General features: G+C 36.6%; 2 protein-coding genes and 1 long non-coding RNA gene across 3 annotated transcripts in view; 1 reads left to right on the top strand and 2 right to left on the bottom strand.

Moving 5' to 3' along the window:
- Window positions 1–28,242: 28,242 nt before the first annotated feature.
- Window positions 28,243–47,981, bottom strand: LOC122055966 (ABC transporter B family member 4-like). Its single transcript, XM_042617676.1, has 12 exons — window positions 47,786–47,981; window positions 47,553–47,603; window positions 47,290–47,465; window positions 46,975–47,196; window positions 46,624–46,862; window positions 44,056–44,581; window positions 43,655–43,928; window positions 42,592–43,466; window positions 41,811–42,077; window positions 29,480–29,743; window positions 28,863–29,156; window positions 28,243–28,596 (listed from the first exon to the last, which is right to left on the bottom strand). Exons 1-12 carry the CDS (start codon window positions 47,919–47,921, stop codon window positions 28,243–28,245), a joined length of 3,678 nt encoding a protein of 1,225 aa, XP_042473610.1. The 5' UTR covers window positions 47,922–47,981.
- Window positions 30,226–31,231, top strand: LOC122055967. Its single transcript, XR_006132968.1, has 3 exons — window positions 30,226–30,724; window positions 30,882–30,977; window positions 31,171–31,231. It is a non-coding gene; the product is annotated as an uncharacterized LOC122055967 (long non-coding RNA).
- A 21,325-nt stretch (window positions 47,982–69,306) lies between the features above and the next one.
- Window positions 69,307–72,089, bottom strand: part of LOC122055965 (calcium-dependent protein kinase 20-like) — a 3,381-nt gene continuing 598 nt past the window's right edge. The window contains exons 2-9 of the mRNA XM_042617675.1: window positions 71,680–72,089; window positions 71,480–71,603; window positions 71,180–71,323; window positions 70,921–71,073; window positions 70,614–70,729; window positions 70,277–70,444; window positions 69,820–70,050; window positions 69,307–69,683 (exon numbers count right to left, since the gene is read on the bottom strand). The exon at window positions 71,680–72,089 is cut by the window's right edge and continues 168 nt beyond it. Of these exons, the coding sequence (XP_042473609.1) occupies window positions 69,528–69,683; window positions 69,820–70,050; window positions 70,277–70,444; window positions 70,614–70,729; window positions 70,921–71,073; window positions 71,180–71,323; window positions 71,480–71,603; window positions 71,680–72,089 (1,502 nt within the window). The 3' untranslated portion in view covers window positions 69,307–69,527. The remainder of the gene's footprint in view (window positions 69,684–69,819; window positions 70,051–70,276; window positions 70,445–70,613; window positions 70,730–70,920; window positions 71,074–71,179; window positions 71,324–71,479; window positions 71,604–71,679) is intronic.

Here is a 72,089-nt window from a genome sequence, read left to right as displayed (position 1 = left end):
TCAGCAGCAGCCATGTACGCCTCCGAAGGAAGGCGCGGAACGGTTTTAATTAAATTCTGGCCGCTCGGCTCGCTCTGAGAAGCAGCGGCCTTACTGGATGGCCCACTGGTGGACGAGGAAGGAAGCTCGCCCAAACGCCTGATACGGCGCAGAGTTCTTGAAGGGCTGGACGGCGGCACCTCAGAGCTTGCCCTCGGAGAGCCATGTGGGGTCGGGGTACTCTCTAGGGAGACCGTCCCGGACAACACCGGAGCATCCGCGCCCCGCTCGGGCTGTGGCTCATCAAGTGGAGTTGAGGCAGAGGCAGATTCCGGTCGTCGGCGCTTCCGAGTGACTAACGGAACATCATCGGCCGAACGGCCCTCTACCTCAGCTTGATTAAAAAGTTCAGTGCCGCCCGCTGCCTCGTCGTGAGAGGTAGCAGCGGCTAAGGCTTCAGGGGCATCCTGAGTCCCCTCACCTGATTCGCCGGTCGGATCGGCTGGATCAAGGCCCCGCTCGGCGACCTCCTTGTTCTTCACCGCCTCAATCTGAGCGGCTTTCAATTTGAGCTTCTCGGTCGCCTTAGCACGCCACATAACTTCAGCTGCAGAAACAAAGATTAAATCAATTAGAACAAAAGAAAAAGGAGGGACGAGAATCGCTTACTCATGCTGCCGGGCAGATCGGCTGCGGTGGAAGACAGGCCGAATATATACATTACTCCTGGGAGGAGTAGCTTGTCAATGTGATAGCGCTGACCCACCAACCGCTCGGCCGCATGAAGGTAGGCCGCATCACCTCTAAATTTGCCGAGCTCCGGTTACGCCGGCATCGCCGTCTGCCACTTGGTACGAAAAGTTGGCCGCTCGAGAAAACGCACATAGAAAAAGTGCTCCTTCCAATGTTTGTTGGAGCTCGGCATATTGTCAAAGAGGACAAAGCCTATCCTAGACTGGAAAATAAAGGTACCCCACTCGGCTTGCTTGGGATAAAAAAAAGTAGTGAAAAATCTTAGGCTCGAGGGGGATGTTGTTCAGTTTAAAAAGGACTATCACTCCACTCAACAGCCTAATGGAGTTGGGGACTACCTGGCCGAGCGGAATGCGAAAATAATTGCAAATTTGTAAGAAGAACTTGTGGGGTGGGAAACGTAGCCCGGCCAAAAATTGGTCTCGGAAGAATAGAACGATGCCGGGCGGCGGTTCGTCAGGCCGATCGGCCGGTGTGGCTAACACTATTTGGTGGTCGGTCGGCAGATCATAGGTTCGAGTGAGGTGCAAGGCGTCCTCCTCGTCGAACCGGTTTTCCATGGTCGAATACCAAAGACCCGGAGCACCGCCGGTCGGCTGTGAGGTGTTGGTCATGGTATAAGGCTAGGGATGGACGCGCGATGGAAGGAGGGAGAAGTAAAAACAGGGAAAGAATGCGGGATGATGAAAGAAACAGCTAATAGAGAGAAAAAAGGAGGGGCAGCAAGGAAAAGGAATCCTTACGGGCAAAGAAGACGATCGAAGGAGGCTGTAGAGTCGTCGGAGAGCTGAAACGCAAGGTCGCTGGAAAAAAGGAACAGAGGGATGGCTGGAGACGATAAGGTCGAAATGCGGCGAAGAGATGGGATCGGGAGCTTTATAAGGGCGGCCGCGATCAATTTACACCGTCCGATCCAGGTCGTCGATAACGAGGTCATCATCCAGCCGTTCATTTCAAACGGCGGTTGTCCCATCGGAAGTGACGCCACCGCCATACGCTGACAAACGCACGATCGCCACGTGTTAGCAGGATACTGGTCGCATTTAAGGAGCTCCCCTTACCGTGCGCAGCGCACGTGATGGGTAGTAGGGGGAGCATCGGACATGGATTCCAAGAGAACACAAGGTACGGACAAGATACCGCCGAACGGATGAGTATACCTATGCCTGGCCGAGAGCCCTAATGCAGTGATCATTGCTCAGTCAGATCGGCAGTCCAGTCAGTCGGACTTCGCCTCCTTCGACTAGACTCGAGGGGAAGGCAAGTGATCCGGTGGTAAGAGCCCGGGACCCCTAACGAGGGGTCAACGCCACGTGGAGGTCAAAAGGCCAGGTGGTCCGTGTCAGAATGAGCAAAGTTGATTTGACAGAATAAGCATATTATGGTTGCCTGAATGAACTCTGTAGTAGGAAAGAGAAAAGCGAGAAAGAGTGGCCTAGGCCCAAGAAGGTAGCTGGGCGCTCGGAGCTGATCCAGGCGCCCGTACCAGCTTCGGTAGGGCGGATGTCTGGCCAGGTAACCGTTAATCCAGGTGCCTAGAGCTGCTCTAGGCTCCTGGACTAGCAAAACTCATCCCATCGAAGGCGCGATGGGACTGTTGCAGTATGACGTCAGGTAAGCTTTCTGACAAACACATACCGAGGTATGGGCTGCGGACACGTACACGCCTCGGTGGGCGTGTAGAAGCTCTTTCACCACTCTATATAAAGAGCCGCAGACTTCGCCGGAGGTACGCGAAAAACATCTCTGGAGCCACTCTTTTCCACTGTTTGCTTGCCTGACTTGAGCGTCGGAGGGTCACCGCCGGGAACCCCTTCCCGGCCCGACTTCTGTGCAGGTCCGCCGGAGCTTCGGAGGCCTACGCCATCGACTAGGAGCGCGCCACGTGCCCAGCGTCCTTTGGTTCGGCGATTCGGACAGGACCACCACCCATTACTAGAAATCGTATAAACGAGAAAAAGTTATTGCTGCCTAGATTGCATCAGATGATGACCTATAGATCTTTTCACTAAGGCCCTTAAGGCAAGAGCTTTTGATGGGCATGTTGAAGGGTTGGGAATCAGATGTATGCAGCATATATAGCAGCTTAGTTTTTTAGTATAAGTGGGAGATTGTTAGGATGTATACTAAAAGTCTAACTTTTGGTATAAACATTTATCTAGAAATAAGAATCACATTGGTCAAATGTCTACATTTATGATAAATGTAGTTGTTCAATTAATTTATATTGTAGATAACATGGTGTGTGGCGTCACACACAGAGGATCATGTTATCAGTACCTTATAAATTATAAACAGTAGCTCATGACCAAAATGGAAAGGAACAAACCATTGAAAGGTCGTAGTATAATTAGGTATTAGTTTATCTTAACTATATAATTACACTAGTACACTTAGAGTGTATTGAATAGGACCATTAGATGTCATTTCTTTTATACTGACTTTATAAAGGAACAAAGACCTCAATTATTATGGAAGTGTGTGCTCTTAATCCTAATATAATAACAAGCACATATATTTGATATTTATTTCTTTAATTTATCAATGGGTGAGATTTAGTTCGATAAATCAATAAGCCCGATAAGTTGGGAAATGATATCACTTATAGTGTGTATTTTGATTATAGAAGAAAATTGTGTCCTAGTAATCTAGGTTGAGAATGTCCCCAAGAGGAGCTCATAAGGATTGTCATGTTAAACCCTGCAGGTGGACTTAGTCCGACATGACGATAATGTTGAGTGGTACTACTCTTGGACTAAGATATTAATTAAATGAGTTGTCAGTAACTCACTTAATTAGTGGACATTCGACATCTTAAACACAGGGAGACTAACACACTCATAATAAGAAGGAGCCCAAAATATAATTTGGGATTGGTGCGGTAGTTCAATAATAGTTCTCTAGTGGAATGAATTATTATTGATAAAATTAAGTTGTCGGGATGTTTAATTTTATCGGGAGACCAAAACCAATTCCTCCTCTCGGTCCCTATCGTAGCCTCTTAATTATAGAGTACTATACCCACCTATACCCACCTTCTTACCCATCCCATAGGGGCCGGCCATTCTAGCTTAGAGACCAAGCTAGGGTCGGCCAAAGTTTGGTTCATGGGTGCTTCAAGGTGGCCGGCCCTAGCTTGGGTTCAAGCTTGGTGTGGTCGGCCCAAATAAAAGGATTTTTATTTTTTAAAATTTTTCTTATGTGGATAACATGATTTAAAAGAGAGTTTAAAATTTTAAATCTTTCATTTTATAAGATTCTACAAAAGATTAAGAGAAGAGCTAAATCTCTTTCCTTATTTGTAGATTAAAAGGTTGATTTTAATTTTGGTAAAAACTTTCCTTTTAACCATGTTCATGATTTAAAAGAAAGTTTAAAAAATTAATAATTCTCTTTTATTAGTTTCTACAAAAGATTAAGAAAAGATTTGATATCTTTCCTTATTTGTAGATTGAAAGGAGATTTTAATTTTTAAAGATAACTTTCCGGAAATTATCCACATGTTTAAAGAAAGATTTAATTTATAAAATTTCCTTTTAACCAATCATGAAGGGATAAAAATTATTGGAGAAATTTTTTATAAAATTTCCGGAAGAAAATAAGGAAGTTTTAATTTGTGTTTAAAATTTTTATTTCCTTTGAGATTTGGTGTGGCCGGCCATTATAGTAATGAGAAGAAAAATTATTTTTAATTAAATAAATTTTTTCTTTTCATGGAAAAAGAATTAAGGAAGTTTTTATTAAAATTTCCTTATTTGCTAAGACCAAGGATTATAAAAGAGGAGGTAGAGGAGCCTTCATGGGTGAACAACCTCTATTCTTTTCCTCCCTCTCTTCCTTGGTTTTGGTGGCTAGCCCTATTTCTCTCCTCTCCTCTTGTTGGCCAAAACCTATCTTCTTGGTGGAGCTCTTGTTTGTGGCCGGATCAAGGAAGGAGAAGAAGAAGAGAAAGCAAGCCTCGTCTCTACCATCCCTTGGAGCATTGGTGGTGGCCGAAATTCTTCATCCTTGAAGAAATTTATTGTGGCCGAAATCTAGAAGAAAGAAGGAAGGTGGAAAGGTGGTTCTCATCTCGGAAGATCGTTGCCCACACAACGTTCGAGGTTAGAAGAGGAATACGGTAGAAGATCAAGAGGTCTTTGTCTTCAAAAGAAAGGTATAACTAGTAATGTTTTTCCGCATCATGCTAGTTTTATTTCTTTGTAAAAATACCAAATACAAGAGGCATGTGATTCTAGTATTTCGAATTTATTTTCGATGGTGTGTTCTTTTATTTTTCTTTTTCCTTGTGATTTGATTTTTTTTTTCGGTTGACCTAAAGTTATTTAAGGAAATTAAATATTAGCTTTCCTTAAAAGGCTTTGTCTAGTCGGTGGTGGTTGCTCTCATATCCAAGAAGGTCATGTGCCTCGCCACGTTAGTACTGGAAGCCAAATTTGGAAATTAATATTTAATAGAATTAATAACCTAGGTGATTTGGATCGAAAGTGTTAAGTTCCGCAGGAGATCCAAGTCTAAACCTAAAAGAACAAATAAATTAAACTTTGGATCAAACGTGTTAAGTTCCGCAGGCGATCCAAGTTTAATTTAAAAGAACACATGGTAGCTAGGAAAAGGTTCAGATCTTTGTACAAAATTTTTGTACAGTGGAACCATTAGGTTTTCCGAGTAGCATCCAACACCAATAGCCGGCGGCGTCACTGGCTGGCAGCGCCGACATCTAGCTTCTCGCCATTGGTGGTCGACGGAGATGAATGGAGAAGAAGAAGAGGGGGAATCGGCTCGAGGCTTCCTTCTCCAAGAGGTCTTGTACGCGGGGAAGGAGGCGAAGTGTCGACGGTTTGGGAAGGGGAAACCGTCAGGGAAAGAAAAGAAGAGGAAGCGAAGAAGGGACGACACGGGCACGGGGAAAAAAAGAAAAGAAATAGAAAATAAAAAGGAAAAGAAAATCAAACTTTTCCTCGTTTAAATGGGATAGCCCAAACAGGCTTTCTCGGGGCCCAGTTTAATCCCCGTAAACTCGTCCATACAATCTCCGAAAAATTCCCAGAAAATCTCCAAAAATTTCATAAAATTCCCTTATGGTGTTTCGCCTATTTTCGATATTTTACAGTGGGGGCGTTCTGAATTGATGCAACCACCATTAAAAAATTACTTTATTTTTTAATTTATTATTTTTCTCCCGTACTACTAATCCAAGAATAAGTTTTGGTACATTTTTTCCTGCGCAAGTTTTTCTAAATGATCGATCAAGAAGGATACAGCACGGTCCAACCACCTTTATTTTCGTAGATGATTTCAGCTACTGGAAGGGTCGAATGGAGTTCCATCTAAAAACTCAGGTGGAGATGTGGATTGTGATCCAAACTAGATTCACTCTCCCCACCAAAAATGAAGAGTACCACACGGGTGCGACAAATGGAACAATGCTGCCAAGAAGAAAATCAAAGTTGACGCGAAAGCAACTCAAACCCTCTAGTGTGGCTTGACCAAGGAAGATCTCAACTGAGTCGGCTCATTCATCAACGCTAAAGATCTATGGGAAAGCTTGTCGAGTTACACAAAGGGACTTCCAACACAAAGGTTTGCAAGCATGATTTACTTTTAAATAAAGTGTATAATTTTAAAATGTAAGGAGAGTCAACAAGTTAGCTATATCTCGGATCCAGGACCTCCTTAATAGACTCCACTCGATTGGACAGCAAATCGAGAACCATGATATAATCATGTATGAACTGAAAGCATTTTCGAGAAACACATTGTGAGCATCTATGGTAGATGCTTATAAAGTTTATCAGGATCTTTCAAAAGTTAAGTTAGATGAACTCTTTTCAGAATTTGAATTACATGAACATTCTAATACAAATCCTGCAGAGAGGAGTATTGCATTAATTGCAAGAAAATTCAAGAATAAAGAGCCAAATTCCAAGTCTAACCGAACCCAAATCTGAAGACAAATTGGATTTACAAGACAACAATAAGATCACATCTGAACTAGTCAACCTAGTTTGGAAACTACTTTAAATGAAGAAAGGATTCACCAAGTGCGAAATCAAGAAGATGATCCAATCCAAGAAGTCCGAACAGAACCATGAAAGGCAAGTCAGAGATGATTTGCTACAAGTGCAATTAGAAAAGACATTTCAAGGTTGAATGTCCTAACACGTAGAAGACCAAAAAGTAATGAAGAAAGAAAGCCTTGAAAGCAACATGGGATGAGTCTTTGTCAGAGGAATTAGATGAATTAGAACAAGCTCAACCAAGCTTCTTGGCGCTAACGGCAAGAGAATGAGTGGTTGAGTCTGAATCTAAGCTCGAGACCGAGTCCAAGTCAAGGCAAGGATCCATATCTATTTCAAATGAACCAAACATCGAGGTAAATTCTTAATTAATCGAAAAGTTATATGCATGATATGATTGCTTGCTTGACACGAAAACTAGCTAAATCCAATATCTAGGTCAACTCACTCCAAAAGGAGGTAAAAGCTCGTAAGAAGAAGACTAATCAAAGTTCTTTAACTAAGAAAGTTCAGGATGGAACCTTAATTGAAGTCCAGAAACCTGAGGAAGAGAATTCCACCTTAAAAACTCAAGTTGAAGAACTTAAGAGATCGTTGGAACGATTTACTTCGGGCTTCAAGTACCTTGATATGATACTTGGAACTCCAAGAGTCATATACAACAAATCTGGACTCTAATATAAAGACAAGATTTGATTCAAAACATACTTGTCCTTAGTTAATCAAACCGATAGAAAACGAGTCCAAACACGGATTCCTAAAGCAAGCTTAATTAATTAAGTTGGACCAAATCAATATTAGATCCTCAAGGATCAGATTCATTACTTAGATAGATCTATCAAAGTTATGATTCAGGGAGAACAAATAGAAAAATCAAATTTCCTATTAAATTCAATTGCATGATTGTCTAATTTACTACTTTTTAATTTTTCATTCTTAGTTTAATATTTTCTTAACTTAGACGAGTTAGATAGGAAAAGAAATATCAGGATACGGCGAGATGATATTGGGTTAGGGATGCTCAATCTTAGTGTATCTAGGTTGGGTAAGAAGTACCCTACTTAGTGCACTAAGCTGAGAGGAACTGATTGAAGCTATTCACCACATCCTAAACTAGTCAGACAAGGATTTTTTTAAGAAGTAAGTTAAATGTATAATTTTTTTAAAAGACTTTGTCTTCGGAAGTGGTCGTTATTCTGATATCAAAGAAGACCTCTCTTGTAACAACCCAAATTTCCTTATTATGTGTCCTAACGGTGCTTGAAAATATTTAGAAATGCTTTAGAAATATTCTAGAGAATTTTAGAAATTTTTAGAGTATTTTTATGTAATTTTTGGAGTTCGTTTGGTATTTTTATCAAAAGAAAGAAGTTGCAAAAATAAAGAGGTTTAGCCGAGATTCGAACCGGAGACCTCCGGTTAAGCAAAGCCTTAAGTTTTTTCGGCTGACCAGGAACCCAGCAGGGTCGTGCTAATTAAAGAAAGAGTGTAAATAATTTAAGTAGTAGTTGATAACAGAAATGTTTAGGTATTAAAAGGGATAAGTTAAGAGAAGAACTTAGGGTTAATTTCCCGTGACCTAAACCTTCTTCTCCTCTTTCGCGTGCGACGGCGGCGTTCTCTGTCGGGTGAAAACCAAAGATAGGCTAGGGCTTCTCTCCGGTGGCCGGCCAAGGACTCATCCGAAGGTTTCTTTACACCCTCACGATCCTCTCGGCAAGGAGAACGCGTAGGCGGGAGGAGTCGCCGGAGATTCGAGCTATCCGAAACCCTAGAGGCCGAATTCGGTTGTAAGTCCAAGAACAATGTAAGCGCTTCTCACCTGCAGTAGGAGTAGCTCTCGGACTCTTGTTCTTCTTAATTTTCGGAGCATGTTTGTAAGGGGGATTGTATTTGAAGCTTGCTGCCGTGAATCACAAAGAAAGGAAATAAAGGATATAGGTTAAGTATGTGATTTGGATTAATGGTTTGGATTCTGTTACCTTAATGCTTGCTTCCTTACTGTTTGATTGGAGCTGCTGTGAAGTTCGGTTATTTTGAGCATGTAGTTTCCTTCATGCTGTTACCTTAATGGTTTGGATTAATGGTTTAGATTTTGTTACCTTAATACTTGCTTCCTTACTGTTTGATTGGAGCTGCTGTGAAGTTTGGTTATTTTGAGCATGCAGTTTAGTTCCTTCCTTACTGTTTGATTTGGAGCTGCTGTGTAGTTTGTTTGTGCTATGAAGTGGGCACGAACAGCCCTTACTGTTGGTTTCGGTTTGTTTTTTTTTAAGCTTATTGCCATGAAACTTAATTTAGATTGTTTAGATTTGGAAATAAACAAATTGCTTAGTTTTGAATGCATGTGTGATTGATTGCAGCAGGTGCTATAATCTGAACCCTAGTTTTCAGTTTGTGCTTATGGCTTTAGTATTCCAGTTTAGATCTTGTTGTTTATTTCAAGCATACAGATTTAAGTTTCCTTGCCACCTCAATATGCATGAACGGTTTATTTATAAGCATGCAGTTTTTGATATCTCAGTTGTAGGCTTCAGTTGTATATTTCTTGTATCCAGAGCCAATTGTTATAAGAATAGCTTCTTATCTTGCTCCGGATTTTGTACATACACATTTATGAGTAATTATAGGTAAAGGAAGACCAAGGTCTTAATTTTGATCCCAAATTCCAGCATTTGAGGATCAGCAGCACGCCTAGTGCTTGAAGAAATGCTGAGGCATTATATATTAGAAGTAATAAAAGATAATAGATATTTTATTTGAAAAGGCTAGTACCTGACTTCCGAGGTTGTCGTTAAACAAGTCCAGGTGACCAATTCCGAGGTCTTGGCCCTGGTAAGACCAAGGTCTTTACCCTCTTAGAACTGGTGGCTCGCTACCTCAGTTTCTATTAGGGAGCGCGCATTGGTACTAAGTCTGGGCCCAAGAGATTATTATTATTTTAAAGTATAAAAGTATAAGTTTTGAACAAGTGAAATAAGTTTCACATAAGTTTAAAATTCAGCAAGTTTAGTTTCTTTTATGCTAGCATGTTGTTTAGATTCTCATACTGTTGTTAGATGAGCATGAGCAGCTTTACATGTTTAGCATTTCAGTATGTTTTGTTTCTTTTGCTATTAGATAAGCATGAGTAGTATGTTCTTTTAAGCATTCAGTTTTTAGATTTCTTCCTACTCACATGCATATTCGAGTTTTGTGAGTTAGATAGCGCTTACTAAGCATTTTTCTTGTAGTTGCATTTCCTCTTACTGCAGATAAAGGAAAGGAAAAGCTATAGCGAAGGAAGGCGACAAGGAGGTGTGGATGGATGTGTGATGTTTGGACTATGGAAGCCTTGGGACTTAGCTTAAAAATTTATTAAGATTTTGTATTCAGAATGTTGAAACTATTCTTTCATGTTATTAGATTTGCTCATTGGATATTTTATGTTTAGAATTCTTTCTTTTAATTGCTATGCACATTGGTTTATCATCTAAGTTATATCATTGTTGCTTGCTTGTGTAGATTTATATATATAGTTTCTAGCATGTTCAGATTGATGTATAGTTTTAGTTGTGAACGTATGCTTGAATAGTATGTTTTCCGCTGTTACATATTGTATGCTTTGAGTTTTGAGAGTTTTAAGCATAGATAATTTCATGTGAGCAACATTAGTTAAGTATAGTTAGTAGTCCAGTAGCGCACCACCCTCAGAGACTAGTAGGGAGGAGAGTGGGGGGTTACAAGTTGGTATCAGAGCCGTCCCCATTTTCCAGCATCACACACACATCAGCATCAGCCTTGTCGTTTTCAAGTAAGAAAGTATTTAAAATTCTTTCATTAATATTCTTTTCCTTACAGTAAAGATAAATTTTTAGAAGTATTTGATTTTATGTGCAGAATAGTGAGGTGTTTAGGAGTGCTTATGTTGGGTTTTTCGGACCGCAAAAACCGCTTTTTACGCTGCGGAAACCCCGAAATCCCCATGCCACGGATCCGTGTGAAGATTAAAATTTCGTAAAACTTCGAGTATGAGTTGTCTAACTTAGATCTAAACTAGAACTACAAAGGAGAAGAGCTTTACCCTTGATGCGAAGCCCTTCGCTTAATCCCGCTCGTCCAAAGTTCGCTGGATCTCGAGAGTGTCAAAGTAGACACTCCTCTATGTGTATCCACACAAGCAAGAGATGGAGAGACCAAACAAAAGGTGTGCTAGCACCTTTTTAAGGTTCGGCCAAGGGAGGAGAGGGAGAGAAGAGAAGAGCTTGAGGAAGAAGATGACTTGAATGAAAAATCAATTCAAGGTTGTAACTCCACAAAGTGGCAGGCCACCTTTCAAAAAGGTTTATATACTCCATGGAATTTCAAGAGTCAAAAACTCTTGATCTTCCTCATGAGGTGGCACACACATGTGCTACCCTTGATGATGTGGCACATCACCATTAGCCACTTAATGCCAACTCACCAATGAGGTGGCAAATGGTCAAGTCAAACTTGACCCTTCATCTTCCTCTCAAGTCAAGTCAAACTTGACCACTTCTCTCCCTTAGTTGATCTAATCTAACCATTGGTTTAAGTCAATTTTAATTTAATGAATATTTATTCATTGAATTAAATCAATTAAATGAGTTTAAGTCCAAATTAGACTCACTTAACACATGAACTAAATTGAGTCCAACTCAATTAGCTCAATTTGGATTACTCTTAATCCAATTTGGTTCATCACATGAACCTAATCCTTTAGGTTCATCAAATGAACCTAATCTCCATCTAATTGCCCTATGTGTGTGACCCTATAGGTTCTTATAACGTTGACAATGCTCCTAAACCCATTTAGAAGCATAAGTAATGAGCGGTATCTAGCAACACATCATTACTACCCAAGTTATAAGAATGTTGAGATCCAACATCACCTTGTGACTACTAATTGTGACTCCTCACAATATATGACAAGTGTTCTTCTATCCTTGACATCTAGATTGATCAATATGAGGCATACACCGTGTCATCCTCTAATCAATCTAAATCTTGAATCTCATGTAGACTCACTCAATCAAATGAGCTCAATATCTCATATTGACTCATTTGGGCATGGTCATGCACTTAGTAGTCTCACTCTATCAAGAATATCGATGTCACTCCCGTCATATAGGAGGGATAGCTCCCATCTACATCATTCACATCCCTCTGCATAATTCGTTACATACCCAGTAATCGCCTTTATAGTCCACCCAGTTACGGGTGACGTTTGACGAAACCAAAGTACGTAACTCCTTATGTAGGGAACCATGGTGACTTCAGGTCCAAGGACTAGTAGTCATACTAATAGCCACATGAGAAAGTATATGACACTCATATAACGATCCATGATACTTTCTCATGGCGGGTCATTCAGTATACATTCTCTAATACATACCCATGTGTCAACTTGATATCTCCATATCCATGACTTGTGAGATCAAGTCATCGAGTTGACCTACATGTTAGTCTCGTCGCATTAACATTGTCCCTGAATGTTAATACTTGACTAGGAATGATTAAGAGTAGTGTTCCCTATATCATCTCACTATCGATTCAACCAATCGATTGATATAGGTAAGAACCTTCTACTCAAGGACACTATTATACTTAGTAGTTATAGGTACTTCATTACATTTACTGATGACTTCAGTAGATATGGTTATGTGTACCTGATGACCACCTCTAGCAGTGACATTGAAAGGGCCACATACATCACTATGTATAAGACCTAACAAGTCAGTCGCTCTTTCACTGTGTCCACTAAAGGGAGTCTTGGTCATCTTGCCTAGAAGGCATGACTCGCATGTCTCATATGATTCAAAATCAAATGAGTCCAGCAAACCATCTTTATGGAGCTGGGATAAGCGTTTGTCATTTATATGACCTAAGCGACAGTGCCAGAGATAGGTTTGGTTCATGTCATTTGACTTGAACCTCTTGGTATTTATGTTATAGATAGGGTTCTCAAGGTCTAGAATATATAGTCCGTTCATCAGAGGTGCACTACAATAGAACATATCATTTAAATAAACTGAACAACATTTGTTCTTTATTATAAATGAGAAGTCTTTTTGTCTAAACAAGAAACTGAAATTATGTTCTTAGTTAAAGCAGGCACATAACAACATTCATCTAATTCTAATACAAGCCCAGAGGGCAGAGATAGATGATAAGTTCCTATAGCAACAGCAGCAACCCGTGCTCCATTGCCTACTCATAGGTCCACCTCGCCCTTTGTCAATGTCCTGCTATTTCTCAGCGCCTACACATTAGTACAAATGTGAGAAGCACATCCGGTATCTAATATCCATGATGAAGAAATAGATAGATTGACTTCTATAACATATATACTTGAAGTGGAAGTCTCACTTCTCTTCTTCTTAAGATCTTCCAGGTAAACTTTGCAGTTCCTCTTCCAGTGCCCGGTCTGACCGCAGTGGAAGCAGGTAGCATCCTTGGCGACCCCTCCTTTGGGTTTCAGTGTCTTGCCCTTGCCCTTGGCTTGGGACTTTCCTTTGCCTTTGGGCTTGCCCTTGCCCTTATGTTTCTGAACCATCAAAATAGAGTTGGGATTAACCTTCTTAAGGTTGAGCTTAGCAGTTCTCAACATGCTAAGTAGCTCGGGCAGTGGCTTGTCAATTTCGTTCATGTTGTAGTTCATGACAAACTGGCTGTAGCTCTCTGGCAAGGACTGCAAGATCAAGTCAGTGGCCAGCTCTTGGCCAAAGGGAAATTCCAACCTTTGTAGGTTTTCTATGTACCCAATCATCTTGAGTACATATGGGCCTACGGGATTCCCATCTTGCATCTTGCACTAAAATAGTTCCTTAGAGATCTCGAATCTCTCGTGCCTCGCTTGTCCTTGATATAGTTAGCGAAGATGTTCAACCATTTCATAAGCGCCCATCAACTCGTGTTGCTTCTGAAGCTTAGAGTTTATGGTCGCGAGCATAAGACATGACACATCTAATGCGCCATCTTGATGCTTCTTATAAGCATCACGGTCAGCTCGCGTGGCAGTGGCAGGAGGTGCCTCCGGAATGGGCTGCTCCAGAATGTACAGTGTACGTTCTTGTGTGAGAATGATTCTCAGGTTCCTGTACCAGTCCAGGAAATTTGCTCCGTTGAGCTTGTCCTTCTCAAGGACGGAACGCAGGGAGAAAGAGTTCATATTTGACGTCATGGTTATCTACAACAGAAAAATGCAGAAAAATAAATAAATATCATATTCTATTAATCATTTAATTAGGTCTTTTAATTAAATGATGCTCCCACTAAATTCTATAATTCATGTGGGACAAGATCCACATCATACTACGCCTTGAATTAGCTTTGGCTAAATCGCCCAAGACTTAGTATGATCGGTAGGTAACTAATTTACCAATTACATCTCTATGCAACTCTTGTTTATAGGATCAAGATCTGCATTTATATTAAAACTCGAGTTAGCTTTGGCTAATACGCCCAAGAGTTAATATAAACGTGATTTTGACCTATCTACCAATCATTGGAAAAATGTCTATAGTTAAACACGATCCAATTGAGTTAACAAGTTACTCAATCTAATTGAGTTGTACTCACCCATGCGTTGATAGGCGGGATCAAAATTGTCCCTCCGTACCCTACCAAGATAATATGTGTTGCTCTGCTTTGGCAGATTCAACAACAACATGTGATCGAGGTAGTGATAGGTATCACGACATGGTAGGCATTACGAGTTGACATGATTGAGATCTAATCTAATTAACGAGGTGTATCATATACGCGATTTAGATCTAATCTAATCGTTAGGGCGCATCATGTACGCGATTTAGATCTAATCTAATCGTTAAGGCGCTAATTAATTACTATTCTAGCATGCATCACATATACATACACAAGCAATTAATTAAATATTTTGTGATTAGTCATGGCCCTACTACAATCTTCTCAAGCCAATGAGAAGATCGGATGGTCAACCTAAGGTCAACAGCTTCTCAAGCTCCTTCCTTTGACCACCTTGTGTTGCTCGCGCCCTCCTCGTAACTCCATCTCGAGTGGATCTTCCACCACTCTAATTTGTACATTACAAAGGTGAAACTCGAGTTATATTTGAGTCTAAACTATTTACAACAGAATATAAAAATAGAAAAGCCACGACGCGCAGGTCGCGTATCATATACAACACACACATCACAGAAAATGGCACGCAGGCCATAATATGAATTACAACACAAATTTCCAATCTAATTGGGTCTTTTGGGCCATGACCATTACAAAATAATACATAATTCTAAATTATATAATTTCTATAAATTTCTGTAATTTTTCTTACAATTTTTACAATTTTTATGAGTAAAAATTCCCGGCGGTCCCGTTTAGCGATTTTCGGGCGCAATCGCGGAACGAATCCCCTTGCGGGGTCAGGGGCAGCACCCCTACCCGCGATATAACTATCGCGAGTGTTCCTAAGTGATCCTACAGTGCCTTAGTCCGCTGTCCCAAAAAGATTTGGGGCGAAACCTTGCCGTTTCGGAAATATTTTCTTGGTAGTCAAAGCCTACAAGTATCTAAACACTTGTGCTTCGCTTCTACGAGAAAAATACCCATAAAAATACCAAAAATCATAAATTCACAGAAAGTTATAGATCTGTAATTTTCATTAAAATACAAATTAAAACCCATACTCGCTTCGCACGTGGCTCTGATACCACTGTTGGATTTTTTGGACCGCAAAAATCATTTTTACGCTGCGGAAACCCCGAAACCCCCATGCCACGGATCCGTGCGAAGATTAAAATTTTGTAAAACTTCGAGTATGAGTTTTCTAACTTAGATCTAAACTAGATCTACAAAGGAGAAGAGCTTTATCCTTGATGCGAAACCCTTCGCTTAATCCCGCTCGTCCAAAGTTCGCCGGATCTCAAGAGTGTCAAAGTAGACACTCCTCTATGTGTATCCACACAAGCAAGAGATGGAGAGACCAAACAAAAGGTGTGCTAGCACCTTTTTAGGGTTTGGCCAAGGGAGGAGAGGGAGAGAAGAGAAGAGCCTGAGGAAGAAGATGACTTGAATGAAAAATCAATTCAAGGTTGTAACTCCACAAAGTGGCCGACCACCTTTCAAAAAGGTTTATATACTCCATGGAATTTCAAGAGTCAAAAACCCTTGATCTTCCTCATGAGGTGGCACACACATGTGCTAGCCTTGATGATGTGGCACATCACCATTAGCCACTTAATGTCAACTCACCAATGAGATGGCAAATGGTCAAGTCAAACTTGACCCTTCATCTTCCTCTCAAGTCAAGTTAAACTTGACCACTTCTCTCCCTTGGTTGATCTAATCTAATCATTGGTTCAAGTCAATTTTAATTTAATGAATCTCTATTCATTGAATTAAATGAATTAAATGAGTCTAAGTCTAAATTAGACTCACTTAACACATGAACCAAATTGAGTCCAACTCAATTAGCTCAATTTGGATTACTCTTAATCCAATTTAGTTCATCACATGAACCTAATCCTTTTAGTTCATCAAATGAACCTAATCTCCATCTAATTGCCCTATGTGTGTGACCCTATAGGTTCTTATAACGTTGGCAATGCTCCTAAATCCATTTAGAAGCATAAGTAATGAGCGGTATCTAGCAACACATCATTACTACCCAAGTTATAAGAATGTTGATATCCAACATCACCTTGTGACTACTAATTGTGACTCCTCACAATATATGACAAGTGTCCTTCTATCCTTGGCATCTAGATTGATCAATATGAGGCATAGACCGTATCATCCTCTAATCAATCTAAATCTTGAATCTCAAGTAGACTCACTCAATCAAATGAGCTCAATATCTCATATTGACTCATTTTGGCATGGCCATGCACTTAGTGGTCTCACTCTATCAAGAATATCGATGTCACTCCCGTCATATAGGAGGGATAGATCCCATCTACATCACTCACATCCCTCTGCATAATTCGTTACATACCTAGTAATCGCCTTTATAGTCCACCCAGTTACGGGTGACGTTTGACGAAACCAAAGTACGTAACTCCTTATGTAGGGAACCATGGTGACTTCAGGTCCAAGGACTAGTAGTCATAATAATAGCCACATGAGAAAGTATATGACACTCATATAACGATCCATGATACTTTCTCATGGTGGGTCATTCAGTATACATTCTCTAATGCATACCCATGTGTCAACTTGATATCTCCATATCCATGACTTGTGAGATCAAGTCATCGAGTTGACCTACATGCTAGTCTCATCTCATTAACATTGTCCCTGAATGTTAATACTTGACTAGGAATGATTAAGAGTAGTGTTCCCTATATCATCTCACTATCGATTCAACAAATCGATTGATATAGGTAAGAACCTTCTACTCAAAGACACTATTATACTTAGTTATTTGGCACCAATACAAGTAAGTATAATAACCAAAACAAATGCCTTTATTTATATACAAGAATATGATACAACGAGTCCATACATTAATCATCAAATGATTGGCTCTAGGGCTCTAACTAACAGCTTACTCATAAATGTTTAAAGTCAGGAATTTTGCTTAGTTTTCTCTCTCTACATAACTAGATGTCAAGAAGAGGACACCCCCGTACCGCTCGTACTGAGGACCAAGCACAGGAGAATGAAGAGCCCAGAACAACTAAACCAAATCTCTCTGAAGTTGTTGCTCAACTCCAGAGACAAGTGGCAGAGCAGCAACAAGTGATCGTCAATCTGATGGCTAATCGGCAGTCAGTCCCTCCCGCTCCTCCAACTATCAATGTGGAGACTCCAGTGGTGACTAAGGTTCCACCAACCGCCCTGGAAGTCGCCACAGCACCTAGAAGACAAGAAGCATACCTGATACAGTGGCTGAAGCTGAAGCCAGAAAGCTTCTCGGGCACGACTGAGCCCTGGGATGCCCAGGCTTGGTTTAAGACAATGGAGAGCACCATGGAGCTTTTTGACTGGCCAGAAGTCGAGAAGGTCAAGTGTGCCTCTTTCTGCCTATCTGGAGATGCTCGTATATGGTGGAAGAGAGTTAAGAGGAAGAGAGCAATCAATCAGATGAGCTGGGCTGACTTCGAGACAGAGTTTTACGAAGAATTCTTCCGTCAACGGATCACCAATAAACATTATGAGGAGTTTATAGAATTCAGGCAGGGTGACCTGCCAGTAGAAGAAGCAGTCAAGAGATTCAACAGACTAGCTCGTCTTTGCCTAGAGCTAGTAAGTACAGAGAAAGAACGAGTCAGACTGATGCTCCGAATGCTGAGGCCAGAAATAGCACTTAACGTGAGTAGTGGAACTCACCGACCACAGACTGGTGAAGAGCTGGTCAGCAGGGCATTAATCGCTGAATATTATCTGAACAGTATCAAGGCACAACAAATGCAATTCAAGCCAGTCAAGATAGAGGACAAGACAGCAGGGAGTCAGAAGCCCCAGGCAAGTAAGCAGCACTGGAAGGGCAAAGATAACAAGAGGAAGCAATGGAATACAGGAGGTAGCCAAAAGGGAGGTCAAACAGACAAGCAGGCCAAACTCCCTCCCTGTCCCAAATGTGGAAGACTACATCCAGGAGCCTGTATTTTGGGTATGACTGGATGTTATTCATGCGATCAAGAACGACACCTGGCTAAGGCATGTCCTAACAAGCTCAAAGCACCTCAGCAACAGGCAACGCAATACGGGAACAAGCCTCAGTTACACTACATGCCTGCAACTCTGGATGGACCTCAGCTCAGTCAAGGAAGGTTATAAGCCCCACCAGTTTCAGCCAATGCTAGAGTATTCTCCCTCACTAAAGAGGAAGATGCTAGTGCCTCCACGGTCGTAACAGAGAGCATGAACTCCAAGTTCTTGACAACCCTACCTTCTGGGGAAGTCATGGAGTCCAACCAGTGACTTCGGGTTATACCAGTCAAAAATTTTAGACCGAGAGCTATATGTTAATTTAGTAGTCCTTGCGATGTAAGATTTCGATGTCATTCTGGGTATGGATTTCCTTAGCAAGTACAGTGCTTCGGTGGACTGTCGCAGAAGGAAAGTGATTTTCAGCCCAGAAGGTGAACCATCATTTGAGTTTACGGGAGTGCCGAAGAGGAAGACCCAGAAATTCCTCTCTTCCCTAACAGCTCAGAAAATGTTAGCTAAAGGGTGTGCTGGTTTTCTTGCACACATTGTAAATACAGAAGAACAAAAAGGACCCAAGCAGGAAGATGTTCGGGTAGTCTGTGAGTATCCAGAGGTATTTCCAGAAGAGCTACTTGGACTATCTCTCAACAGAGAAGTGGAGTTTGAAATTGAGTATGTTCATTGGTCCAATTTCCAAAGTTCCGTACCGGATGTCTCCAGCAGAGCTGAAAGAGCTACAAGAACAACTTCAGGAGCTACTTGACAAAGGTTTTATTCGCCCTAGTCATTCACCATGGGGAGCTACAGTGTTGTTCGTTAAGAAGAAAGACGGATCTATGCGGATGTGCATAGATTATAGAGCGCTGAACAAAGTAATAGATAAGAACAAGTACCCTCTTCCCAGAATAGATGATATATTTGATCAGTTAAAGGGGGCAACAGTGTTCTCTAAGATAGACCTGCGCTCTGGATATCATCAGTTGAAAGTGATATATCCAGAACAGTTTTCAGGACCAGATATGGACACTACGAGTTTGTAGTCATGCCTTTTGGTGTGACTAATGCACCTGTGGCCTTCATGGACTTAATGAACAGAGTGTTCAGAGAATATCTTGACAAGTTTGTCATCGTGTTCATCGACGACATTCTGATCTATTCAAGAACCCCAGAGGAGCATGACACGCACTTGAGAATAGTACTGCAGACCCTTCAGCAAAAGCAGCTTTATGCTAAATTCTCGAAGTGCGAGTTCTGGTTAGAGCAGGTAGCGCTTCTAGGTCACATCATTTCTAAAGAAGGCATTCAGGTGGATCCAGCCAAAATAGAAGCGGTCAACAACTGGAGTAGACCCAAGAACGCCAGGGAGATTAGAAGCTTCCTTGGTTTAGCTGGGTACTACAGGAAATTCGTGGAGGACTTTTCCAAGATAGCCTCTCCACTAACAGCCCTAACTAGGAAGAACAAGAAGTTTGAATGGTCAGACAAATGTGAGCAAAGTTTCCAAGCATTGAAGAAGAGACTGACCAATGCTCCTATTCTGACTGTTCCAGAGAGTGACAAGAGTTTTGACATATACAGTGATGCTTCCAAGATGGGCCTCGGAGTTGTTCTCATGCAAGAAGGGAAAGTTATAGCTTATGCTTCCAGACAACTCAAAGACTATGAGAAGAACTACCCCACTCATGATCTTGAGCTGGCAGCTGTGGTCTTTACACTAAAGCTCTGGCGACATTATTTGTATGGAGTCCAGTGCAAAATCTTCACTGACCATCAGAGCTTGAAGTATTTCTTTACTCAGAAAGATTTAAACATGAGACAGCGCAGGTGGCTAGAGTTGGTTAAAGATTATGACTGTGAAATCCTCTACCACCCAGGTAAAGCTAACAAAGTGGCGGATGCACTAAGTCGAAAGTCCAGTGCAACTCTGATGCACTTGTCATCATTAGCACTGCCACTACAGAAGGAACTGTTAGATTTTAGAGTTGAAATTATTTATGGGCAACTCTCTACATTGACCTTAGAGTCAACCTTGCTTGAGGATATATAGAGAAAGCAAAGTGAAGATCCAGATATTCAGAAGATCAAGCAAGGGATACAAAAATAAGAAAATTCAGAGTTTCGAGTATCAGACAGTGGAATCCTCTATCAGGGGAGTCGCCTTTGTGTCCCCAATGATGAGGAATTGAGAAAGAAGATTCTAGAAGAAGCTCATAGTACACCATACTCCATGCATCCGGGTTCCACCAAGATGTATCAAGATTTGAAGCAGAGATTCTGGTGGTCAGGACTCAAGAGGGATGTTGCAAAATATGTCAGTACCTGCCTCACAGGTCAGAGGGTCAAAGCAGAGCAACAGAGACCAGGAGGAGTTCTACAGCCCCTCCCAATACCAGAGTGGAAGTGGGAAGAAATATCCATGGACTTTATAACAGGTCTTCCAAGAACTACTAATGGATACTATGCGATATGGGTGATAGTGGACAGATTGACCAAGTCTTCTCATTTTCTAGCCATCAAGGTGTCCCACTCAATAGAGCAGTTGGCACAGCTATACGTTAAGGAAGTGATCAGACTTCATGGAGTCCCGAAGTCTATCTTTTCTGACAGAGATGGGCGTTTCACTTCTCATTTTTGGGAGTGTGTTCAGAATGCAATAGGCACCAAACTCAAGTTCAGCACAACCTTCCATCCCCGGACTGATGGACAGACAGAACGAGTAAATCAGATTTTAGAAGACATGCTCAGGGCTTGTGCATTAGATTTTAAAGGCAGTTGGTGCAAGTATCTGAACTTAGCTGAATTCGCCTACAACAATAGCTACCAGGACACTATCAAGATGACACCTTACGAGGCATTGTATGGCCGGAAGTGCAGATCACCCATATGCTGGCTGGAGATTGGAGAAAGAAAAGAGATGGAGTCAGAACTAGGCAGGCAGACAGAGATAATAGATGAGACCACTCAGGCTATCCGGAAGATCAGACAGAGAATTGAGACTGCCCAGAGCAGACAGAAAAGTTATGCTGACACACGCCGTAGGCCACTTGAATTCTAAGTAGGGGATTCAGTCTTTCTCAAAGTTGCACCTATGAAGGGGGTGATGAGATTTGGTAAAAAGGGCAAGTTAAGTCCCCGCTACGTAGGACCCTATCCGATCACAGAGAGGATAGGGAAAGTAGCTTACAAGCTGGACTTATCACAAGACATGTCACCAATACATAATGTATTTCATGTCTCCATGCTAAAGAAGTGTCTCCACGACCCTAGCCAAGTGATTCAACCTCAGTCAGTGCAGATCCAAGAGGATCTTAGCTATGAGAGCAGACCTACACAGATAATGGACAGAGAAGTTAAGAGACTAAGGAACAAAGAAGTACCACTAGTGAAGGTCATCTGGCAGAATCAGAAGCACGAGGAAGTTATTTGGGAGTGTGAGGACACTATGAGACAGAGATATCCAGAATTATTCTAAGTTCGAGGACGAACTTTTTATAAGGTATGGGGAATTATAACAACCCAAATTTCCTCATTACGAGTCCTAATGGTGCTTGAAAATATTTAGAAATGTTTTAGAGAATTTTAGAAATTTTTAGAGTATTTTTATGTAATTTTTGGAGTTTGTTTGGTATTTTTACCAAAAGAAAGAAGTTGTAAAAATAAAGAGGTTGAGCCGAGGTTTGAACCGGAGACCTCCGGTTAAGCAAAGCCTTAAGTTGTCTCGGCTGACCAAGAACCCAGCAGGGCCGTACTGATTAAAGAAAGAGCGTAAATAATTTAAGTAGTAGTTGATAACAGAAATGTTTAGGTATTAAAAGGGATAAGTTAAGAGAAGAACTTAGGGTTAATTTCCCGTGACCTAAACCTTCTTCTCCTCTTTCGCGTGCGACGGCGGCGTTCTCTGTCGGGTGAAAACCAAAGAGAAGCTAGGGCTTCTCTCCGGTGGCCGACCAAGGACTCATCCGAAGGTTTCTTCACACCCTCACGATCCTCTCAGCAAGGAGAACACGTAGGCGCGAGGAGTCGCCGGAGATTCGAGCTATCTAAAACCCTAGAGGTCGAATTCGGTTGTAAGTCCAAGAACAATGTAAGCGCTTCTCACCTGCAGTAGGAGTAGCTCTCGAACTCTTGTTCTTCTTGATTTTCGGAGCATGTTTGTAAGGGGGATTGTATTTGAAGCTTGCTACCGTGAATCACAAAGAAAGGAAATAAAGGATATAGGTTAAGTATGTGATTTGGATTAATGGTTTGGATTCTGTTACCTTAATGCTTGCTTCCTTACTGTTTGATTGGAGCTGCTGTGAAGTTCGGTTATTTTGAGCATGTAGTTTCCTTCATGTTGTTACCTTAATGGTTTGAATTAATGGTTTAGATTCTGTTACCTTAATGCTTGCTCCTTACTGTTTGATTGGAGCTGCTGTGAAGTTCGGTTATTTTGAGCATGCAGTTTAGTTCCTTCCTTACTGTTTGATTTGGAGCTGCTGTGTAGTTTGTTTGTGCTATGAAGTGGGCACGAACAGCCCTTACTGTTGGTTTCGGTTTGTTTTTTTTTAAGCTTACTGCCATGAAACTTAATTCAGATTGTTTAGATTTAGAAATGAACAAATTGCTTAGTTTGAATGCATGTGTGATTGATTGCAGCAAGTGCTATAATCTGAACCCTAGTTTTCAGTTTGTGCTTATGGCTTTAGTATTTCAGTTTAGATCTTGTTGTTTATTTCAAGCATACAGATTTAAGTTTCCTTGCCACCTCAATATGCATGAACGGTTTATTTATAAGCATGCAATTTTTTATATCTCAGTTGTAGGCTTTAGTTGTATATTTCTTGTATCCAGAGCCAATTGTTATAAGAATAGCTTCTTATCTTGCTCCGGATTTTGTACACATACATTTATGAGTAATTATAGGTAAAGGAAGACCAAGGTCTTAATTTTGATCCCAAATTCCAGCATTTGAGGATCAGCAGCACGCCTAGTGCTTGAAGAAATGCTGAGGCATTATATATTAGAAGTAATAAAAGATAATAGATATTTTATTTGAAAAGGCTAGTACCCGACTTCCGAGGTTGTCGTTAAACAAATCCAGGTGACCAATTCCGAGGTCTTGGCCCTGGTAAGACCAAGGTCTTTACCCTCGTAGAACTGGTGGCTCGCTACCTCAGTTCCTATTAGGGAGCGCGCATTGGTACTAAGTCTGGGCCCAAGAGATTATTATTATTTTAAAGTATAAAAGTATAAGTTTTGAACAAGTGAAATAAGTTTCACATAAGTTTAAAATTCAGCAAGTTTAGTTTCTTTTATGCTAGCATGTTGTTTAGATTTTCATACTGTTGTTAGATGAGCATGAGTAGCTTTACATGTTTAGCATTTCAGTATGTTTTGTTTCTTTTGCTATTAGATGAGCATGAGCAGTATGTTCTTTTAAGCATTCAGTTTTTAGATCTCTTCCTACTCACATGCATATTCGAGTTTTATGAGTTAGATAGTGCTTACTAAGCATTTTGCTTATAGTTGCATTTCCTCTTACTGCAGATAAAGGAAAGGAAAAGCTATAGCGAAGGAAGGCGACAAGGAGGTGTGGATGGATGTGTGATGTTTGGACTATGGAAGCCTTGGGACTTAGCTTAAAAATTTATTAAGATTTTGTATTCAGAATGTTGAAACTATTCTTTCATATTATTAGATTTGCTCATTGGATATTTTATGTTTAGAACTCTATCTTTTAATTGCTATGCATATTGGTTTATCATCTGAGTTGTATCATTGTTGCATCCTTATGTAGATTTATATATATAGTTTCTAGCATGTTCAGATTGATGTATAGTTTTAGTTGTGAACGTATACTTGAGTAGTATGTTTTCCGCTGTTACATATTGTATGCTTTGAGTGTTGAGAGTTTTAAGCATAGATAATTTCATGTGAGCAACATTAGTTAAGTATAGTTAGTAGTCCGGTAGAGCTCCACCCTCACAGACTAGTAGGGAGGAGGGTGGGGTGTTACATCTCTGTCCCACCACGACCTGAAAGTCAATTTTTGAAATATGCATTTAACTAACTAATGATTAAACCTAAATCTAACCCAAAGTCAAATTAACTTTAAAATTCAAATTAATTTTATTCAAGTAAAATTATAAACTATCTCACACAACCTACCTATAGAACTAACATGCTTAATAATCTAAAATGGGTGAGACATTAAGCTAAAAATAACAAACTATATTGGAACTTGCATGTGACCACTAAATCCATAGGAATTAGGTTCCTATGATATGGCCAGATAGCTAGAATAAAAATATATGATAATATTATTGTTAGCTTTTTTTAACTAGCCTAGCCTAGGTCAAACCTTAGAAAGTAGGAACATATAATAGACAACAGTATCTCATAAATATATTAGGATTACATTATTTGTATATTGAGGTACTTAGATTGGTATGGGATGCTTAAGTCTAAATATAAATTTTAGATGCTTATATCAGGACATAGTCTTAAATTTGGACTAAATTTTTTAAATTGATTAAGTAATCTTTCGTAGTAACTGACTAACTGGAAAACTCTTACTTGACTTGATTAACTCGTTGAAAACTTATATCTTATAATAGTCAAGCTAGAGCCAAAGTTAGATATTTTGATAAGGATGATTTTTTTAAAATATTATATTTTAAAATTGTTTAATCATGGCTTAAATTTATTAATTCTAAAAGGACAGATGCTTAAACTCTAGGATTTTTTTATTTGCCTTATAAATTAATTTATTATTCCAAGAATTAATGGTTTTATATTTTTAAAATTGCACGCAATATTACATTCTTTTAATCGGTTAATTCATGTAATTTCTTGATTTTTTATTCATTTTCTATTGACTTAAAATTTTAAATATCTTTCAAAAATTTCTATTTCGACTTAAAAACATTTTTCGAAAACTTTCTTTTCACTTAAAAACATTATTCGAAAACTTTCTTTTGCTTAAAATAATTTTCGAAAAGCTTCATTTGACTAAAAAATATTTTGAAAATTTATTTTCTATATTAAAATATTATTTTTGAAAATTTATTTTCTATGTTAAAAATTATTTCTGAAAAATCTTTTGAAATTTTATTTTCTATGCTAAAATTATTTTTGAAAAAAAATCTTTTGAAAATTTATTTTCTATGATAAAAATATTTTTGAAAAAAAACTTTTGAAAATTTATTGTCAATGTGAAAAATAATTTTTGAAAAATTCTTTGAAAATCTATTTTGAAAAGTATATTCTATTATAAAATGGTTTTTGAAAATCAATTTTGAGAATGTATTTTCTATCCTTGAAAATCAATTTTAAAATTTTATCTTATAAATCTTTTCGAAAGATTCTATGTTGAACATATTTTCTTAAAAATTCATTTTTGAAATTTATCTTAAAGTTAAGTTTTTCAAATACTCTTTTCGTGAAGAATTTTCATTTTCTTTGGAGATATTTTCAAAAACTCTATTACAGAATTGTTTTTTAGACCTCTTTAGTGATTTTTGATTTATATGGAGGAGAGAATAGTTTAAAAGTTTTGTTTAAAAAAGTTTTAAGTATTTTTAAAAATCTCAAACACATTAATTTCAAGAAGGAGATTAATTTGAGGGGAAACCTTTTTGAAAATAAAATTTGGTACTTTTTAAAATGTTGTTTCCTTAACTTTAAACTCGTTGTCATAATTAAAGAAGAGAAGACTATTAGTACAAGTAGTACCAAATAATCACTTATGTTTTGATATTGGTAAATGTTCAATGTTAAGGTTAAGTGTGATCTAATAAAGTTAATCAATTGTGCAGGTAGCTCAATCTAATAGTCCAAGTAGGTCAAGTTGAATAAATACCATGCAAGTTAAAGTTCTAGTAGATCAGTTGGGTCAGATACTAGACAAAGAAACCTTAGTAGATCAAGGATACCAGGCAACTAAGTCTAGATGGGTCAATGAACTTAATATCTAGTAGGAGGGACTTGATTGGTCAGTGAGAACCAGACATCAAGTCGAAAAATCCTAGGGGTCAAGTGATCCGATGCTGAGCAGAGGGACTCCAAACGAGTCTGGAGGACTAAGATTTGACCAATGATAAATTGAGGTAACCTTCTAGAGTAAAGTGGTTCTTCTAAAAGGAAGAATGAGTAAGAACGAGTTCTCTTTATGAGGACATCCTTAGGTGATGGTTAAACTAAGTGATTCACTCGAATTCTGAAGTCAAGATTAGATAGTTAGACAACTGTCGAAATCTCTTTTACCTACTTATAATATTACTATGCTAATTTTTTTTAAGGATCGGTAGACTAATAAGCTAGATCAATAGACTAAACAGATCAGTAGATCGATCAACCTAATTAGTAGACCGAAAGCTAATGTGTCAACCAAGTCCTGCTATGTGCTAACGTGGCATCCGACGTGGATTGGATGAGTTTTGAATTTTTGATGTGGCACAGGATAAGGGTCGTTCCACTGATGTGGTGATGAGATAAAATTTGGTCAACTGACATGGTAGAGTGACCAGTCAAGGATAAGGACCACAACACTGACGTGGATGATCTTCATCGACAAGTTGATGTGGCGAAAATGGATTAGAGGACAGTCAGATTGGTAGATCAATATTGGGGATTGATAGATCGATCGACCGAATCTAAATCTAATTTCCAAGGCTATCGAAATACTGATAAGGCGGATTGGTAGACCCATTCGGGTCTATAAAAAAAGCTCTCGGGCCAAGGTTTCATGATCAACTTCCAAGTAATTCTACTCTCACCTCGCTTCGAAAACACGAAACACAATGCAAATTGTTGCTTCGACAACTGTGCAAATCTTTGAATCTTTTGTCGGTATAATTGTAATTGTTCTTTTTTATTTTTGTCTCAGTACTTTAATTTTAAAGGAACGGTAAACATGGTACCATTCCTCGAATTTTATAAAATTAAAAGATGAAGTCCCTTTCTCTTTCGAGAAAGAGACAACTAATGGATTGTCTATTGAAAGCTATCAACGATTACAAAATTTGAATTATATATTGTGAACTAAGTAAAAAAAAATAAAGCATGTTCTTATGCTTTGTGTTATACCCCGTTGACTTACTTTGAAAAGATAAAATTAGTTTTATAAAACGCAAAAAGAGACAACATGCGCTATTCACGGCTCTTATGCGCTTTCTCCGACCCTACACTAAGTGCTAAAATATAATATATAAATTAATTTAACTTGCATGGAATTATGCTTGTTCTTTATTTATCAAGCTCAATAAAAAAAATCTATTTCAATTTCAATTAACTAATTACTTAAACTTGTATTATTAAAGGGCAAATCTCTTGAGAAAGATACAAAGCATAATCAATGGATGCCTTGGAGCATCCACTCCTATATAGAAGGTAAGCCTATTCATTGGATGGTGCATTGAATGCTCAACCAAGAGTGGCCACTAATCTATGAGTCGTCCGTGAAGTTCTCTTTACATTGATTATGAGATTGACCTCCGAACTGCTGCTCCATAGCGGATCTCACCATTGACTTTGAATAGCGTATGGTATCATATTGCATGCATAAACTTTCATTTTAGATCCTTGAACCTAAAGCATGTTATCATATTGCATGCATAAACTTTTTTTTTAGATCCTTGAACCTAATGCAAGAAAAGAAAAGAAAAATGACATTAGAAAAGAAAGAAAACAAAAGATAAAGGAGATTGGGCAATTGTATCGAGAAGTGAAATATGTTCTAGTTGTAGAATTTGAGTGTTTGTATCAAAATTGCTCCCCTTATGGTTGTAGAAAATTTGAAAAAATTATTTATTTAACATTTTGATCCTCAAAACATAATGATCAGAGTTATAAATATGAAAAGGAAAACTACAAGTCAATGTGCCATGCTCATGTGAAGTGCTACAAGGGAGGCATAGGCACCTCCCTTGATGCTCAATAAGGTCTCATGCTTCCCTTTCTCTACTATCACTCCATTCTTAACCACAGCAATCACATCCGCACCCTTTATGGTAGATAATCTATGTGCTATGACAATAGTGGTTCGATTAACCATGACTTGGTCTAATGCATCTTGCACCACCCTTTCAGATTCAGCATCTAGTGCACTAGTTGCTTCATCAAGTAACAGAATTTTTGGATCCTTCACGATAGCACGTCCAATCGCAACACGTTGCTTTTGCCCGCCTGATAAATGGACTCCTCGTTCTCCAACTAATGTATCATAGCCCTGCAATTAGATGGTGAAAGATGCAAAACATGTTATTTGTGTATCAGGTGGAGGTAAGTTTTGGACTGAAATGGTAAATTGTCGTCTATGCATGTCATGATAATTTTCATAAAGACCAGAAGAATTCTAAAAGCCACAAGTGTGGAGGAACATTTTCTAGCAAATGACTAGCTAGGAGATGAAGAAAGAGTTATTAGAATCAAACCAAAGAAGTTTCTGTAGTTGTTGAATTAGGAAGTTGCTAAATCTCAGATATAGCATCTAACCTTGTGCAAACTGCTAATGAACTTGTGGGCATTGGATAACTCAGCTGCAGCTATGATCTCAGCTTCAGTCACATTTCCTTCCTTTCCATAAGCAATATTAGCTCGGATAGTATCGTTAAATAGAACTGGTTCTTGGCTCACCAAGCCCATCTGCTGTCTCAGCCACCTCAGTTGTAACTTTTTAATTTCGATGCCATCTAGCAGTATTTCACCTGAATCTGGATCATAAAATCTTTGCAACAGTGATACAACAGTTGATTTCCCACTACCGCTCTCTCCTACAAGTGCGACTGTCTGAGGACAAATAACAGTCTTCATATCAGATATGTGCGCTAGAATATTTTGATACTAGGTAGAAGATTGAAATATTACAGAAGAAAGCATGACTGACAAAAGAACTAAAAGCAAATAGTTTGCCAAAATAGTTTCTAAATTTTTTTTTTCATTAATGTATTGATAAAATTCAAGACATACATAATAAGTAATTCAGTTAGAAACAACTGTTAATATAGTGATTAAGAACCTGGTTTTTGTGGCATGGTTTAGAGATTTACTCTCAATAGTCACAGCAAAACATTTGTATGCTCATGGGGAAGCAACGCCCAGTAGTGTTTTACCTTTCCAGAAGGGATTGTCAAGCATAGATCCTGGAAAATCTGGATATCTGGACGAGTAGGGTAACGGAAGCTGACATGTTGTAGCTCAATGTTTCCTTTCGAATTTTCCAATGTCATTCCAGAATCATTGCTTGGATCTATTTTAGATTTCCGATCGAGAATAGCAAAAATTGAAGCAGAAGCAGATTTGGCTTTTGAAGAATCTGGAGCATAGGAACTTGATTGAGAAATCCCAACTGCTGCCATTGCAAGAGCAAAAAATACCTTCAAAGGAAATTTGGAGATTCGAACACAATTTCAACAGAGTTTGTACAGGTAATAATAATAAAAAAATCTATAAAGGCAAACAACCATTTTGTTAAAGGTGTTGATTGCTAAATCTAGCATGCATTTAAAATGGTAACAAATTCACAAAAAACACCTACTTTTTATGATATATTGACAACTATACTGTAAAAGGTGATATCACTTATCTCAAATAGCTCAGTATCATAAGTACCATGAATAAATACAAGCAGATAAATCAACTATCAAGCATACCTCCATGTGGGAGGGCATTTGTAAAATATCGAAAAATGACGAATAATGATAAAAGAATTTTTCGGAACTTTTAAAAAAATTTCTGAAATTTTTCGGAGCTCGTATGACTCAGATTACGGGGATAAAAATACGGCTCAGGAAAACTTATTTAGACTATCCAATTAAGGAATGAAAAATTAATTTTCTTTATTTATTTTCTTTTTTCGTTTTCTTCTGTCCGTTTCTTCCTCCCCGCGCGCCGGACGCCGAAGCCCAACCGCCGCGGCGGTTTCTTCTCCTCCTCTTCTTTTATTTCTTCTCCTCGATCGCGCCGCACCACTTCCAATCCTCCTCTCTTCCCCGACGCTTCTCTGCCTGATCCCACGCTACTGCCCTGATCGTTTCCTTGCCACGGAGATCCCCGAATCGCGCCGAGTAGCGTCGCCGCCACTCCGACCCGGAGCCGAGCCCTAGCTCGATTCATTGCGCGCGACTTCCCCTGCTTCTTACCTGTCTCGGCTGTTGAGATCAGGAAGCGCCGACACCCTCTTCCTCTCTTCTCCTTTCTTGTCCAAGCGCCGGCAACGCTCAAGCCGCTCACCACCGGCCGCCTCCTCTGTGCTAGCCGCCGTGCGTCACTCGACCTCTCCCTCTCCTGGTCGCGGTCAACAAGAGCTCGCCGGAAGGAAGGATCAGCACCACCATTTCGTCTCTGCCCTAGCGAAGGTAGCCGACCCTTTCCTTTGCCCTAGATTTCCTCTTGTTGCCTGATCCGAACCCTAGCTCCACTGGGTTTGGTTGTGGTCAGCCTACCAGACAGGTAATTCTTCCGTTAACCTGATATGGAATACTTCTGTTGATTATTTCTTGGCGAATTCAACAGTAACTTGCGGTGTCTGCAACCAACGGTCTCCAGCAGTGGCTACTCCTTTCGGCGGCACTATCCCTAGGTGTGGATCAACAACCGCTGTGAATTGAGGTAAGGTTTAGGGTTTTGATCTTCGTGGAAGATGATTGCTAGTTGTGTTAGCAATAATTGTTAACTTAAGTTTAGAATTAATCTAATGGTGCAATTAGGGTTAAAGAAGTTAACCTTAGATGGTCGGTGAATTAGAAATTTGTTTAGCTATTTGTTTATAATTAACTTAGCTAAACTGTACGATTTACTACAGGACTGTGATGCGAAACGAGTATCTCGACGTCGGAATTGGACCGGATACGATCCTTTCTATTGGAGGCGGGTATTTTGACTTTATGTCATTTGATATGCATAGTAATGTTTTTAACAAATAGCAATGATTGTGTTTTCTTATTTGCTTCGGTTAATCACTACCCGATCTGTTACATGCTTGTTTGTTTATTTGTTATGTACATCATGTTAGTATTTACCTGATTATACATGCTTATAGAGGAAGTGACACAACCATGTTATTTATTATATTCAGGACCTAGGGTTTTTGATGCCTTATCTGATCTGTATACCTTTGATTTGGTTCATTGTCCTATGGTACACATTTTATATTTACTTTATGAATATTGTCTATGAGTTTTATTTGGATTTGTTTTACTACATGCCTGCTTAGATGGCAAAGGTGAGTTGATTTAATCGTCGGATTTGAGCTTTATGGGTGTAGTGGAGTAGGACATCGGTTTTATGCTTTATGGGTGTAGTTGAGTAGGGTTGTTTTTGAGTCCTCTTATCACTGTTCTAGTTTATTAACTATTAATTGCGTGGGTGATTGCCTTATATTATTGTTATTGTTCCGACCGTGTTGGCCAAGGTATATGTGGAATAGAGGGCATTGTAGACAATTTCAGATTGTCAGCCGTACAGGGGAGATGTTGTCGAAATTTCTTCGGACAGGGACTTCCCCGGGGCGTGACAATTTATTTATTGAACCCTAAATCCTAGCGCTCACTTGGCTACCAGGATTCATAAATTCTAGTATTTAACCCGGAGATCTAGAGTTCGAATCTTGGGGAAGACAAAAATCCACTGGCCAGGGGTGGGAAGTCCTTGTGAGTAACGGCACGACCGAAAGGTCGTCGGTTGACGACATAAGGGGTCACCAGTTGGGCCGCCATTGTGGCCGCCCAAGGGACCAAGGTTGGGCCGCCAGTTGGGCCGCTAGTGTGGCCGTCCAAGGGGCCGAGGGGCCACGTCGTTACAGCATTTTCCATGGTTTCGCCAAAAAATGTAAAAATTAATATATATGCCAGGTGGCTATTAAACTCTATTTAAATGCAAGATTGGCAAGACAAAGCATAAATAACAAGTCGACTCCAAATAGTTAGGGTTGATTATCAAAGGAAGAATTTAAATTTTCATTAGATGAATTTGCACGAGCATAGGACATGGGCAACAGCAAGAGCAAGTTGCATAATTTTAGTAGAGATTCTAAAAGACATCTAAGAGATGTGTCTATATCGATTACTATATACAATATTTTTGTTTACTCAAAGAGAAGAAATTGAAAGGAAATAAAATATAATTTAGTAAAAAGAAAAAAAAACATTTGTATTATTTTGCTCACCTAGACAAAATCAAAAGGAGAGAAATACACTCACTTATAAGTGTTTATGAGATGTGTAAATTTCATTTCTGTCCAATTCTACCCAATTTGGTTCGTAATAAAATAGAAGAAAGAAATGGAATTAAATTCCTTCCTCTCCTTTATTTCCTTCCAGTAAATAAGAGAAATCAATCATTTCATTTCATTTCTTTTCTCTCTTAATCCTGTCCAAGTAAACACAAAAACTTGATGCATAACATGTGAAAATTATTTTGAAGAGGGATTTCATGTCTGGTCCAGGAGAATGAAGTAAAATCTTTGTTTGTTTCTCCATTGTTTGTGAGATAAAAGTCTAGGAAGGGTGAGAGTTTCTCATACACAAGATGCAATTTTTGTTTTAACTTTTTCTACAATTTTTCTCTCATATCATATAATTTGGTTTATTATTCATAGATTAGGCATAAGTCAAACCATGTGTGTTTGTTATTCCCTTTTGCTAGTGAATTGTGCTTGATACAAATGGATTCGTAGTTAGTTGGGTTTCCCCTTATAGGGGCAGAAGTATCAATCTACTAGGCGTAAACATCTCATGTAATGCCACGGCAGTCTCAACCCTAGATCTAATTGGCATAAATTAATAAGAGTGGCATGCTTTAATTTTGTATGGGGTGGTGGCAAAGAAAATGTTAAAGGCGAATAGGAATCTCCTTTATCATGCCCTTGGTAGCCCATTTTACCTATGGAAATGCTAAGGCTATGGCTCGATACTTTGCCCTTGCACTTGATCTAGCTGTAATGTTTTGTTTTTAATCTCCCAAGAAACAAGATTCCTTCTTAAGAAGATACAATATCATGAAGCATCAATATGTAGTAATATTCATTTTAATGTTTCCTCTTTCCTCTTTCCTCGTCTATTTGGGTTAACTACTAATTTCCATCTCACCATCCTATTTTTTTTTGCCTTTCAGATGAGATTATTTTTTTACTAGCATATCCATCATCACTTTCAATGCCAGTTTTAACTCTCTCCTAACAGCCCTCTCTCGGAGTAAAATGATTGGGAGCTTAGTCTCCTCGCTACACTCTAGTTTATAAGTAGATGCATGAATCCCTAACCTGACTTGCATACAATAAATTTAAAGAAATTATGAGTTTACTCACAGATAATAAATTGGTGACTTATATAGATGTTCAATCTCTCATTGACTAGTTTGCTCACAGATAAGTATTTAAAAAAAAAGGTTTATAAAAAACAAAAAAAATGATAAAATGAAGTAATAATGACCCGAGCAATGCCCATTCAGATATGTATTCTTTGATGAGAGTGACAAATCTGCTAGAGTGACATTGGCAAGATGAGAGATATGGATGTACAACCATAAAGAAGGCAGCTTTTTGCTAGATATATGATCAGAAATTTTTAAATCTAAAATCAAGGTTTTTGAGCCAAAGCATGCACCATAGAAGCAATGCCTCCATGAACTAGGAAAGCCACATTGAGATGGTGCAATGCTAAGTAGTTTATCACTGAAAGAAGCATAGATATTCCTCATAACTGATTATAGATCTAGCCAAGGTTTAAAAATTTTGACCCGTGCCGAGATTTCGCTCCCAGATCGAAACGATACGGTTTCGGTATTATATCGTGTTGTGTCGATATAGTTTCAGTATTTTTATTTATATATAGTAATTATTAGATAATTATATTTATTAAGTATAATTTAAAAATAAGTTCTATATTGATTTTATATAAATTCTCCATTATTAAACAACTTAATATTATTTGAAAAAATAATTAAATATAGTTTTATATATTGATTAATCAATAATTCTTAATACATCATAATATTTTACCCTACTAATACTAAAAGGAGTGACATGAATCAGATAGAAACATTGGTTCTTGTACCCAAATCAAATAATCATAATTATATAAATTATTACAAAGATACTATTTTATATATAGTAATTATATAAATTAACTATTTATTCATTTAATATATTATTAATTTAAATAATATAAATTTTAAATTAAAAAATATTAAAATATCAATTAAATATTAAAATAGGGGAAAAAATAAAAAATACAAATAATCAGAATATAAATTTAATTTATTAGAATTTTTATAAAAATTTTAGAATTTTTAAATAAAATTTAGGATGGTAAAAACAATTTCAGAATATCATTTAATAAAATTTATTATTTTTTAAAAATTTTAAATATATTTTTTATATTTTATTGAGATAATTTAATTAGGGTTTATGAAATCCTCTTCAAAATATCACACTTAAGTGAGAATTGTTTGAATTATTTAAATTATAATATTAATTTTACATAGGACACGCGTGTTGCGATGCCTCCGACGCCCCGCATGCCTTCGGCGGTGCTAAAGGCATCTGGCAACACCTCCGGCAGCACCGGAAGCATCCGGCGACGCTTCCCGCTACACTTCTGACTCCACCAAAAGTGTCACGTCGCGAAGCCTCTAGCGCCCGCAATGCTTCAGGCATTTGGCAACGCCTCTAGCGGCACCAGAAGCGTATGCATTCGGGGCGCCCTGCGCTCATGACACACGCTCGAAAACATGCACACGTAGGGTGCCGGTTTTGCTTCCCCAACGGAACGATAAAAATCATCCGTGTTGCTCGGCATGAAAAGACATTTCAATCGCTGGATCTTGCACAATAGGGCATATTACCAAGAAGACTATTATGAGATTTTTTTTTCTTCTTAGATTGCAACATACGAAGTTGTTGACAGTTTACAGAGTGTCTATGATCCACTACCTTTGCAACTACCTATACAAAGCTTCCAACTTAGACAACTGCTAGAATCATTTGCAAGAGATTTGAAGGGTACAGAAGTACTGAAGGGAAAGAATGATTAGTAGAGTGAATTGGCACCATTGAATCATTGAAAGAGTGTAAAATTAGCAATCAAAGAAGTTGAAAATTATCAAAGCTAGAAGATGCAGAATCATAGACGAAGAAACTAAAATCTAAAAACTACAACATCCTGAAAAAAAATTGATTGAAGATTGTTATTGGTATTGCGGACACGCCAAAAAAACTTCCATTTTGCCACTTGAGGAGGAAGAACAAGGTGTTGAGCCCTCATATACACATGTAAGTTGACTCTAAGAAATTGGAGACTCACAAGCTTGGGAAAATAAGAGAGGTATCTTGCTCAATAGATGAGCTCAACGAAGAAGAGGAGACAAACTTGAAAATAGACTGTTTTAAACAATAACATGTGTGAACAGTGTGAAGTCGACCCACTAAACAAAGTTACGAAGAAGAGAGAATAGTAGTTGTTCACAAGGAGAGTGTTTATGTTAGGATCCATGACTGTAGTGATGCCAGAATGCTAAGAGTGGTGAGTAGCATCTTGACCTGCAAATAATTTTTTTTTACTTGGCACTAGATATCTAAGCCTTTGGCTCAACTAATCCTGGGGTGGCCGGCCTAGGCCATGGAAGTTAAATTGGAGAGATGCACATGGAGGCTCATAGTAATAGCCAACATTCTCGAGTCTGTTACCCATTAGGGAGAAAATCCTCCGTAATACGCTCCAGCTAAGTTTCGAACTCCAGATACCAAATCTATCACTGAAGGGCCTAACCATGGCACCCTGCTCTTGGAGGGCAAAAATTTTTTTTCTTGCATATATTAGTGAAAGGCCAAAAACTCATATTTATTTTTCTCAATTATGTTCATAGAGATTAGCAAAGTATGCAGAATTGAAATATTAAAACAATATAAACACAAAAATCACTTTGCTAACTTAGATTTATAACGTGGTGAATACCTAGAATCTACTCTATAACAACAATTTATTCGATGGATGAAACTTAAATTTCCTACTATAAAAAGAAATTCATTTGAGAGAGGCCCAGAGACGTCATACAAAATATATTATAAAGAAGATATTATAGCCACGAGCACCATAAAACCATAGAATGAACAAAGAAATAAATACTTGTGTTTGAGGTCCTCTTACCCCTCTATTTATAGTAATTAGGGTGTAACAACTCATTCAAATAGCTTACGGTTGGAATTAATCAACTCAATCATCAAGAAGTCAGCTGAAACATGATAAGAAAACTTTATTAGCCAACGACTAGTATTTAGTTGACAAAGTATGCATTTAGTCAATTCAATCTACATCCCATCAACTAAGTTAGATAAGATCATAAGTTTACCGTCAACAACTTTTAACTCTAGTCCCTCTACAAGTATCTAGTCAACTCAAACCATGTACATTGTACAATCACTTATTCTAGTCAATTCAACTATTAAATACAACAAGCTTATATTTCTAATGGTCTCATAAGTCGACTTTACTGGTATTCTATTCCATTCAAACAGAGAGCAAGCCTTTCCTCAAGCATAAGATTCTAGTCAACCAATAAGTCAACTAAGCATTCTAGTCAATTAAAACAAATATTAGCATGCTCGATCTCCAATTTTACATAAACTAACACCTCATAAGCCCTTGCAAATCTTCAAGGTCAAGGTCACACTTAACTACAACTAGAAACTCATGTTCCCCTATCGAAGGTTCTCGACCAAACCTATCGACTCCTGAATCATGAATCCAAAGGTTACAAATCACACAATCTCTCTCAACTCACTGTCTTACCGTTGTTACAGCCTTACATCATCTAAGAAATTACCTTTTGTAAAATTATTGTCCCTCAAATGCAGCAAGTTCATGGGTTACTCCATTTGTCATCCTTCACTATCACTTATGATGTCCACCTCTTGTGACTCCTGTCGAAGTTATTGATCCATCTCTCTTCTCTATTTGTACGTCAAGTGGTTTGATTATGATTTTGATGTTTGAGCAAAACGGGTTTAAGTTAGGTTGTGTCTTGTTACCTAACAGTGTGTCTTAGTGTGCAGGGACTTAGAAGAACACACCAGAATACCCGAAGACTCAAGGTTCGTGCATTACAAAGAAGAGTGGTATGGAACATCCAAGGGACCGAAAGGATGAGAAGCATCGGAGACAAAGGTACCAAGTGCATAAGAGGCAAGCATGTGAGAAGGATGGCACGGGCAATGAGTCGACGGACATAGTCCATCCAAGGGACAAGAGACTTGGCGAAAGAGCGCAACACACCTATGGAACGAGAAGGCAGCATGACTGCATGAGGAGAGAATGAGAAAGTTCAATGCATCCGAGGGAGGAGAAGTCGAGTGGAAGGCTGCTTAGATAAGCTCTGTGAGATGAGCTGAGTGAACTTATACTTGGGCGAAGTGTAGAACTCAACTTAGAAGGACCTAGTCGTAGTAGACTAGAGTCAGAGTCCCGGGAGACCGAAAGTGCTACGATTGACCGATGCACGGATAAATATTATCTTTGTTGAGCAGATTTATAGTCAATCGATATGGGAGATCCGGGCGATTGGAAATGGATCCAATTGATCAAAATGCATGTAGAGCATGATCAAGCTCAGATTTGAACAAAGCAGTTTGAGATCCACTTTGATCAAGTTGCAAGCGATCGGAATGGGATCTAGTCAACTGGAAGGATGCCAAGTCAGCAATATCAAATAGACAAGACCTATTCATAGATGAAGCCGACAAAATGAGTCATCATAATCCGAGCAACCAGAATCCCTTCCGGTCGACGGATGGGTGACTTGTCAGCAAGCTCAACCGTTCAAGGTGAAGGTTATAAAAGGGATCAGGAGGCTCGAACAAAATACACAACACAAAAATACAACTTATTGAATTAGTGTTTGCTCTCTAACTTTCTTTGTCATACTTCTTATTAATCTCCTTGTGCAATTGCTCATTGTATTAAGAGGTTTCTCCACCTTCAGTCTTTCATCGAAGAGGAAAAAGATAGTGGACCCGGTATGCATAGGATTTGGACATAACAACCTAGGGGTTATGAACTAAGTAAATTGAGGTATCACTTTGGTATGCTTGCATTTGTTTGTTCAATTATATTTATATTCTAATATGTATGTCCTTGCTCAGCAAGAGAAAAAACTTTATGTTATAGGTGTTATATTCACCCCTCCCCCTCTAGCGATTCAGAGTGCTCATCGCACTAACATCCTCATCCTATGATCCCTTGAAAGTTTCATATCATCCTTCTCTGAACTTCAACAGATCTCTTGAGCTTCAAGCTGAAGCAACTTGATCGTGCCAAATCAACATCACAGCTCAACTTGCATTGCGAGCTTCATATGCATGTTATCAAGTCCCTACAAACTTCATACACATCAGTAACAAACAAAATCTAACTTATAACCCTTTGCTAAACACATTGAAACATGTTGGGCAAACCTGACCACCCAAAGCATAATTGCACCAACATCTTGTTCTCCATATAACCACAAGACCTTTGAATTTATAGTAGAGATGTATATGGGTCATTCTTTGTCGAGCATGGCACAAGTCATTAGGCCCAATTTTTTATATGTCATGCCCCACTTGGCACAACTCCAAATAGATCATGTTGGGCACAACCTAAGAAAGAGTTTTGCCCCACCCAACACAAGCATAGGCCTCAATGAACTATATTTGTGTTGGTCATTGGCTCCCATCGATAATTTAAATTTTAAAAATTATAAAATATAAAACTTACAAAAAAATTATTTTTTTAGAAAATTTGTTTAATTAAAATATTAATATTAATATTTTTATTTTAAACTTTTATTAATAAAATATTTTAAAAATTAAAAAAGATTGTCTGGTCCATGAAGCTCCAACTAATGCAGATTCCGGAGAAGGATCAAATCACATTGAGTTAAAAAAATAAATGTTATTAAAATTCATTTTCTATTAAATACTATTTAAAATATTTAATATTTACAATACTATTGTTAATTTATAAATAAAAAATCAAATCAAACTTAGCTCGTAGATTGTGACAAGCTTGGGTTAACCCAAGCCCATGAGTGCAACCTCAATGCTCAACTTAAACCTACTAGGTGTTATGGGTCGTGCATGGCGTGACCTAGTCAAATTGGGTCATGCCTAGTACTAGTTAAGCAAGGTTATGGGTTGCTCAACCTAGTTTAAACCTCTAATGGATTGACACTCATAAGAAATTGATGAGAGAGATGCTTAATCTTGCACGGATAAAAATAAAGCAAAGAGAAAACTTGATCATGTGTAAAGGGTGAACCTAACCTAGAATATATGAGCAACCGCTACTTTGATACCATGTTCATTTAGGGAAAAGTATTAAGGTTATTTTTCTATGTTCTCTTTTTTATTTATATATATTACCTTATAATTACTCATACAATCTTATGTATTTGCACATTTACTAGTAAAATCCTAACTGTCTACAATAGTTCCCCAACAAACATCATTAAATATCTTACTTGGTTTTATTTTACTTTTTGTGAGATATTTTTTTTTTGGTAACAAACTAGACATAATTAATATATTCCTCTAGCTTTAGTTAAATGTGTTATGGGTTTAGGATTATGTTAAGTTATATAGTGTATGTAATAGTTCTCTTATTTCATAATGCCATGGTTTAAAATTTCAAGCTATGCCAAGTGACATGACTAAAATTTCTCATTCCATTTTATAGGGCAGCATGATCAAAATTTATAGTATTAGTCTTAGGGAAGGGAAGAGGAAACTATAAACAGACATGAAATTATAGGAGAATACATACTATGCAACAAGTAATAAAGAATTGATGGAGGTCGAGACAAGTATGACAACAGGTGGTGCTTGATAAATCAAAGGAGCAGAGGGACATTCATGACAAGAAGCAAAGTAAGATCTGCAAATGAGGTTTCTTAAATCATGAACCTTGTCACAATTTTAATTTGGACTGTGATTCACAAATTGCATAGCCCGGTTAGGATTGAGGTTGACAAGATGGGGAAATTTGGGGTTTTCCCTACTCCGTACAATTGATTAGTATATAATAGATACATATATTTAATTAAAACAATTAATCGATAAAGTTAATTAATTAGTACCTATATTATATATATATAATTAATTGTTATCAACTAATTATATATATAATAGATGCATATATATAATCAATTGATATACCCTATTTAATTAAAAGTATGATTATTTTACATATATTACTCAATTAAGAATATTTTTTATACTTAAGGGATGCTAGTAACAATATATAATCTATTACTAATGTAAATGAATTTTAATTATTAGATTTATATTTGGAAGTTAATAATTATTGAAACTATACCAACACGGCATGACATGGTATCAAAATCATACCTTTGAAGAGTGAAACTGACGAATAGAGCCAAACTTGGCTATGTTTAAGCTTGTTTATTAAAAATCTTCTCAAGCTTGAGTCGAACTCAAGCTTTTAATTGAGTTCAACTAATAGTGTTATAGCACTTAAAAATTATGTTAAACATTTGTCTAATATATGAAAATTATATTATTTTTATTTTTAACATATTTTGAATAGTTTAAGATTATAAAAATTTATAAATTATTATATTTTAATGTATTTAAATAAAAAATTATAAAATAAATTTATAATTAAATTTTACATAGGTTAACAAATAAGTTTATTCATAGAGTTTATGAACTTTGTTCATGAATGTTAACGAACCAAACTTACTAGTATTTAAACTTATTTACTTTATATAATTTTTTACTATTGGACGAACATAAACAAAACTTATTGAACCAAACACTAAGCGTGCTCACGAATGTCTGGTTCATTTATGAACCTATAAGTTAAACTATTTATGTCTTTATTCCACTATTTTCATGTTTATTATGTTTGTCACTATCCTGGTTTGAATGAAGTAGATCTAGTTGCACACAATGTATATATAATGTACTCATTTTGCATACAAGAGAACTATTACTCTATTACTGATTCTACACTCTAGATTCCTAGGCTTGGACCCTACTAGGATAATTCAAGATGAAGGAAATCTTACTTTTTATCAATTATCCTACAGACGTATTATTCTAAGCAAGAGGCATTAGAATTGCCTCACCTAACACAATAAATCTTTTATTTTGGATGAATCTTTACAAATTCTTAAATTTGGCATTATAAATTATATTTTATTTAGTTTCAAACTATATGTCTTCAAATATTGTGATTATTCACTTTTTATACTTGTATAAGCATCCAGCTAGATTCATGTGTACCTCTTGAATCTTGATCATTGTAAGAATCCATGTTACGGTTCTAATCCTGAATCTCAATGATGGCCAAATAAATTCAGACTTTGAGAAATCAAACTTCTAACAGAACCATTCATGAATTTGATGAAACAAAAAAGAAGCAATAAAGGCTTCTTAAGGTCACATACCTGAAATACTTTGTCAAAAGTAGTCTTTCCACTCTCCACCAGTCGTGCTCCAGCATAAAAACTAGCTCCATATACACAAAACAACAAAAAGAAGGAAACTCCAAATCCTGTACCACTGATTAACCCTTGCCTAATTCCTTTTCTCACAGGGCCTTCACATTTCTGCTTGTATATTCCCATCACTTTCTCTTCTGCAGAAAATGAAGCAACTGTTCTGATACCTCCCACAGCATCATTTGCAACTTGACTTGCTTCCTCGTACATCACCTACAATTATTCAATTGGATAATCATGATAAAAGATTAACATCCTGTAAAAAGAGTCTATCGGTCATTTCCTTACACAAGACTATCTTTGTGGAAGTAAATAAGAGATCCATTGGACATCGCCATACAAAAATCTATCTTTGATGGAAGTAGGTAGAATCTTAAAAATAACTATTGCAGTAGATCTGACATTTCGCATTTCAGTGCAAAAACAAGCTGTGCATATGCTATATGTAGTCAGTTTTTAAGAGTTTCTTTGCACTAACATAATTCTTAGGTAGTAGTAGTATACAATTTCAATAAATCTTGTGACATGCATAGAGAAAACACAAAAATGAGATGCATAATATGAATAATAGGATACTGAATGGTATCAGATAAAAGTCCATTCAAAGTCAAACTGTAAGTTTTGTGAAGATAGTTAAAAGCTGATACCAGAAAGTAGAAACCTAGTTGAAAATAAATTTCCATGAATAATCCATGCTAAGCAGAAATATGTAATTATGTAGCTATACCTTTGCATCTTTACTAAATCCCTTGATAAATTTCATCTGTATGTATCCATTGGCACCCAAGAGAGGTACCAAAGCCAAGACAATCAATGAAAGTTGCCAATTGGCAATAAAAGCAATCGCCAAGCCAGCAACCAATGTTGTGATGTTCTGAACGATCAATGCAAGTGCATCTCCTACAAGACTCCTGACTACAGCTGCATCTGCTGATAGCCTTGCCCCAATTGCACCACTGGAGTTCTCAGGATTATCAAACCATTTTATTTCCATGCTAACGACTTTCTCAAATGTCATTAGCCTAATCCTCCTAATCAATTTTGATCCTGCCACACCAAAGAAGTATGTTCTAGCTGAAATGGCAAACAAAGAAACCCCACCAACTATCAGAAACATTAATGACCAAAAGTTGGAGTCCTTCTTGAGCTTGTGTGGAGGCTGGTAAAATGAGTTGATTACATTTGATAAGAATATTGAAAACAGGGGAAATATGACACCATCAACAATGGCAGCAAATAAACCAAGTATCAATATAGGAATCTCTGGTCTATTAAGATATGCTAAGCGGAGGACTGGTACTTCTTTTGAATGTTCAATAGGACTTTCAGGATCCACATTGTCAGATGTATCTTGGGCATCAAACCCCATGGCCAAACCAAATGGAGCTTGAAATGAGTGGCTGCTATGTCTGCCTGATGATCCACGGCTAATGGAGCGGTTCAAGGACAATTTCTTGCTCGTGTACTGACCTGAAGATATCCCCCCATCAGATTTTTCTGAATCAGATTTGTGTGCAGTAAGCTGGGCCTGGTTCACTTCTTGAAGCCTTATGAGTTGGCTATAAGCTCCAGCAGGATTCTTTAGTAGCTCAACATGCGAACCTAGACAAAAAGCAAAAGCATTTTTGTGAGCCAAACAACTGCATTCAAAGGAAACTGAATACTGAACTTTTGACAAATTATCTCACAAAGAAGATCACAAAAGTGTCATCATTTAGCTATATAACTTCAGTCAACATTATCCACATTTTTTTGACAGAATTGGTTGCTATATATTCATATTTTGTTACCTTTTTCAACAATTGATCCTCGATGTATAACAGCAATGGAATCAGCATTCCTAATAGTGCTCAATCGATGAGCAACAATAACAGTAGTACGATTTGCCATGACCCTGTCAAGTGCTTCCTGCACTATTCTTTCTGACTCTGCATCCAATGCACTCGTAGCTTCATCCAAAAGTAAAATTCGAGGATCTCTCAAAATTGCTCTGGCAATTGCAACTCTTTGCTTTTGACCTCCAGATAGTTGTGTTCCGTGTTCGCCAACCATAGTGTCAAGGCCCTGAATATAATATTTGTCGCTTCCATTTTTAGAAAAAAAAATAGGCTCTAATTTTACACAAATCAGGGTGAAGCGTACAAAAAATAATCTATTTGCTGAGTTCATAAATTGGAAACAATGTGCTTACCTGAGGCAATTTGTCTATGAATTTAGCAGCATTTGCAAGCTCTGTTGCTGCTCTGATTTCTTCAGCAGTTGCATTATTTTTCCCATAAGCTATGTTATGTTTAATGCTAGTGGCAAAAAGAACTGGTTCCTGACTCACAAGCCCAATTTTCCCTCTAATCCAACTGAGTTGAAGTTCCTTGAGGTTTATTCCATCAATGAGAACTTCACCAACCTGTGGATCATAAAATCTCTCTATCAAACTCACAACTGTTGATTTTCCACTTCCACTCTCACCAACCAATGCAACAGTTGTTCCTTTCTGAATGCTTAGAGAGAAACCACGAAAGATTTGTTCATCTGGTCTGGCAGGATAACTAAAATAAACATCTTTAAATTCAATGTCCCCTTGAATATCATCAAGCCTCCTTCCTTTGGGATCATAAGCATCAATTTCTGGCTTTCGGTTGATTGTCTCAAACATCTTATAAGCAGCAGCTTGTCCTGCTGCAAAAGCTGTCATGCATGGTGCTATCTGGCCTAATGAGCTGAAGAATGGTATCAATAAGGACAATTTCAGATTGTACTATTTGGAAAAGAGAGAACAGTTGAAAATGAGTAGCTGAGGTTTGTAAGAAGACAGAATGTTAAGAAAAAAAACTAAAAATGGTTAAATTTCACACCCAAAACATATAGCATATTCATAACATGTCATGTCACTCAGTATAGCAGAAATAACTGATGGACGAACCCATTCATCCTGCCTAAACTCAGGGACGGTTAAAATTTACATGGTCAGGAATTTTGCTGCAATACAAGTCACTTGATCCTCAGATGTTGGAACTGGTAATATCGAGGTTCATGTTATTGGTCCCTGTAAGTGTTTTGATGTGATCAATCAAGTTGGTTAGGTCCTGCTTTGTGTTTAATCCTTGTGTCTGAGTGTGCAGGAGCTTAGGAGCACAGGAAGTTGAGCGGAAGACGTAGCTAGCGAGAAGGACGGCACGGGAAGGGAGCCGACGGGCTCGGTGCGTCCGAAGGGCGAGAGAGCTGCGGAAGAGTACTCCGGTGGACGAGAAGAACGTGCGCGGCGTTTGAGGGACGAGAAACCGGACGAAAGCCTGCTCGAGGAAAAGGCCGAAAATTGGGTTCGGGTGAACCCTATTTCGGTTGGCCGCAATCACCCAATCAATCGGAGCTTCGGAAAGAGAAAGGAAGCCAAAAGGAACTAAAGGAGCTGAAGAAGCTAGCCAGAGGCGCCTCAGACCAATGCTGAAGGTGCCTCAGCTGCCTCCACTGTCTGAGGCGCCTCAGACAGCTTGGAGGCGCCTCAGACCCAATCCGAGGCACCTCCAAGGTTGTTTAAGGCGCCTCGGACCCAGCCAAATGTGTCGTTTGCAACCGGATAGAGTTTTATCCGGTCAAACCTTATGGAGGCACCTTGAACCCTCTTGGAGGCGCCTTCAACACTCGGGATAGAGTTTCCAGGAGCTATATAAAGGCTCCTGGAGCTAGGAAATAGTCATTCGATTCAGTATTCAACTCTGTAACAACTTCCTAGCAATAGTTCTGAGCCGTTAGTGTGTAAAAGGCTTCTCCGCCTTCAGCAAAGGAGATCTTCTACTGCGCTTTTCTTACTGCCCTGGATTAACAACCCTCTTGGTTGTAACCAGATTAAATTCCTGTCTCTTGTTTCTTTATTACTTTATTTACTATTGCACTATTTGAGTTGAAAGTACGAGGAGGGTATAGTTTTATTTTTTCAGAAGCAATTCACCCTCTCCTCTTGCCGGCCTCCACTGCACCTACACATGCTTCCCCAAACAATTCTCTTGATTGGCAATCTAGTATCTATATCCATTGATGAATTATTTCCAATTTTCATTTGATGTGGTAAAGTTCTTTCTAGTGGGGAGGATGATGCAGAATAAAATAAATAGTTCCATATAAAATGAACCAATTCAGTATCTGGTATAGATTGTTTTTATTTCTCTGCTGTTTCAATTGAACTTAGTATATTTTGTAAGAGACAGATGTCTCCTATTGATCATAAATCCTATGGTTGACAAGGATAACATGATAAATAAAGCTTTTCTTATTTTCATTCTCCCTTGTTAAAAAACTTATTATCGAAAACATGACTTGCAGCGTCCCAATATTGTTTATAATGCCTTTTTTTACACTACAAAGATATTCATGATCATTGGCTACTTCATCTAAAAGGGTTCTTGCTAAAACTCTTCTGTTCGTTCATATACTATCAGAATCAATAACAATAAAACTAATGCAGTAAAATCTGCAAAACATTTAAGCTTATATTATACCTCCATTCTGGCTATCTATATATTGGTAGATGTTAGATTATGTTTTAGGCCTTTTTCATATATCATATAGTAGGAAAGGTGTTGTAGTTTTATAGATCATGGTATCTATGCAGAAAGTAACATTCAACATTAGTTTATTAGCATAAAGAAGGTGGTAGACGACCTTTTGTCCCTTGTGTTACAATAGATCCTTCATTGGTGACCAATATCTTTCATTAACAATTACGAAACACAAGAAATTATAAAAATTTCCATTAAGAACTTACAAGGAACCTGCTTGGATTGCAAATATCACGTTGATGACCTTTCCACCAGTGTAACCCTTATGAAGTATCAGTTTTGCTCCATACCATATTCCCAAGGAGTACCCACAAAACATGAAGAGCATGAGCGTTCCAAGACCTAAACCAGCTACCAGACCTTCTTGAACACTGGCATTGTAGGCCCTTACTAAAGACTTATCATACTTCTTTACTGCTAGTTTTTCCCCAGTAAAGGAAGCAACCTGAATAGGAAGGTCAGATAATGTGAGAAAAGAAGTATTTGGAGAATATCATTTAAGTGCTCTCTGGAAAAAGTTAAAAAAAAACAAAAACAAAAACAAAAACAAAACCTACTGTCCTAATTGAACCAATGGTTTGTTGAACAACAGTTGCAGCTTCTCCATAAGCTGCTTGTCCGCGTGATGCCATTTTGGCCACGATATCGGCCATGATTCCACCAGTAATCACCAGAGGGGGAATAGAGCACAGCATGACCAAGGTCAGCAGCCACCCTTGTGCAAATGCAACAATGAATCCAGCAAAGAAAGTTGATGTTAGCTGAATAAATTTGCCAACCTGTAAAATACCACATCGAGATAGGATAATTGATGTTTCAGTAGATGAGGGCAAGCCTACTTGAAACAGAGAGATATGCACTTAAGTTTATACCTTCTCGCCCATGGCATCTTGAATAAAAACAGTATCCCCAGACATCCTCTCAATAACTTCACCTGTATTTGTTTCCTTGTCAAAGAATGCAATTTCCTGTCGTAATATGGTTTCAAGATACAAGTTCCTTATTCGGGCTGATTGCCTTTCCCCAGTAGCCATCCAGCAAGCCACCTCTGAGGAGAAATCAGTGTTTTCAGCCACCATTAACACAATTTAATTCAGAAATGAAACCTAAGTAAGAGTGAAGTAAGTATTCGTACGAAGAAAAGACGCAATGCCTGCTCCAATGGCTAGGTAGACAAATTCCAGTGCTACCTGTATTCAATTAGATCCATGGCTATCAAACATTCTTTTTCCAACAAACTTCATTTTTTAACTGTTAAGTATTTTTATAACTTTGCTAACCATGAAATACTACCCCAACCTGCGACCTTTCTTGAGTTTTAAGGAGCAAATCGTGGAATAGAATGCTAATAAGGTGATCGTCGTGCACATACCTTGGAGACTTGATGAAGCGTATCATGTCCGTTCGAAGCTCCGCCAAAGGATTGGATCAAATTTCCGAAGAGCACCGTCATAAGGGGTAGAGAAATTCCATTTCCTGCGGCACCAAGCGAACCCAACAGCATCAAGACGTAATCTGTGGAGTCTGCGAAAGAGAACAATTTGTAGAGAGGCACAGTGAACGTGTTCTGATCTTGTTTCTTGTCCTTACGACTCTCTCGTTCGTTTTGTTGCTCCTCTAGAGAATTAGCGGTCGTTTCGTCCGGCTCCAGATTGCTAGAGGATCCATGATTCTCTTTACCTTTTGCGGCCATCCAAAACTCAGGCAATGGAGTCCCTAGAGCAATATTCTTCAGGGATAGAGAAGTATCCATGATAAGGATTACCAATCGAACAGTGGGATTAAACAATTTCTTAAATTGCCAAAAACCAATGCAATAGAGGAGTATTGATAAAACCTAACGAAGATCATCTGCCTTTCTTTGATCGAAGAAACATACATTGAAGAAAGATTCAAGTAGAGCAAAGGAAACAGAGCAAAACAAACCTCAACAACCAAGCGGCAGCTAACTGATCAACGAGGATAAACGACGAAAACAATCCAATCAAAAACAATAAAAAAAAAACGAAGGAACTTTCGATTCATGGACTATAGACCTCCAAACACAAGGCATTCAAAGCTATTTGGATGGCTGATGCTTCCTGCTCTTCAACTGGATACCACTTTGGCAATCAAATTTCTTTGTATCTCTCTCTCTCTGTTTGAATTTCGGAGAGAGAGAACATTGTTTCGAGAACAAGGCTGCGAATTTTGGATTTAAAGACTCGATTTTCAAAGGAGTCAACCGTGTAATTACTTTTTATTTTCTTCGTTTCAGATTTCAATAGCAGGTCTTGGCCGTCGACATCGTAGCCGATTAAAAAATAGATCCTGCCAGTTTGAGTTTCGTTCCAGAAAAGTAAACAGACAAAACTTCAATAGCACTGCGAGGCGTCGGCGGAAAGAATTTAAATTCTTGAACGAAATAATAATAACTCATTCATCAACTTAGGATATTATTTTATGGAAGAATCATGAAAGTAAACAGATAAGCACTTCTAAAATATGGAAGGAAAAATAAATTAATAATAGTTTTATATTATTTTATTAAGAATTTAAATTTTTTACTAACTAATTGATGAAACCAAATAAAATTATGCAAATATTTTTTTTCACACTTAAAATAATTTTAAGACTTATTAGTAATTTTCTCAGATTATTTTATATAAAAAATATATACTGTCATAATTCTCTTTAGTCTCATATCTTAGGATTGACAACACCACGAGCGGAGAAGCTTCTATAAATATCTTACGTCGACGATGTTAGAAAGTATATTTTTCTCGACTTTTTTACTAAGATCAAATATGATATTAAATAAAATTTTTATGAGAGTCCATTACAATAGTTCGATGGTGGTATTCTAGCATTGTCCTTGCTTTGCACTATTGCATGAGTCTAACGTATGATTACCAAGTCCAATTTATGAGTTACAAGATATGATTGATTAGCTAATTTTCCAAAATCTAATATAGGTTCATTAGAACCATATAAAGTCATACCCAAAACCTTATTAAAAGAAAAATGGAGGCCCTCACCATGTACGAAATAAATTTTGTCGCCGAGTAGAGACGATTCTTTCCTCCCCACATGAATAAAAGTAAATAAACAAGAATTAATTCTAACTCCCACGCCATTTTAAAAAAAAAAGTAAAAGGTCTCGAGAAAAAAAATGGTCCTATTTGACTGTTGCATATTGCTAGGATGAGAAAATAGAACAATTGTGAATTTTTAGTAACTGACCAAACTGTTAAAGTAGCTAAATTGATGATAAATCCTATCAATAAAATGGGTCCTACATTGCCCTCGCGTTGCACTATTGCATAGGCCTAGTGTATCCTTACTAAATCTAATTTATGAGATTGAGAATGAGGGAGAGTCTTTTACAATAGTTTACTGCTCAAGTTCTCAAGTATCACTCTCGCGTTGTGTTACTGTATGAGTTTGACATACTTTAACCAAATCTAATTTATAAGTATGTGATACTAATTTATATGTATTTATGTGTTATATAATGCAATGTGTCTACGTGATAACTAATAATAATATATATACGACATTTTTTTGTAAAAGACAAACAAACAGCTCGTTTCGTCCAACATTATTTTTTGAGAAAATATATATAGCTATATTTAAGAATCTTCATTTTTAGGTACCCAATTACACATTACTTTTTCCTATTATTCTGAATTTTTATTTATTGTTATATATTATTTATTTCGACAGATATAACTTAAGGCTAGAGCAAGTGTAATTCATATTTAACGGCTTTTTATCAAAGTGAGGGTCATTTACATGTGTAAAATTTCTAAAAGATGTATTTTACTTTTAGATGTATTTTTGTTTTATCTCTCTCGTGAATTAGTGTGATAGTGTATTAAAAAAACTATATAATTATAGTGCGAATTTCAAAGAATATTAACTCTGTAGTGTTACATTTCAAAAAGTAATATCGTAATAATATTAATTTTAAAATTTATGCAATATTAAAATTGTATTGATTTTTAAAATACAATATCATAACACCATAGTAGTTAATGAGAAGGATAAAATAAAAAACTAATATGTTCTTTGAAAATTCTAAAAATTAAATGCGTCTTCTAATAATTTCATAATTGTAAATGCAACCTTAGTCGATGGCGGCATATTAATTAATCATGTTGTGTCCATTCTCAGACAACGTATAATCTCATGGTTGTAATTTTGCTTCTCATTTCTGATCTGGATGTTCAACTCATAAGAGGGATTAGGTTCCGTGGATTGTGCCTTGAATTCAAAAGCAATTTGACAAAGTATCTATTTTCGGGGGCAACGCTTATTTTTCAAATGTCTCCACGCTGCCTTTACTTTATCCAAAAAGCAAAGACTCATATAAGGACATCTCCAATGTAAGATTTTTAAAAAGATTTGAAAAATAAAAAAGTTGAACAAAATTTTTTTAACTATTGTAGATGTAAGGTATGAATTTTGTATTTTAAGAATAGTAATAAAATTTCAAAGCTGTTTTTTTTTGAAATTTATGTAATATACATGTAGCCATGTAATTACATGTTATTAATTAAATCATTTAAAAAAATTTTAGAATTTTTTAGAACTTTAACTATTGGAATTGTTTCAATAGGTTTTTAGAATGTTGATGTGTCATGATGTGATATATTGAAATCATAAAAAAAAAATTTTGTAAAATTTTAACTATTGAAGATGCCTTAAATATGCTTAAAAGCCAAGTCCTACTTTGCAACTTCTTAATCGGTTAGGTGGATCATATCTACCATCCTACTAGTAAAACTCCTTTATCAAAAGGCGAATAAATAAATATATTTGTTTTTTTCTTATAAAATATGAAAAAAAAAATGTAGAAACAAAATTTTACTAGAGTTTGTAAAAAAGTCTAATAGAGAGTTCCTGAGCAAAGAGTTTACAATCAACTGAGTAGTTGATTTAACACTTAGCCAATTAGCGAAGTCAGGTAATCGATTACTCGAGCTGTAGCCCGGGTACTTTTTCTTTTAATTCTTAGTGATAATTTTATTCTCTCTTTAAATATAGTCTAGGGCCCATTTATTTTTAAGTACGTACCCGGATGATCATTTTTGTAAGTAAGCAGCCAATGAAAGCATTAATCCGACGATAGAAAAGGGGGGCCTTTTTTTTTTTTTTTTTTTTTAGGCAGCCAGAATTAATTCAACGGAATGAGAAGGGGCCTATTTTTGTAAGTAGGCAGCCAATGAGAAAATTAAATCGACTAAAGGAGAGAATTCAAATGGATGATCCGGGTGTCTGGAGTTGGTTCGGACCTTCGGAACTGATCCGGGTATTCAAAATTGATCCGAGTATTCAGAAGGCAAATTCTATCCTGACAACTAGGAGCACGCCGATTGATCTGACGACGTCACGATCCAAGCACTCGGAAGGGATCCGGGAGCCCGGAACATTCCTATAAAAAAAGACATCCACCAGAGCTTCAAAACAACAACTTCTTCCAGGACTACTCTGTTGCGCTTTGCTCCTGCGACGCTGCGAGACTTCTCTGATAACCTGCGACTCATTTCCTTTTTCTTGTTGTTTATTTGTTTAATAATTCTTGTACTTATTTTGTAATCATTTTTACGAATTATTAGTGATTGCCGAACAAAAGTACTTGACGAGTACGAACCTTGGATTAGGAGTTGACGAAAACTCCCAACCAAGTAAAATTGGTTATGTTAGCGTTGCCCTTACTTTCCTTATTTCCGCTGCGTACTCGAATTGATTTTCGAATTCTCGACAATCGCTATTCACTCTCCCTCTAGTGAACTCTATGATCCAACAAGTGGTATCAGAGTGGGTATCGCTCTGAATTGTTGCAACCACCAATCAGGTAAAGAGAGTCATTTAAAAGAAAAATTAGATATCGTTTTTGCTTAAAACAAACTCTACGCGGCTTTCATTTTTTTCCTCCAAAAATATTTTTGATAAATTCATTTTCATTTCTTCACCATTAGTTAGTGTTGACAAAATATCGTATTTAATAAAATTTGTAATAATATTTTTTATTAATATTTTATATAATTTTTTTTAAAATTATTATTTTTTTCACTCATATTTTTTTCTCCCACATTGCTTATCCCAAGACAGTCTTGGAAATTGCTTCTTGTCTATTTTTTACAAATATACCAATTTCTCTTCAAGAAGGGTGGAACATCCACGAACCGTCACCATATGAGATATATGAGAGGCACGAATTCAATTTGTGGAAGATACAGATGGAAAGCTTCATCTTTATGAACGACTTTGATGGCGGCATAACATTGAGACGATCAACCCAGAACTCGGAAGCAAACCAAAAAGTAATAAAGTTTATTTCAGATTTATTACCTTACAAAGTTACATGGAGGATAGGAAAGGACAAGGACGCCCACGAGTTTTGGACCTGCCTGACCAAGCTTCATGAGGAGTCGTTGGAGTTAGAGAATCAAGTTAAAATCAAATCCAAACTCGAGTCAGAACCAACAGAGAAGTTTACTGAATTAGGGGATGCGCTTAAGGTTAGCATAATTTACCAAAATACCCTTGTCACTAGTAGTTTAAATTTACATGATTCAAATTCAAAATCACAAAATCATCTAGATTCTGATCAAGTCAATCAAGACTTTGATTAAATCAGGATTAACCTTGACTTGGTCAAACAAAAATAAATTTGAATTTTAAACTTAAAAAATAAGAAGTTAGATTTAGATAAAATCAATAAATACCTTAATAAAGTATTTAATAATCTAGATAATATTAATCTAGAAAATTCTATCCAAAACCAAGATAATTTAATTAACAAAAGATTAAATTTTAATGATAAGACTAATCTAATAAATTCAATTAATAATATAAACTTAAAAGACAAAGAAAATATAAGAAAAAAATTCAAATATTTCAATAAAACCAAAATCTAATTTAATAAATTCAAAATTAAACATTAAAGAAAATTTAAAATTAAATATTAAAAAAAATAAAATTAACTCTTAATAAAAAAATTAAGAGATAAACTTTAAAGAAATATAATTCAAACATTTTAATCGATTCAAATTTAAAAACTAATAAAACATAAATACTAAAAATCTTAACTTAATAAAATTAAAATTGAAAGAAAATTTAAATATTAAATACACTCCTTTAAAGAAGGAAAAATTGACCAATTTAATTAATTCAAAATTAAAATTTTAAATTTAAATTACAAATTAAAAATCTTAAAAGGAAAATCAATAATTTAGGAAGAGGCTCCAAACTAGTTGCCACCTCCAAAAATAATCTATCTGGCAAGGTAATTAGGATTAGATTAAAAAGGGACAAAAGTCTAACTTGACCTATAGTACTTGTAAAGTTTTAGATGATATTAGGTTAGGGAAGCTCAGTCTATGTATGTCTAGGAAGATATGACTTCGACCTGGTGCATTTAGCTGAGTGCAACTAACTGAAGCTACTACCCCCTTATAGATCCTAATCAGTTAGATCAAAGTTTTGTATTAAGTTCAGTGGATGAGATTATTTGAAAATCCTCGAAGGCATGGTTACTCTAATGATATTTAGGTGTCTCACCATACCCCAGAAGTTTATCCAAAAAATATTTATTTGTTGAGCCAAAAGATAAACCTGAATCTAACACAAAGTTAATCAAATTCTGAAATTAAACATAATTCATCTCACTAAATCATCATAGGATTCCTTGATACAAAATATAGATCGGGTGAGATGACTAAGGCAAATTATTTTACATTAAAATTAAATTAAATTAAAATCAAAATCAAAATTAAAATTAAATTAATATTAAGATTAAATTAATATTAAAAATAAATTAAATTAAATTAAATTAAATTAAAACTCAATTAAATTAAAACTAAAATTAAAATAAAATAAAATAAATTAACTTAAATTAATATTAAAATTAAATTAAATTAAATTAAATTAAATCAAAATTTAATTAAAATAAAATTAAATAAAATTAAATAAAAATAAATTAAATTAAATTCAAATAAAATAAAATAAAATAAAATATAAATTTAATTAAAATAAAATGAAATGTAATAAAATTAAAATAATAAAATAAAATTAAAATTAAAATTAAAATTAAATTAAATGGAAATTAAATTTAAATTTAAACTTAAAATTAAACTTAAATTTGAACTTAAATCTGAACTTAAATCTGAACTTAAATTAAAAATTAATTTAAAACATAAATTTAAAACTTAAAATTAAACTTAAATTTAAAACTTAAATTAAAACTTAATTAAAAACATAAATTTAAATTTAAAATTAGAGATTAATTTAAAACTTAATTTAAAACTTAAAACTTAAAACTTAATTATAACTAAAATTAAAAAACATAAATTAAAATTATAACTAAAATTATATCTAAATTTAAAATAAAATTAAAACTAAAATTAAAAATAAAATTACAAATAAAATTAAAAATAAAATTAAAACTAAAATTAAAAATAAAATTAAACCTAAAAATAAAATTAAATTTAGAATTAAACTTAAACTTAAAATTAAATTTAAACTTAAAATTAAACTTAAACTTAAATTTAACTTAAAATTAAATTACATTAAATTAAATTAAATTAACTTAACTTAACTTAAAATTGAAATTAAACTACAAATTAAATTAAACTTAAAACTTAATTTAAATTAAAATTTAAAATTAACTAAAACTTAAATTAAATTAAGATTTAAATAAAATTTAAAATTAAATTAACTATAATTAATTAAATTTAAATTAACACTAATTCTAAACTTAACTAATCCTAATTCAACGTAGCTTAAGTTAAACTTAATCAAAACTTAAAGGTTAAGTAAATGAAAAAGTAAATTACAACTAATATTTTCAATCAATTAATACAAAATTTATAAGTAAAATAAAATAAAAATTAACCAATAAACCATAATGATTAACTATTATTGAGTTAGTAACAAATTACTTATTATTACATAAAAAAATTACTTATTATTGAGAATAATTGATTATTGATTAATTTCAATAATCTTATTTTAATCAAATAATTATACCAAGTATATAGAAATACTTATGTAAATAATATACTCGATAAACATAAGTGTTACTAACACTAAATCTCCTAAAAAACTTAGATAAAAAATGTGCTAAGATTTTAAAATTTAGCATACTCAAACCCTATATAGTGTTAACTTAAGAGAGAGGAGGGATAATAAATTCAGGGGAGGATCATTTTTTTTTATTTCTAAAATCTTAACCATTTGTTTAGAAATTTTATCCTTTCTTGAAAATAATACTTAGAAAATTTTCTTTGAACTTTTTTTTTTGTGTTACTCTTTTATACAAATTGTTTTCAAAAGGGTTTTCCTATATAGTGTTAACTTAAGAGAGGAGGGGGGGGGGGGGGGGAATAATAAATTCAGGGGAGGATCATTTTTTTTTATTTCTAAAATCTTTAACCATTTGTTTAGAAATTTTATCCTTTCTTGAAAATAATACTTAGAAAATTTTCTTTGAACTTTTTTTTTGTGTTACTCTTTTATACAAATTGTTTTCAAAAGGGTTTTCTACTTAGCAAAATTTAAATATTTAGAAATAATTTTTGAAAAGTTATTAATTGTACTTGTAAAATCACTTTTGTCACTTAGAAAATTTTGTTTAACATTATTTTGACAAAATTACTTTGAAGTTTTTTTTCTACAAAATCTTTAATTCAAAACTTTTCTTCAACAGTTAGGAACACTTTTGAGTTGGTTATTTTGAAATAATGTCAGGTTTAGATGGAGGATTAATTAAAAGTGTTTTTCATTGAAAATATTTTTGTAAACTGTTTTCATTTTCTTGAAAGTATTTTTGCAAAATTATTTTTGGAAATTATTTTCACTTCCTCGAAAATATTTTACCAAAACTATTTTTGAAAATTGCTTTAATTTTGCAAACTTATTTTTGATTTTTTTTAAACTGCTTTAATATTTTGCAAAAATTATTTTTGAAAACTGCTTTAAATTGTTTTTTAAAACAGTTATCTTAATTAAGTCTCCATTTTTAAACTGTTATCTTAAAATCTCAATTTTGAAAATAATTTTTTTAATGTGTTCAAAAATTATCTTCAAAATTTCGCTATTTTGAGAATTATGAAAAGTTAGTAGATTTTTTAAATATGTTCACAAGTTATCTTCAATACTTAGCTATTTTGCAAATTATGAGAAGTTAGTAGACTTTTTGAAGGACTTTGAAAATTATTTCAACTTTACTAGCTTTTTGGAAATCCTAATATAAACGCTTAAAGCATACGTTTTTTCCCCATATCTTTAAAGAATTTTTCAGACCTATTAACTTGTTTTATAAGTTAAACTCCCCCTAGTAACTCTGGATTACATTACAATCTTTATTGAAATTTTTTACTTGGCCAATTTTTTCTAACTTCTCTATTCTTTTTTTTTTTTTGATGAATGTCAAAAGGAGAGGGTTAGGTGATTTAAGTTAGCATCAAAAATATCAAGCATAAAACACCAACTAACTTGAAAACCACTGCTTACTTTTGGCATATTTTTTCACTAACTTAACTCAGGTTGTCATTACATCAAAAAGGGGGAGATTGTTGGTGCGGTTAGCACTAACGGTCTAACTCAGGTTTTGATAAATGACAAAATAGGTTAAGTTAGGTTTGTTATGATCTAACACTTTGACTGAGTGTGCAGGAGAAGTCCAGATAGGTCGACGGGCTGACCGAATATCTGGCACAAAGCCCAGTTAGGTTGACGAGCCAATCAGATAGCTGGCACGAAGTCCAACTAGGTCAACGGGATGACCAGATAGTTAGCACGAAGTCTAGATAGGTCGATGGGCTGACCGGATGTCTAGCAAGTAAGTTAAGATAAGCCACTGGAGGGGAGTGACTTGGTGAGGATGCATTCCTAGTTAGGAAACTTAGGTGTCAATCCAACTTAGAATCATTTCAAAAATCTATGTTAAGATCGTGACTAGATTCTGGTTTCAGGGAGATAGAATCTAATTACTATTTTGTTTGAATATAATTGTGCTAACACTTTATTTTGCAGGGTAGTATAACTTTTATTTTACCTCGGACTAACATTTTCTTGCAGGAAAATGAGTTTCTGGAAAATGGTGGTCCGGGCGCCCAGAAGGGATCCGGGCGTCCGGAAGGGATTCGGGCGTTCGGAGTTGATCCGGGTGCCCGGAGTTGGTCCGGGCCCCCGGAACTGGTCTGGGCGACCAGAACTGGTTCAAGCGCCCGGAAGGTAAATTCTATCCTGACAGCTAGGAGCGCGCCAATTGGTCTAACGATGTCACGGTCCAAGCGCTCGGAAGGGATCTGGGAGCCTGGAGCACTCCTATAAAAGAAGACCTCCACCAAAGCTTCAAAACAACAACTTCTTCTACGACTGCTTTGTTGCATTCTGCTCCTGCGACATCGCGAGGCTTCTCCGACAACATGCGACTCATTTCATTTTTCTTATTGTCGATATTAGTTTAATAATTCTTGTACTTATTTTGTAATCATTTTTGCGAATTATTAGCGATTGTCCAACGAAAGCACTCGATGAATGCATGCCTTGGAGTAGGAGTCAACGAAGGCTCTGAACCAAGTAAAATTGGTTGTGTTAGCATTGCCCTTACTTTCCTTATTTCCGCTGCATACTAGAATTGATTTTTGAATTCTCGACAATCGTTATTCACCCCCCCTCCCCCTAGCGAACTCTACGATCCAACACTAAAGACACTGCAAAATCTCATGAGGAATTAAAAGAACTAGTAAACATACCATATTTGCATCAAAATGAAACAAGCAATCGATTTCCAAAGGCTTGTTATACATTGGATAAAGACAATAAGTAAGATTTATGTAGTTGGTTGAAAGAAATAAAATTCCAAGATGGGTATGCCTCAAATATGGCTCAATGCGTGAATATGAACAGGTTAAAGATGTTTGGGATGAAGAGTCATGACTGTCATGTATTCATGTAAGGACTTATTTTAGTAGCTTTTCATGATTTACTTCCTCATAATGTTTGGTAAGCACTCATAGAATTGAGTCTATTTTTTTAGAAATTTGACAGTGAGGTGTATTATGATAGATGATATGTTTTAGCTAAAAATAAACATTCCTCTCATACTATATAAGCTAGAGAGCATATTTCCATCTAGTTTTTTTTTATTTAATGGAACATCTGCTAGTACATCTGCCATACAAGGCATAAATAGCTAGTCCTGTGCAATACAAATGGATGTATCTATTCAAATGATTTTTGAGGAAGTTAAAGAACAATGTTCATAATAAAGTAAGAGTTAAGGGCTCAATATGTAATGTTTATCTAGTTGAAGAAATATCTTCTTTATGCTCCTATTATTTTGCTGATAATGTGAAAACCATACATCGCAAGTGTCCTAGAAATTATGATGATGCTTAGGCAATAGACCATTTGATGCTTTCTATTTTTAAGTTTCCTACCAAGCCAATGGGTGCATTTATTTCTAGATTCTTAACTCCAGAAGAATACCATGTTGCAAAATATACATACTCTTAAATTGTGATGAGGTCAAACCATGCATAAAGTAAGTTAACTTCTCTAATTAAAAATTTATCCTCTGTTTAATTTGCTTTCTTGATATCTCAATTATATTAAAATTACCTTCTTTCCCTGCTTATATGAACAATAACTATATCTATAAAATCTATCAATGGATGCAGGTGGGGTAGTTGAAAAGTCAAAGGTTGAATTTGCATTATGGTTTGAAATATATGTAAGTTAGAGATTTTATCAAATATTTAAGTTCACATATATTAAGTAGTGTTCTAATGTCTACTAATTGAATAGGTTAAAGACCGTAGAATATCATATTGGTGTAATTTTCCTAGGTTAAGGTTGACCAGTTTGACTAAGCTTGAGTTACCTCAAGCTTGAGTTTTGATGTTTGATAATATATGGAGATTACAGGTGCAATTATCCATTATGGGAAGATTGGTCAAAGTTTGATCAATTTGATGTGAAGAAGAGTCATGTAGGTCAAGGTTAGCTGGATACTCGATTGGGAAGTCCTAACTGGAAGTTAAGCAAGAGCAAGTCCACGGGAAGGTTGGCAGAAGAAGAAAATCCAAGTGTATCAGTGTTGACCGGACATCTAGTGTGGAAAGTCCTGGTAAGTAAAGCCAGGTGAAAAACCCTAGTGAGTGACACTAAGCAGATGAGAAGTCCTGGTGAGTGAAGTCAGATAGTTGAAAAATCTTGGTGAGTGAAGCCAAGTGAAAAACCCTAGTGACTGAAGCTAGGCAAAAGGAAAGTCCTCGTGAGTGAAGCCAGACATGTGGAATCCGGGTGGGTCAATAGTTGATCGGACACTTGGTGATTGGAAGTTTAAGTAGGTTAAAGGATTGACCAAATACTTGGCATAAGGAGAAAAATCCAAGTGGGTCAAATGATTGACTAGACACTTGGTGAAGAAGTTCCAACATATCAAGATTGACCAGATATTGGGTAAAAGAACTAGACTTTGGTTGGGAAGTTAGGGTTTGGTAATTGACTAACCTAGTCGATTACTATAGCTTAAGCGACTAAGGTAATCGCTTAAGCTTGGAATCGCGAAAAAGGTCTCCTAATCGATTGGTGTAATCGACTAAGATACCGTAAGTGATTAGGATAATTGCTTAAGGTGCCTTCTGCATCAAACAAAAGGATCTGTTCTAAGCTTAAGCGATCAGGGTTATCACTTAAGCTGGATTTTGCGAAAGGCATAAAGAGTTTGGTAAGCGATTAAGCAGGAAGGCTTAATCGCTTACAGGGTTTCTCGTGATTGAATAGAGGGTTACTGAATCGATTTGGCTAATCAATTCAACAATGCCTAATTGATTAGGGTAGTCGATTAAGGTTGAAAATATAGTCGTTTATGCAGGTTGCTGACATGACAATCGATTAAGGGGATTCTTAATCGATTAAGGCGCCAATGGTAACCCTAGAAAAAGGTTTTTCGAGCACTGTTCTTGTGAGCGCTTACATGATTCTTCTCCACACATTTTTCCGGATCTTGAGCTTTAGAAGACAAGTGTTGTAGCACTTTCCAACTGGTCCAAAGGCATCCACAAGCAACAAGAGAGATCAAGCAACAAGAAGTTTTGAGTTGTATTTTTACATTCACTTCTTGTTTAGAGTTATATTCTTGTTCTTGTGTTGTACAAGGCTTCTTCTCCTCTAGTTGTTCCGAGAAGGAGTTGTTTTCATAGTGGAGAGTGCGTCGAGTGTGGATCCTTAGATTAGTCACCTCTTCTTAAGGTGAATACCAAGTAAATCTACTTGTTAGTATTGGAGAGCTTGGCTTCGAGTTTATTCCGCTGCACTTCACCATCGAAGCGAAGCAATGAGCTATTCACCCCCTCTAGCTCTGAAGTGTCCCAACATATCAAATGTGGCAGATGATAGGATAATAAATCTTATATCAAGACCCTTCCATCAAAGAAAGGTCTGCTCTAGTTATTATATTAATGACCTTAAATTCCATGTGGCACAACGAGATTCATGGAGATTAACCTATAATTCTGGTGTTTGCATCAAAGGATTTATGGACAACAATAATACTCAGTTTAATTACTATGGTGACATAAAGAAATCATAGAAGTTGAATATCTTACTTACCTATAAAAAGATGTGTGTTATTCTAATGTTCATGGTATGATCCTACCCTAAGAACAGGTACTAGAATACATCCAAACTATAATTTAGTTGAGGTTAATGTAAACAAAAGGTTCAACAAGTTTGAACATTTCATTTTCAGGGTACAAGTGGGCCAGGTTTTCTATCTTGAATACCTTACAAAGAGAAGAAGACCTAGTGAATGGTTGTCTATTTGTCGAATGAAGCCTCACCAATTATAGAAATGTTGAACATCATCACTGCTCAAATTCCTGATACATTTCAGAATAACGAAGTGGAGAGATATTCAATTGATGCGTAACTCTAATCAACATCTCAATTACTTGTAGATGTTAATGTCACTTACGAGGAGATAGATGATAGAGAGATGTCCAATAGTGAGGATGAATTTGTACTAACAGAGACTAGCGATGAAGACTTTGAAACTGTTAATGTTGATTAAATAGATGCTAATGTGATGTCGAAATTGTTAATTTCTATATTATTTTGTATTGATGTCATGCATGTTTGTAAACTTTAGTATGTTGTGTTGTAATGTTATTTTGTAGATATTATTATGACTGAGCAGCATACAGTAGCACTTCGTGGCTACAAGGTTATTAGAGTTGTCGGAGATATGTATGTATTTTTTGTTAGAGGAACGATACTTGGCGCGACAATCCTCCATGACAACACTCCGCGACCCCCTTGGCAGCCCATGTGGCCAACTCCACCTCAGCCCTCTCTCTTCTCTTCGTCCACTCGCGTCAAAATTCTCGACGTCGCTTGTGTACCCTAACTCTCTTCTCCCCCTCGCGAAGTAGCAACAACACTCTCTTCTTCCTCAACCCTCTCTCTCCTCTTCGCGAATGAAGTCCACTTGCGTCAAAATCCTCGCTGTCACTCGCATGCCCTAACTCTCTTCCCCCCCTCGCGAAGCAGCAGCAACCCCTTCTTCCCCTCTTGGAATTTCTCCTCTTCCTCAGACCTGCGATTTCCAGCCTCTATCCTCATTTCTCCGAGACGCCGACCTCCTTCCTCATCTCTCCGCGACGACGACCTCCTTCTTCCTCCGCGACTGACCTCCCTCCGTGAAAGACAAGTGGGTTTTTGCCTAACCTAATTGCATCAGACACATTTCTTGGGTGCTGCTAATTTCTGAATCAAACATTGCCTCTGCACAGTCAATCCTAATTTCTCCACGATTGCGTAAAAGCATAGGCAGCGCGTTTTTTTTCTGTTCACAGCCAAGCAACAACGAGGACGTGACAGACCAAGTGAGAGCCATAGTATTGCATTACAGTTTAGCCTATGAAGGTTTTCTATGTTTGTGTTTAATGTGCCCCGTTTTTGAGTTGTCTCTTGAGATAAATTTTTCTGGTATGAATATACGATGCATATTGGAGCAAGTAGGAATGTAGGATCTTTGGGTTGAGTGAAATCATATAAGAACGGACATGAAAAATTCATTACATACTAGATATTGAATTTTAATTTGCTAGCTAGCATTGGAAACTTTTTGCAAGATGATGGCATTAGATACTAGATATAACTTTTTGCTAGCATTGGAATTTTTTTACAAAGCTGTCATTTTGGGAACTCAATTCTAGATTCACTCATGCTATGAATTGCTCTTGCTGCCTACATTATGTCGTGCATGAATTTTTTTTCTTTGACCTACTTGTTTGTTTGTGTTCTGAAACAATATATTAGCATTTGGTCGATGCTTGTTTACAATTACTATTTTGTCTCTGCTTTTGGATATGTTGCTTCTTGGTGGAAGAATCCCTTTAAATGATTAAATTGAGGAGTTTGTGTTTCCCTTTCTTGGTACATACTTTTTCCTTTATAATTCAAATTGCCTAGTTATAAGAGTGTTGATTCCTATAATTTAGCTCTCAGCTCCCTACAAGAGTGTTGATTCCTTTAATTCAAATTGCTTTTGGATCTATTGCTACTTGTTTATTTAAGTTATTTCTATCTCGTCTCTTTCATGTTTTTTATTATGTCTATGTTTTTTGTCTAATTTTCGACCATGTTATTTATTTTGTTCTATCTTTGTTTTCTATTTTTTTCTCTTCTATTTTTTGTTTTATTTTTGCTCAGATTGCTTCAGTTCTTTCTATTTATTTCAAAGACTCTGTTATCTTTTTTTTTTCAGGGGTCTGATTTCTGGTTTTTTTCATGGCATCATCAAGTTTTAGCAGCATCGACAATACAAGATTTCAACCTGTAACATGTAAGGACAACGGACGAAATACATTGGTGTGTGTTTCTAAATCAATTAAGAATCCTAGGAGGCAGTATTACAGATGTGTACAATATGGTTGGCAACAATGGGTGTCGATCGATAATAGTTCAGCTGACAAAAGTGAAATTGAATGCATTGCTGCTCATGGACATAATCTGAGGATAATCAATGTACCGAAATTCATCTGGATATTAGTGGGCTTGAACTTGATTCTCTTAGCCATAATTCTGATTTTGGTGTTAGTTTATCTAGATACGTTGTTTTAAATTGTGTTGATGTTGTAATGTAACTGCTGTACATTTGGATTTGGTGTTAGTGTTGAAATTATGGGAGCATTTTATTATTGATTAAATATTATTATTGAATTCATTTTGTTAATTCATCTTGTTAATTAGTGCCGAGTATTATTGGATTACCAAGATAAGAGAAATGAATGCACAACTACATTTGTCCATGATGCAGAATTCAATTGTGATTAATGATCTTAAACCTCAAGACTGATTTGTCCATGATGCAGAATTCAATTTCTAGAAACCCTGAGTATGGTCAACTACATTAAGGAAAGGCAAAAAAAAAAAAAAACACTTGAAGACGTGTTATGTTATGCAATAGAGATCGAACTTTGAAGGCCACGTATATCATTGAACTTAGTGTTAAATATGTACCTTATATTGTTATCATTTATGGATCAATTCAAGTCCTGGACCTACCAATAAGCTTACGGCTGGGCTATGAGCAGAGCAAGAAGGATTGCTACGCATGTCAGTAACAGGGTAGTTACGGTGGAGTTTTACATAGAGTAACACACTTTAATTGACGTAGGTTGTGCAGTAGGTCGCTTCAGAACCAAACAAGATTATAGTGTAATGCCAAATTTGTGTTTCAAGAATCCCTGAAGCATTAATCGGAAAGCAAAATTGATTTTCATGGCAGGGTATATCACAAAGTCACTATTTAGTTAAAGAGTATAGAACTTGCTATGCTATTTAGTAACAAATACAGAGAAAACACATATTAAACTAATCAACCTTTAGTGTCAATTTACAGACAACCCAAATCAGAAAGGACGGGCAAAAACTGATCCATCTCTTGCATTGGCATCCTTACCCACATCGACTTCAGAGGTTGCAACATCAAGTCCAGAGTTTGTGAAGACTCATTTTGTTAATTGCACCAACAACATGAAATAAATTTCACAATACTTTGAGAAATCAAGTCCAGTTTGATAGCCTAGATAGAAATTCAACAGTACATCAACAATTGGTTTCTTGCTTCACAAACTTACAAAACTCCTAGCTAACATAGGATACAAATTCAAATATCAAAAAGAAGCCGCAACTTTAGAAGCAGAATCCATGTTCTTCTAAACCAGCACTTAACAAAATTCCATGTTCTTCCTTGCACTGAAAACTACCTGCAGAGAGCAATGATAGCTAAAACTGCCTTATAAAATTCTCCCTGCACCAAAGCCTTATAAAATTCTACTTGCGTGGAAATGGATAACAAAGCCAATGATATCAAGCATTTTCATTAACTAACCTGAATTTTCATTCCATCTTGAACCAAAAAACAGTACTCATAGCTGCAAGATAGATTATAAACAAACTTTAAACTAGCTAAAACAATAAAAATATACTTGTACAAAACAATAACACACAATTACTTTAGGTATCTATTATATGCATCACATACCTTCTTTCGGGCCTTTGCAATTGATTTATTCATAATTTTTTCAACCTTAGATTGTTTCCTCTTTGTGGGTCGACGACCTTTGGTTCTTACTTTCAATGGAGAGTGTATCGCTTTTGCCCTAGATGTAGATGCTTCTTCAAGTTGTCAAGCCCTTGATTGCCTGTTCTCCATAGCAATAATAAGTTTTTCCGTAGTGCCTTTCATGATTTCCACCAAAACAGAATAAATCTCGTCACTTTTGGCTCCAAGTTGTTGAACCTCTTGCATCAATGGGGTGAGAGTATTATACCGAAGTCTTTTTTCACTACAACCATATTCATCATATATGTTACTAATGCTTTGATACCCACGAAAAATATCATCGCTTGATAATATAACTCATAGGAACCTCAATAACCTTCATTCTCATCAACACTTTGATCACATGCCTACATAAAATTCCCCGGAACTTAAACAGATGACACACATACTTCAATTGGCAATCTAACTCGATATAATGTACCCTAAAGGAAACTTCTCTTCCAAGTTGTCCATTATTACCCAACATATTTTCTACTACTTCAAATATTAAAGTTGTCCTTCTTCCCTCAATAAAGAGGCATCGCAAAACATCAACCCTCTTATTTCATCTTGGAACAACTTAAATATATTGTTAGTGTAGGCATTTTGGAATTGTCTTTCAATAGAATGACCAAGAATAACTGGCATGATAGAATTAAAAGAAAAAAAATCCTTTTTTTTCATTCTCAATATTCTTCTTCAATGCACTATCATACTGCTTAACAAATTACTTCAAAGATGTTTTAGAATGAACATAGTTATCAAAAAATGCATTCATACTTTCACTTCTTTGAGTTGTGGACATACCAGCCCAAAAGTGATCTTTAACATACACAGGTATCCATCTATTTCATTCCTCATATAAAGATTTCAACCAATCATTGTTCTCCAACTTAAACTCCTAAATCATTTTTAACCAATTCTCATCACACTCATCAACTGTAAGTGAGTTATAAACAATGACCTTCAATTGTTTCTTTATCATTTTGTATTGAGCATGACCACCTAACTTCACTAGTAGTTTTTTTCATAATATGCCAAAGACATATACAATGATGAGAATTCGGAAATACCTCTTCAATTGTGATTGTCATTGCATGACATTGGTCCGTGATTATAGCCTTTGGAGCACATCCGTGCATATATGTCAACCACGAGTTGAACAACCATGTGAATGTTGCTGAGTCTTCACTTGATATTAATCCACATCCCAACAGAATAGATTGTCCATGATGATTCACCCCAACAAATGGAGCAAAAGGCATGTCATAACTATTAGTCAAATAGGTTGTATCAAAAGTCACGACATTAGAAAAGTAATCATACGCAGCCCTACATTTTGCATCTGCCCAAAAAATATCCTTTATTCGAGATTCACCATCTAAATCCAGCACATAAAAAAAGTTTGGGTTCCTACTTTGCATGCGGCAAAAAGAATTACTCAAAGCTTCAGCATCTCCTTCCCCTAACCTCAACCTTCTAGCTTCTGAAATATTATTTCTACATTTTCTCTCATCAAATGATAAATTCTCATAACCTCCAGCCTCAACTACACAAGAGTGAAAATTTTTGCTTAAAGTTATTCCAGCTTGATCATTTAATTCTAATTTTCTCTTCGTAGCTGAATCCAATATTTTATTACATCTAAAATGTCGTGACTTTCCAGGGCTCAAGAGATGATTATGTTGAAGGTCTACACTAGTTATCACAAAGTTCTCATCATTTCGAACAACTACATTAATTTTACCTTTGCAATTTGTCTTACTAGAAGGTCGAGGGTGTAAAACATTTTTTGCTTGAGATACTTTCTTACGATTTTTGGCACATCCAATAGAAAAATATTTTTATTTTCCATCATCTCCATTCCTACCACCTAATTTCGAAATACCAAAACCAACACTGGTAGCATAGGAATTATAAAACGTACGAATTTCTTTTTCAGAGGAAAATATCATTCCAATCTCAGGTAGCTTGACTTCTTCGATGGTAGATGGAGATAGGTCTTGATCCGCATGATCGGGGTTATCCTTCATCTCATTTGAATCAAATTTTTCTTCTTCCATGATAGTTTCTCCACCTACATTTATTAAGAGAAAACATTTAATAACATAAACCATAAAAAAACAGAGAACATACCCTAAAAAGTTAATAACATAAACTAGGAATGAAACTTAGAACAGAGATGAGGGTCGCAATGCACAACTACATCTTGGGTTCAGAAATTAGCAGCAATTAGGTTAGGAAAAAACTCACTCATCTTTCACGGAGGGAGGTCGGTCGCGGAAGAAGAAGGAGGTCGGCGTCACGGAGAGATAAGGAAGGAGGTCGGCGTCGTGGAGAAATGAGGATGGAGGCTGGAAATCGCAGGTCCGAGGAAGAGGAGAAATTCCAAGAGGGGAAGAAGGGGTTGCTGCTGCTTCGCGAGGGGGAGAAGAGAGTTAGGGCACGCGAGCGACGGCAAGGATTTCGACGCGAGTGGACTTCATTCGCGAAGCGGAGAGAGAGGGCTGAGGAAAAAGTGAGTGTTGCTGCTGCTTCGCGAGGGGGAGAAGAGAGTTAGGGCACGCGAGCGATGGCGAGGATTTTGACGCGAGTGGACTTCATTCGCGAAGCGGAGAGAGAGGGCTGAGGAAGAAGAGAGTGTTGCTGCTGCTTCGCGAGGGGGAGAAGAGAGTTAGGGCACGTGAGTGACGTCGAAGATTTTGACGGGAGTGGACGAAGCGGAGATAGAGGGTTGAGGTGGAGTTTGCCACGTGGGCTGCCAAGGGGGCCGCAGAGTGTTGTCGCGGAGGATTGTCGCGCCAAGTATCGTTCCTCTTTTTGTTATTAGTAATACAAGTTCATATATTTCTTCAATAATTTTCATACCTTAATATTTTTTCTTACAGATTTATTCATGATGGCCACCGGGTAGTCTCTTATATCATTGGAATGTTTAAAAAGCGAGTATGTACTTTTGATACTACATGAAGGCATGTAGACCAGAAGATGAAGATATTTTATTACAATGAATTCGTAGCAAGTAAACTTAATATATTTGATATTCCATAATATATTTATCCTTTCATATACTAAATTCTCAACTTATAAGTGCAGAAAAAATATACATGAGAAGATAGCCAAGAAGAACAATTCAAAGCTATATCGAATAGTTATTGTACTAAACTTTACAAAGTCCTCATGTACCATATAAGGAAAAAGTGTACTAGGCTGGCGTATGTTTCCAAAATTACATGGAGTGCATGGACGACCACTTGAGCTGTAGAAAGATGGCGATTGTCGAAAAGGCTCAATCTAATAGAAATACAGAGTCAGGTGACCCGAGCACTAGAACCGCTCGACAAATGTCATGATTGAAATCTATTATTGAGCATGCTATAGATTTGGTAAGTTTAATTTAAAGTTATGCTTTCTAACAAATTTTGAATTTATTATCACACTTGTATATATAATTATGTCCCAAATTATTTGTGTATATAGAAGCATGATCTTACTCGACAACCCACATGCATGGAGGTCTTTCTGAAGACCCATAAGAAGAAAAATGGGTCATTTGTCGATTCTCAATCCCGAGACCTACACGTAAGATTATTAACTTTATTATATTTGTTCATTTCTATTTTGATTAACTTTAGTAATTGTTATCAAATTATATATTGATCAATATTATAATTTTTCACACAGGAGCAAATGGCAGAAAGAGTGACTCAAGCCTCTCACCCACCATCAGAGGGGGGTCATAATCTCTATCCACCAATGCACTAAATGTGATATATTATGATACTGTCGGCGGAAGGATAAAAAATTCAACTAGAATTTAGTCAATGGATTTCCGACGAAAATTTAGTCAATAAATCTGAGAATTTTTGTCGTGAATCATATACAAGTCAACTAGATTTAGTACAATTTAAGTGTTAGCTTTGCACTCCCCCTATGGGGTACACATGAGAGACTCATCTATTCCTTGTGATTTAATATAAATAGTTTTGTTATCCTAAAACTCCTAAAGTGAGACTATTCCAATTTTATTTTATTTTTTCTATTCACTTTTCCAACGCTAGCTACGCAAAATCTATCCTTATTGATTAACATGGTGAAGGCAAAAAAGTTTGGTTCAAATTTTTTCAGTTAGCTTATGTTAGTTAGATGAACTATATAAGTGTAATTAACCTTTCATATAGCATAGTAATTCTAATATATATATTGGGTAGGCGCCTACGTTATTATTATAAAAGAAAATCTACAAAGGAGATTATGCAACTGTATCAATATCCTAAAAATCACCTGTATACTTAGTGGGTACACCTGTCCACACTAAGTTGTTATATCCACCTCCCTGTATCAATATCCTAAAAATCACCTATATACAACCCCTTAAACAAGTAAAGTTTTGTAGAAGGGTTTCGTCCTAGATTGACAGGAAAAGCAATTATTACAGGAAACAATACTACACAAACCAACAAACAAAAGAAGCTTTCAGGTATATGCTTTGCTTAGTTCTTAGCTATCATGATTCTTAAGTTCTAAAGATCCATTTTTCATCAACTTTGAGCTGAGGGTACTGAACCGCTCCCTTGAGTATTGCCTTGATGCCTTCCTCCAATCTGTGCCAGCCTTCATCATTGCTGCAAACTCCTCATAACTTATTTTTCCATCCTGCAACAGATTACATGCATGCTCATTATCGAGACAATTTGCTATACAAGTTCTCAAAGAAACCATAAATAGCTAGTGGCAATAGCAGGGCCTTATGAGCATTATTTTATACTCTAATTGTCTGTTTATAACTAACCTTGTCTGTGTCAACATCACGATAAATAGCACTAATGATTTCTTCATGATTTGGACCCATATCATCAGCCAATGAATCTCTGAGCTCTTCCATTTCTATATAACCACTCTTGTTCTGGTCAAAGTATGAAAAAGCTTTGTGAAGGTGCTCCTCATTCTCAATTTTCCGCAGGTGAATTGATACAGCAACAAATTCACTGTAATCTAAAGTGCCGCTTCGATCAACATCAGCCTGTCATCAACAAAATGCTATTGGGTTTAGTAATTTCTAAGCATTTTTTCTTTTACATTGTTAACAATAATCTTCAGTAATTTCCTATCAAGATTCACATCATGTTCCTCTGGGGACATATAAATATAATAGTCAAGAATTTGACATAATACAATTTTAGATGCAAATACTAAGGTTCTCAATCTCAGATAGCATTCAGAGATTCAAAACTGAGACAGATACTTGCCGCATCCATTAATATCTGGAGATCAGCATCTGGAATCTGATGACCAAGCTTGTGTAGACCAAATTTCATCTCTTCAAGAGAAATGCTTCCTTTTTTGTTTATATCCAACTTCTGAAACATTTCCTTAATGTCAGCAGCTTCTTCTTCAGATAAATATTCAGCCATTACCTGAAAATGATCAGTATAGATTGATCTGGATCACCTTGAACATCCTCAACTCTTATAAAAATTTCACAGAATAAGACAGCATGCTGGTGCGCATATTCGGGATCTTAATTCATTTGGAATTCAAATTAGAATCCAATCAATACGACCACTAACATTCTTAAGTACGTACCCTCAAGGCTTTCTTTTTAAATTTGTTCATAACAGAGAACTGCTGCAATCTTGCTCGTACAGTTTCTCCAAGATTAACATTAGGAGCATTCTTCACGTTCTGCAGCCATGGATGATCTGCAACACCATTGCCTTGTTACAAAGCCCAAAGCATACATGATTTACAGAACAGAAAATTTTATTCTGATCAGAACTAAATAATTGAATTTCCTTAATCTATTCGGCACACAGTTTTGCTTAATTAACAAGGATCAAGTAATGTAAACTTCAAAAGGCATCGACAAGGAATCAAATAAACTAAAAATTACCAAGGACTTGCTGAGCAGTAAACCTCTTGTTGGGGTCTGGATCAAGCATATGCATCACAAGATCTTTAGCACCACCAGAAACTCTTGGCCAAGGTTCTCTCTTAAAATCTATCACAGAACGTAAAATTGCCTGTGCAACACCATGTTCAGTTTCTGCATTGAGAACAAAATCAGATAGCCAGCTGAAGCTCAAAAGCAAATTAGACGAACAAACAAGTTTCGTATAAACTAATTGTATTAACTGAAGTCACAAAATCACCTGCCCAAAATGGGGGGACACCACAAAGAAGGATGTATAGTATAACTCCAGCACTCCACACATCAATTTCTGGGCCATAATTTCTCTTTAGAACCTCTGGTGCCATGTAATAAGGGCTGCCGACAATTTCAGTGAAGCGTTCGCCTGGTAAAGCACAAGAAAGACATCTCAGTATAAATACAGACAGAAAAGCTTATACATAAATGGATATCTGATAGTTATATGTAAATTCACAAGTTAAAAAAACATTGAAGGTTGAATATAGCATCATCAAAATAGTCACTGAAGAAAGCAATTTACCAGGTTTAAAGAAGACTGACAATCCAAAATCAATGGCTTTCAGTGGAGCCTTTTCCCTTTTGTTCCCAAACAGGAAGTTCTCAGGTTTGAGATCCCGGTGCATGACCCCATGCTCGTGACATACCTGACCAAAGTACGAGACAAACTTTCAAACAATCATAAACAAGAAAGAAATAATAAAACCATAAACAATCATTGACCTGAATCACTTCAATGATTGTACGCGTCACGGCAGCTGCCTCCCGTTCGGTGTAATGCCCCCTTGCGACGATCCTATCGAAGAGCTCCCCTCCTTCGCATAGCTCCATGACGAGGTGGACGTCGGCGTCGTCCTCGTAGGTGTCCTTGAGGCTGACGATGTTGGGGTGGGCGGGCAAATGCCTCATGATCTCAACCTCCCGCCGAACGTCCTCAATGTCAACGGCGGTGCGCAGCTTCTTCTTAGAGATGGATTTGCAGGCAAAGTGCTCCCCGGAGGACTTTTCGGTGCATAGGTAGGTGATGCCGAATTCGCCGCGGCCGAGCTCTTTCCCGAGCTCGTACCGGCTGCAGATGTCTCGGCCGGTGGGATTCCTGAGGACGCCCGAGCCAGAGCTATGCCCTCGGTTGT

The sequence above is a fragment of the Zingiber officinale genome, chromosome 3B (assembly GCF_018446385.1).
Source record: "Zingiber officinale cultivar Zhangliang chromosome 3B, Zo_v1.1, whole genome shotgun sequence".
Taxonomy (NCBI): Eukaryota; Viridiplantae; Streptophyta; class Magnoliopsida; order Zingiberales; family Zingiberaceae; genus Zingiber; species Zingiber officinale.
The sequence above is the reverse complement of the archived record's forward strand: the minus strand, read 5'-3'. Positions and strand labels throughout refer to the sequence as shown.

Bases quoted from the DNA above. Each gene is read 5' to 3' on its own strand.
- LOC122055966 (XM_042617676.1), bottom strand. From the start codon at position 47,921: ATGCTGTTGGGTTCGCTTGGTGCCGCAGGAAATGGAATTTCTCTACCC. The intron at 43,467-43,654 runs GTAACAAAATAT...CTTTTTGTCTAG, and splicing joins AGGATCAATTGTTGAAAAAG to GTTCGCATGTTGAGCTACTA. The intron at 29,744-41,810 runs GTATGTGACCTT...TTTCCTTTGAAG, and splicing joins CTTTTGACAAAGTATTTCAG to GTATTTTTTGCTCTTGCAAT.